The sequence below is a fragment of the Ictidomys tridecemlineatus genome, chromosome 2 (genome assembly GCF_052094955.1).
Source record: "Ictidomys tridecemlineatus isolate mIctTri1 chromosome 2, mIctTri1.hap1, whole genome shotgun sequence".
Lineage (NCBI taxonomy): Eukaryota > Metazoa > Chordata > Mammalia > Rodentia > Sciuridae > Ictidomys > Ictidomys tridecemlineatus.
The window spans coordinates 113,535,539-113,593,542 of NC_135478.1; the positions used below are offsets into that span (position 1 = coordinate 113,535,539).

Genomic DNA, 58,004 nt, shown 5'->3' on the forward strand with positions numbered 1-58,004 from the left:
AGAAAGTGAAACCTGGTCTCCAACTGTCACCACGGCAGCTCCACTACCCCTCCCCGGCTTCCCCTCTGAGCTCACAGCTTCCCCATCTCCTCCACTCCCCCATCCTGCCCGCCCCCCCAATAGCTAGTACTTGGAATTAGAGTTTCGTCTTTTCTTTTTCCTTCAAAAGATTTTGCCTTTTATGTCCATGATGGCAGCAGCCCTGTGAGGTGGGCTGGGAAATTTGCTTTTGACTTCCTCAGGTTGGGTTTCTGGGACCCAGACAGGTTAAGTGACTTATGTCAGGCCACATAGCAGCTCAGAAAGCTTGAAACCTGATATCCTTTTTATCTTGCTCCAAGTGTCCAGTTTCCCCTAAAGGACCCTGTCTGCAGAGAAGGGTCTGCCTGTGGGTGGGAGACCTAGGATGTGAGGCTGGTAGCAGGTGCCTGCTGAGGGATTGAACACAGGGAGTGCTGGGCTGGGGGATGCTAGTCCTGGGGCTGGAACCACAATCTCGGGGCTGCCAGCCTGGGTCTGGCTCTGTGCCCAGAGCCCAGTGGTTTCCGCTCACAGATGTCCCAACAGCCCCAGCGAGAGGGCGGGAAGGGCACTCAACAGGGAAGATGTCTTGCTCCCCTCAGCCCCAGACCTCAGTGTCCTGCAGGGCTGGTGCCTCCTGGGAAGAGGGACCCGGGCCTCTGCAGGTGTGGCTTGCAGCCTCTCCCTCTTACCCTGAGCCCAGGCTCCTGAAGATGGCAGGGACCCTCTTGCTTCCCACTCTCCCAAAGAAGGCTGAGGCTATAGTTTGCATCATCCTTGGGTGTGGGGCTGACCTCGAAGAACGAATTCGAAGAAAACAGGAGGAGGAGCGGGCATGCCACAGCACCCATCGCCCATTGGCCGCTGTGGAAACTTTGGTTTTTGGGGTCATGTTCCCAGAAGGCCTGCCCTCCCCCCACCCCCTCCCCACCCACCTCACGAGGTGTTGGCCAATCGCCCCGGCGGGCATAAAGTGGCTGGCAGCCCGCAGGGCTCCCAGCAGGGAGGTGTTACCCCCGGTAGGCGCGGGCCACAGCACGGGCACCCAGCATGCGGGCACAACTCACAAGGAGGACGCTGCTCAGTAAGTACTTCCTTTCTCTGTAACAGCACCTGCTTGCTGTGCCCAGGGCGCTGGCGGGTAGTGGGGCACTCTCTGCCCTCTGAGAGCTTGGGTGGGCAGTCACCAGGCAGAAGGATGCTGAGGAGAGGAAAGAGCCAAGAGGTCAGGTAAAGAAAGGGGTCCACTGAGAACCCAGGATACCCACAGGTGGAGGGGGTACCCCTGGAGGGTTTCTAGGGGAAGGTGAAATAGACAACTCTGGGAACAAGGCCTGAGGGAAGAGGATGGATTGGGAAGAGACCAGGGAACCAAAAGGAAAGAGGAAGATGTTCCGGGAAGGGAAGGAAGTTTCTAGCCAGGCAGAGAAGTGGGGCAATATGTGTTCCGATGGGGCCTCCTTCTTGCCCTGCTTTGATTCTCCAGGTCTGGGATGAATTCTCAGGTCAGCCAGTCCCGGGGGCCTTGGAGCCCAGACAATCACACAGCACACAAGCCGCACCCACAGGACAGCAGGCACAGGGAGTCCTGTGACATCACCAGAGCCTTATCCAGGAAGCCTCACCTGCAAGCAGGGCTCCAGTGAAGAGGGCAGGTGCTCCTTGAGCCTCACATGGCCCCTGCCACACACCCTGCAAACACCTAGTCTCATGTGCGTACCATCATCCGCACACCACGGACCTTCCCACCCCCAGCCAGAGTCTGGCTGTGGATACCTGGGGAGCTGGCGAGGGCACTCTGTGGATGGCACACTCAGGGCCCAGCCTCTCAGGCCTCCCCAGCAGCCAGTCCTCCCCAAGGGACTGAACGGTTTGTAGGAAGGGAAGGATGGTGTCACTGTCTTCCGGGCCATTGCGCCATAGGCCCCTTCCGACCACGTGGCTGCTGGTGCTGTGGGGGTGGGGGCAGCGAGCCATAACTGCACCAGCCCCTTGCAGCCTTCTGACAGGCTTGCAGCATCCCCGGTGGGCCAGGCTGAAGTGGCCATTTATAGAGAGAGGAGGAATATATGGGAGGTTGGGGAAAGCTCTGGCCTTGTGTGTCCTGGACAAGCCCATCTCTTGTGACTTGGTTTACCTGTCAGTAAAATGGGCACATGCACTAAATGAGCTCCCATCTCCTTTCCTGGTTGACCATTCAGATGGAGAGGTCACTTCTTCTAGTTCTGTTTACAGGGCACCTGGCTGCTCCGGGGCTGCCACCCCAAAAACCTCTCAATAGAGGACTAAAGCCTGCCTCAGGGAGTCCAGGGTAGCTGACAAGTCTGGGTCCTGGAGAGGGGCCAGCCCTTAGCCCCAAGATCTTGCAGAGAGCTAGTTCCAACTTGGTCATTTGCTTTTAGTTCCTGAGGTTAGGATATATTTTTTTTAATTTTTAAATTTTAGTTATTCTAATTTGTTATATATGACAGCAGAATGCAATTCAATTCATATTACACAAATGAAGTTAGGATCTTGACGTAGGCAGGACTGAGCTCCAGCAAGGATGGGTGCTGCAACTTCTGCTCAAACACCTACTTGGTAAATGGCAGCCGCTATCCTGGCCCTTCCCACCCTGTTTAGGATCTAGTGACTCACTGGGAAGGTGGTGGTGGCCCCACAGTGCCACCTGTCTGCACAAAGCCTGGGATGGGAGAATACACCTTCTGGGGCTCTCTTGAGTCCCTCTCTGAGTCTCCCACCTGTGGCTTCCTCTCAAGTCAGGTGACCCGCATCCTTCTTCATCTCAGGTCTGGTCCTCGGACTTCTGCTCCTGAGCACTGCAGCAGCCATGCGTGGCTGCTCGGGTCCTTACCAGCAGCTCCTCAGCCAGCTCCAGAGGCAAGCGAACCTCACAGAGGACACCAGCTCACTTCTGGAACCCTATGTGAGCACCTCACCCCTTGTGGCTTCTGAGCCTCAGAGAATTGTGGGGTTTAGCCAGGGAGTGAGCATAACCCCGACTCAATACGGGGGTGGGTGGGGAAACTGAGTCCTAGTGTTATTCCAGCCCTAACCCTGAGAAGCTGAATTGCCCTAGCTCCCAACTCCTGGTTCCACTGCCTGTTCAGCGTGTTCACTGCACACCTGGCAGGTGCCTGGTTCCAGGCACCTAGATGTAGCAGTGAGCAAAACAGATCCTGCCCTTCTGAAGCCCCCCTTTCCCACTGACACGCCCTCATCCAGTCACCCCCACCAACCCCAAACAGCCCTCTGACCCTGTCCTGGGTGATCTCAGAATCTATTGTCCCCCACAGTTTTTGCATCTGTCCAATGGGAAAATCAGATAGAGGAGAATCAGTTTTAGCATTTAAAAGCCAGTCAGGGTGGGCTCTTCTATGTGTGTGGTTGGGCTGGGGAGGGGGACTCCATCATGCACTCTCTGACTCTTCTGTTCCCCCCAGATCCAACACCAAGACCTGAACACACCTATCCTGAGAGGATCCTGCACAGAGCATCCTGGGGCCTTTCCCAGCAAGGATGCACTTCGGGGACTGAGCAAGCAAAGCTTCCTGTGGACTGTCAATACCACCCTGGGCCGAGTCCTGAAAGGACTAGTTACTTTACAAAAGCAACTCTTAAAACCCCAGGACTTAGAAGAACTGGAGACGGCCAAGAGGAACATACAAGGCATCAGGAACAACATCCACTGTATGTCCTGGTTGCTTAATGGCTCCTCTGAGACTGTTGAGCCCATGCCGACAGGCCCAGGGCCTTGGCTGCCTCTCACTTCTGCCCTGGGTGTCTTTCAAGCCAAGCTGGAGGGCTGCAGGTTCCTGCGTGGCTACCATCGCTTCATGGGCTCAGTGGGGTGGGTATTCAGGGAGTGGGGAGAGAGCCCGAGCAGGAGCCGGAGACACAGCCCACGCCGGGCTCTGCACAAGGGGGTCCTCAAGACTAGGATCTTCAGGAGGGGCAAGAGGCCTGTGCCCCGGGGGCATCTGCCCTGGTAGCGTAAGGGGCGCACCTTGCAGATGGAGGACACAGGGATTCCCTTTGGAAGTGAGGTGTCATGGCAAGACACCAAACTTGCTCTGCTCCATCCCCCACGACACAGAAGTGCACTTTAAGGAGAGGAGCTGGCTGGGCTGCTCCTGCCTCCTCTGGGTTGAGGAGATAGAGTCAGGCTATTGCACCCCCAGCCCCAAGTTTCCCAGTCCTGGTGGGGTGGCCAGGTCAGGCCACGCGGGACCGACTTTCCATTGATTCAGGGGTCTGATGACACAAGCTGACTCATGGCTGGGCTGACTACCCCCCTCCCCCCAGATCCCCAGAGGCCAGCCAACCCTTCCCTCTCATGACTTGCAGGGCTGTTGACCCCAGACTTCCTCCTTTTCATGGTGGAAGGATTCTGAGAGGGAGGTCAGGGCTTGAACTGACCTCTGATGCCTCATCAATGCTCAGGCCAGACACCTGGACATCTGGGTGACCTCACTTTAGGCAGCTGTTACTGGGGTGGGGTGTCCTGGAGGTCTAGGGAAAGGGTGCTCAGGTCCCAGCCCAGCCACTAACTCACTGTGTGACCTTGGGTGGGTCATTTTACCTCTTAGGACCTTAGTTTTTTCTTTGGGGAGCCAGGGGACTATATAAAACCCCCTCTGCCTGTCAGTTGCTGGGATTTCGTGACACAGGGTGGACATCAAATTCTTTGTAAATTGGGACATGTGGTGCAAATGGCCATGGCGTGAGTGCATGCTGAGTTCTCTCCCAGTGCCTGGAAGCACCCAGTCTTGGGTCCTGGCTGCTGGCTGCTCCCCCTGGTGGTGGGTCACGGAATTTTCTCATATTGAAACCATTACCCTCCTGGAGGGGGTCCCAGAAACTGCTGGGCAGATTCCTTGGAGCAACATGTCTAATTTATTGACTTTTATCAGTTTTTAATCAGTTTCATATTTATAAAGTGTATTTATGATGTGTATTTAATGTTAATATTGTTCTAACATATATTTAAAACTTGCAGGTTTCTAAAGCTCTTGTCTCTGTGTCTCTCCATGCCCCGAGAAGGTCTATGTTTATCCAAGAAGGGAAGTCACATGCCCCAGCCACCCAGGGGCTCTGACCAGGGAAAAACTTCATATTTTTTCTTCTTGTTATTTTTAATAGCTAAATGAGTCTCCTTTGAGATTCCGAGGATGAGGGGTGCCAGGGAGGGGAGCAAGAGAGGCGGGAGGGAGTTTGGAGTGTGTGAACTGCTGTAAGCCACTGTGGGTGTGGGACTGGGGTATGGGTGCTAATGTGTGTTGTGTGCATATTTTTCTTGCCTCAATTTTTTTTTTTTTGTACTGGGGTTTGCATCCAGGGGTGCTTAACCACCGAGCCACATCCCCAGCCTCTTTTTTATATTTTATCATGAGACAGGATCTCATTAAGTTGCTTAGAACCTCACTAAGTTGCTGAGGCTGGCTTTGAACTCTTGATTCTCCTGCCTTAGCCTCCCAAGCCACAATTATAAATATTTCCAACGTGCCTCATCTTAAAGCCTGGATGTTGATGTCTAGGATACTTGTGTGTATGTATGGATCCGTGGGTGTATCTCTGTATGTGTCCAAGCATGTGCAAGCATGGATGTGTACCCATGTGTCCTTACATATGCAAATACTCATGGATCCCACTGAAGGGAACATAGATACATCTGATCCCTGGAACACAGTAGGTGCCCTAAGCATTTGTGAAGTTAATCAATGTATAAGTTCACTGCCCTGCTACCACCACCCTGCCCAGCAAATGCTGCAGATACTCACAAAGGAATGGCAGCGTGGACAGAGCAATAGACTGGGAGGGGGTGAGGGGGTGGAACCATAGCATGAGTCAGACAGACCTGGCTGAGTTCAAAGTCTCTTCTTAGCCTCCTCCTGTCTATCTGGGTGACCCTGGACAAATTAATGGGTCTCAGAATCCTTATTTCCTCATATGTGAAATGGGAGAGATCATAACAGATCTTGTTTCAGACAATTTGTGACTTGGTGTGTGTTTAAAATTGCTTCCCGAAGGGCCCCAAGGAACTAGATTTCTGTCTGATCCCTGGAAAATGACTCCCTCCTGATGCTCAGGGTCCCTCTTCTGGAGAGGTACCTATAGGCCAAGAACATGCTGAGGCAGTAGCTACAAGAAAAGGGTCAACAGAAGAAGATGAACTTGCATGCCTTAGGCATGTAATAATGTTTTTTGTGTTCTTGTGTGTGTGTGTTTTATAAAACAAGAGGGAGGACTGGGGTTGTAGCTTTAGGCTCTGGGTTCAAACCCCAGCACTGCTAAAAAAAAAAAAAAAAAAAAAAAAAGATGAACTTGACCTGCATCAGTCCCAACCACCCACACTTCCTAGAATAGGGGGCCAAGAGGGGAACAGAACTTGCCATCAGTGGTGGGAGAGAACCTGGCCGGGACTTTGCAATCTATATGATCTACTTTGCAATCGAGAAGACTGACCCCCAGAGAGTCAGAGAGTATGAGTGGTCTGCCCCTGTTCTCAGTGCAAATTAACTGGGAGTAGACACAGTTTGAATTCAGGCCCTCTGGATTCCAGGGCGGGAGTATATTCCTGGTATCCCTTCACCCGCCGCCTCTGCAACTTGGCTTTCAATTGCATGAATCCCTGAAGACACTGAGTTCCGGGGCAAGGGGCAGACAGAGAAGAGACAAACAAAAGAACCAACAGGAGCATCCGATATTTGCATATAAGCTCAGCAAAAATAGAGTGAGGTGATGTAATATAGAGAACGAGAATCGGGCGATGTGGGTGGTCAGAGCAGTGTCTGGAGAGATGACGTCCATGCTGTGGTCTGAATGATGTGCAGAAGGGGTGATGGGAACAGCTGGGGCAAAGGCTTTCAGCATTCAAGGATCAAAGTAGAATAAGTGAGGGCATATGATTTATCAAAAGACCCAGAGTAGGGCAGCATCTTGCCCAATGTCACAAAGTATTAGCGCAGGACTAGGGCTAGAATTCCTGTCTTCTGATTCCCTCTGAGTCACCCAACCCAATATATTCCAGGAGATTTACCAAGTGCCTATAAGAGCCCACTGCTGCCTCACACTGGGCTCGCTGTCCCCCACAGGACTTTTGCTACATCGGCTACCTTTCGGCTCTTGAATTGCCTGGGCCTTCCCTTCTACCATAAGGGCTCCATCTATGCTGTTCCATTTCTTTTTTGTCATGTTAACTCCCTTCTTTGTCAGCTGTCAGCGCACAGTTGCATTCTCAGCAATTCCTCCTCACCTGTCTGTGATCTGGGTTTAGCAACTTGCTTACCTGTTCTCTCAAAACTGTCCCATCTGGGGGTGCTCCCTCTTTGGTGTTTGCATTCCTGACCCTCTCCCCTGGTGCTGCTCAGGGCAGAGCCACCATCTGTTTTGCTCCTTGGGGCCCTTCGGGAAGCAATTTTAAACACACACCAAGTCACAAGGCACCCAGTATGGTGCCTGCACACAGTAGGAGCTCAATGAGGAACAGCCCACAGGTGGGCCCCAGCCTCCCAGGCCAAAGAAGAAGAGACAACTGGGTCAATGGAGGGAGTTGGGAGTGAACACACCAGGAAGCCATCCTGATGCTCTGCTGCCAACAGCAGGCAGCTGGCTGTCACTCACATCTACCCTGCCTCAGCATCAGGGAAGGGGGCTTTCCTTGCTTGGGCTGCTGGGAAGCTGTGGGTGGGAGGTGACAGACACTGAAAGCCAGGCACACTCAGCTTCCTGAAGCGGAAGGGGAGCTGGTGCTGTGGCTGGCACTGAGGTTGCCCACGGAGAATGCAGAGGTTGATCTGCGGAAGAGGAGCTAGGAAGTCTGGTGTGCCTGTGCCTGCCTCTCACCTCCACCCTCTAAGGAGGGGCATTTGAACCAGCTTTGAATTGAAGTAGCATTCACCCCTCAGGAAGCAGACGAAGGTAGTCCAGACTCTGGGGAAGGGTCTCAGGTACTCCATCTAAGGGAATTGTCACCTCCATATTGCATCCTGTGAGTTACAATTGAAGGTAACCCTAAACCACCATCTCCAGGTTGATCATCTCCCAAGGCATGATCTATCTCCTCCCAGTTCTGGGGAGACCTGCAGGTCTCAAACCAAACTTGCCATCCTCCATCAAGCCACGCTCCTGCTTTCTGACCCCCACAACAGGGTCCCAAATCCCCACCCATTCCTTTGCTGTCCTGAGGTCTCTCCTCTCCCCATCAATCACTCAATTCTCTCTCCTCACCAGCAAGGGTCTGGCTCCCTGGATTCAGCTTAAAACTCACTCTCATAAAGGGCGCCCCTGCTCACAGACCTTCCAGGACAGACTCCTTTCCTCTTGCCCTGCTGCTGGGAGCTTCAGTTCCAAATTTCTCATCATGGCATAGAAGGCCCCTGGCTCTCAGGCCTGATCTACTTTGCCAGCTTATTCCTGCATTGGCTCCATGCTCAGCCGGCCCTCAGCATGTCCCGGCAGCCTGGCCTTCCTAGTGTTTCCTGCTCCCCACCTCTCACATCCCCCACCCTGCAGCTCAAATGCCCCCAACCTCCTCAGGTTTGTGGGGTTTCCTCGGTGCTGTGGGAGTTAACAGGAGGCCACTTGTGGATTGTGCATCAGCTTCAGGAAGAATAAACCCTTATCAGGTCACCTTCTCCCCCAACCTCTCCCTCCCCCACATCCCTCACATCCCCCAAACTGATTGTTTGAGGGGTCCCCATCATCATCACCTGTGAATGGCTGGGGAACAGGGATTTGAAAACAGTACCTTTTTGGCCACAATGTGAACTGACGTTTCCACAGGGCGATTTTTCCCCTAGAGGGTTGACACAAATAAATGTACTGTCTCTCCACTGATCTGTGTGAAGGGACCAAGTCATGACCATGGTAATCAGGCAACAAATTCAGTTCGATGAAGGGCCCCCAATGTGGTCCTACACCCGAACCCAATTAAAACTGAATTTTCATTTTTAAGCATATTTGGCGACAGTCACAGACTCCTGGTCAATGCTATAAACTACATACTAGGATTAAAAATCCCACAGGACAGAAGGCATAGAAAACGGGGAAACTTCAGGAAAAAGCAGAGAAGGGGGTCCTGGCACATGTTGTTTAGCTACAAAATAAACTCACAGCTTGGAAATGGCAGAGCCAGAATGCAAACTTGGGTCTTTCTTGGGTCTTCATGGTCTTCTGCCCTTTGCTGTCCCAGTTCTTTTTTTTTTTTTTTCTTTTTCTTTTTTTCTCAGTGCTGGTGATCAGATCCAGGCTCGGAGCATGCTAGGAAAGTGCTCCATCACTGAGCTATACCCCCAGCTCTGCCCCAGTTTTAATGTGATATATTTACTCCTTAGCAAGAGATGATAAAGTACTTTGGACTTAGGCAAAATGAGCCCTCCCACCTCCTGCTTCAGCCCTTACAAGTAGCCTGCTCGGAATGCGCCCCAGTTTCCCCTCTTTGCACAATGGGACTACCTTGGCTCACCTCCCAGCTAGACAAAGATTTTCTGGGAGATAACGCAGACCAGATACTGAGGTTAGCATGGCCCCTGAATAGGTATGCAATATTCTCTTTCTCTCCTTTTCCTTCCTGATTGATATCTTTCTTTCTTTCTTTCTTTTTTCTTTTTTTGGTGGGAGCAGGTACTGAGGATTGAACTCAAGGGTACTTGGCCACTGAGCCCCCCCCCCCCCCCCGCCCTATTTTGTAATTTTTATTTAGAGATAGGATCTCATTGAGTTGCTTGGCAACTCTCTTTTCTGAGGCTGGTTTTGAACTCCCAATCCTCCTGCCTCACTGGGATTACAGGTGTGTGCCACATGCCCAGCTTGGTTTCTTTACACTCTGTTTTTTTGTCCCCATCCCACATCCCATCCTCCACAGCAGGCCTGGGACCCAGGGAATCTACAGAACCCTTTTTCTAGCATCAAGGCAAGGGTCACAGTCCATAGTTAGAGTGGGAGGCCCCAGCAAGGCCAGCTCCCTGCTTCCTGGGGTTGTCCCTGAGGGCTGGGCTTGTTCGGGGAGGGGCGAAGGTCTCTAAAGGAGAGGGGTTGGGCAGGTGAGGCTTTCTCCGGAGCCTGGGACAGAGGGCGGATCACACGGGACAGGTGGCTCCTGGGGTTCTGAGGTGGGTGCCAGGACAGGGAGTGGTGGCTTGGGGGCACCATGCCTAGGGATATGGCTGCAGTCCTGTGACTCTTCTGGGGACAGGGACGAGAGAGGAGGACGGCCCTGGTGCACACGGCCTGTGGCATGTCTGAGTCAAAACACCTAAGGCCGACCCCAGCCGGTCATGCGGAGGCTTGCCCAGTCATCGCCTTATGCTGGCCTGGGTCACCCAGGCAGGCTGGGCGCGGCCCAGTCAGCTGTGACTCAGGCCACAGTAGCCTAGCCACGCAGCCCAGGAAGGGGCAACGGATAGAGGGACGCCCCCTCCCCATATCCCAGTCTTGTTGCTCCCTTGGGCCATCCAGAAGACCCTACCCCTGCCTGTCAGGCTTGGCCTGGGCAGGGGCCTGGGGCTCTCTGCACCTGTTATTCCAGTCCTCAGCTTGGGGGTGGGGTGGAAGTGGGGGGAGCTTTGGGGCCACCCAGCTCTGGACGGGAAGTCAGGTGGGGGGCGGGGTGAGAAGAGGACGCCAGAGAAGGTTCAGCAGGAGAGGGAAGCAGAGGGGGCCTGGCCCTGAAGATGATGGTGTCCCACTGAAGACCTGGGGAACATCTTTCCAGACTCCGGAGGGTCGCATACGGGCGCAGAGACCACGGTAGGCTCCCCCAACTGGGCAGGACTGTGGGGTAGATGTCAGCTCCCAAATTTATCCTTAGCATGGAAAAATATCAGTTGCTCCCTAGTACCTCAGAGGGTATATGGTGGCCTGTGCAACTCTCGTTGCCTCAGTTTACCCACCCCATAAAGGCTTGGTAAGACATGCCCTGAACCTCTCTTGGAGGATGTTGAGGCAAAGCAGGAGAAAATAATTGTGAAGGTTTCATGGGAACATGTGAGGGGTTAAAGATCACCCACGGATTCAAGGGCGGGGACAGTGCTGGCCAGGGAGACTGAAGGGACGTCTAGATTTGAAGTTTGGCTTTGCAAGATCTTGGAGGGGGTCACTTCTCTGGGAGTCTTGGTTCCTGCATTCACAAAGGACCTTCAAGTGCACTCTTTCCCAGAGTAGCAGAGGCCTCACTTTCCCTCAGATGGCATCCGAGGGTCTCAGTCCCATTGGAGGTGCTGCAGTGGATCACAGCGCCAGGCTGTGCCATCAGTTAAAGTCATGCTTTTGACCTTGGGGCAGTGCAGGACTTGACAGCTCTGTACCTTGTCTGCTCAGTAGGATGGAAGCACCAGCTCCTGGGGTCAGGGCAGGGAGAAAGGACAGCCCTAAGCAAAATCTTTGCACAGAGCTCTACAGAAGCAGCTTGGCATCCATAACTAGAGAAGGAACTAGGCCCAATTCTTGCTGTTAGCAGTTCCCAAGGCCTGGGGAGGGGCTTCCAGGATGGTGGAAAACCATCCAGTGGGCTTATCCTGGGGCTGGATGATGGGGGTCTCCTGGCATGCTCGAGTAAGGCAGGGCCACAAGGAGCCTCCCAATCTCTGCTTTGCAGCTGGGTGTTCCTGGACTTGCTTCCTGCTTCTTGCTTGGTGACCGTGGGCTGTTTATTTTCACCTTGGTTTGGGCCTTGGTTTGCATCTCTGTAATATGGAGTACATAATCCCCACCTGGAAGAATTGGTGTGAGGACCCAGTGGGAAGGGCCAACAGAGGAGAGCTGTCTCCTCCTCTTCTCCACAGAGCCTCAGCTGGACAGTCGCTGTCTCCCTGCCTGCGACACGTGGTCCTAGTGCCCCCTTGCGGTTGGACTTCAGGGATTTCCCTCCAGGGAGTGCTGGACAGGGCACTTGCCCCTCCAGGACCCGCCACCTTGCATGTCCCCTTCCCCTGTATTGCTTGATGGCCTCTGCCCATCCCCCATTTCAAGCCTCAGGCATCCTGGCTCACTTCCTCAAATCCCCCCAATTGTGCTCCACCCAGGACAGACATTGCCTGAGCAAGGCCTGTGGCTATTGGGGTTGTGGCTGTGGTGCCTGCTGTCCACTGGGCAGTGGGGGGCGCTGCTGCCCACAGCTTAGAGGCGCTTGGAGCTGCAGGGAAGGGAATCCTGGCCCTGGCCCTCCCCCCAGACCTGGACCCATCTTTCCAAGTGATCTGGGAGGACTTCTCTATCCCCACCACTCTCTCCCACAATCCATGCCTTTAAGAATCTAGAGAGATCCTTCAAGGCTGATGGCTTGACCCAGGCAGGACAGCTGACTTCCAAAATACTTTTTTTTTGTACCAAGAATTGAATCCAGAGGGGCTTTAACCACTGAGCCACATCCCCAGCCCTTTTTATGTTTTGTTTTGAGACAGGGTCTTGCTAAGTTACTTAAGGCCCCACTAAGTTGCTGAGGCTGGTTCATTTGGTGATCCTCTTGCCTCAGCCTCCTGAGTTGCGGGGATTACAGGCATGTGCCACCATGCCTGGCTTCCAAGGGACCTCTTGCTGGAATTCGCACGAGCAAATCAGGATTGAGACCCAGGGTTCCTGTCTCCCTGACTGGGAGTCCAAGAGAGGCAAGCAGCCCACATATTTATGGAGATTCCCCACTAATTTGCTGTGTGGCCTTGGAAAAGTTACATCCCCTCTCTAGGCTCCACCTTTGAAGTTGTACCAGCTAAGATAATGCCAATAATAAAGGTGCATCTTCAAGTCCTGCTGGCTTCCCAGAGGGGCTATTGCCAATCTCACAGGTTGACAGCACTGATTCCCATTTTGTAGATGTTAAAACAGAGGTCTGAGCAGTGAGGTCATCTGTGTGAGGTAGCACAGCCTGTAAGTTGCAGAGCCAGAAATGGATCTGAGGTCCAGCTGATTCCAAAGCCCACCTGGCCCTATTCCCCTCCCCATGGAGCCTCTTCCCCTCCAACTATTTCCCTTTACAAGCAGGGATGCCGAGGCCGGCAGAGGCCATTATGAACTCTGAGTTCCCTCCCAGCCGAGCAGCTTGGGAAAGCAAGTGGGCTGTGTGGAGACATGAAAGGTTGAGAGCCACGGGCCATCATCCTCCCTCTATGAGGTTCCCTTGCCATCAGTTCACTGGCTAGAGTGGACACAGAGTTCAACAGCTAAGGGGTTTACAGAGGACAGCCCACGGTGACGCCAGGGCCAGGCGTGGGTCCCACCCAAAATGGGAGGAAACGGAAATGGGGTCCAGGGGTGGGGTGGGGTGGAGGCCTGGCTGGGCAGAAGATCAGAGTAGGATTGTGTCATGGAGCCCCAAAGCTGATAAGCAGCTGAGCCGCCTAGTCCAGGCTACGGGAACTTCCCAGGGGCAAGTTGTCTGAGGGACACCCACTGGCCCCCTCTTGCCTGGAGCATCGCCTGGCTGCCCACACCACACTCTATTTCAGGCATGGGGTGTTATATACTGTGTGACCCTGGAGAAACCATTCAACTCTCCAAGCCTCAGTTTCCAAATCTGTCATATGAGGATTCAAATTCTTCCTGCAGAGAATGGGGCTTAGGACTTGAGATATCTAGGGGTATAGTAGCTTGGGGGAGAGTAGCTTATCAGGCCTTGGGGGTCTATGGTGTGCAGCCTCATCCTCCAGGAAGTCAGTCAAGTTAAACTGAGAGGCTCCTCAGGTTTGTTCCACCAAAGGTACAGGGCTGGTGGGAGACAGGCATCATGCAGATTGCCCAAAGAGGTGGAGCGAAGACCTGGCTCATGTCCTCCTGGCCCTCACCAGTGACTCCCCTTACTTGCTCCTTTCCCTGATTCAGGGAGCTCATTCTTTTGCCTCTTCATAGGAACAAGGATAGTTCAGTTCCGGCTGGGTCTCATCCCATTCACTCTCCTTACCTTTTGGGATGGGACCACTTTCCTGAGGCTCGCATCACCTCCCACCTAACATATTCTCAGAATATTTCTTTGGGACATCATGGGTGCTGAGGGACAGTTTGGGAAGTGGCCCAGCCACTTCTCTGACTTTATCTCTTGGTCCAGTTGGAGTGGCCCGTGAGCTTTGTTGGGGGAGGGGAAGGAGAGGAGCCTGGGCCCCACTTCTGTGGCCAGCTACAGCCCCAGTGTGGCCTGGGCCACTTCCTGTTCTGTTTATTGCTTCGAGTTCAGGAAATCATTGAGTGACACATCCCCTACCCCCTACCCTCGATTATTTAATAGAAGCCGTGCTGTGGTCTCTCTCTTTTGGAAAATCCAGTGGGAGAAGGAAGCTGTCAGCTCGGCTCTGACATCAGTGTTGTTCCTATGCCAAGAGTCAGGGTGGCCGGGATGGGGGGGGCAGGGACGGGTGGGGCAGGGAGGAAACCAGCTGCTGGTGGCCCCTGTGACGTGAAGTAAGGCTGCCACATGGTTTCTAGGGGCGGGAACTGGATAGTAAGGAACAGGAATTGCTGGAGACATAGACTGGGGCACAGGCACAGGGTCATACCTGCCACCCCACCCCCCAGCCCTGTTACTCAGAGACCCACTGTCCCACACTGACTCACCCAGGTGCAGGGTCACACACACATACCCCAACAACCATACAGAGGACTCACAAAGCCAGCCAGAGACCTGCATAGTCCTGCTCTCTCCTAGCCACACAGGCAAATAAATATGCGCCCACGCAGGCAAACAAATGTGCGCGCGTGCGCACACACACACACTCACACACACACACACACTACATGTGAGCACACATAGGGCGCACATAGCCAAACAGAGGCAGGAACAAGCACCAAGGTGCTTACTACACATGCAAATATACAGGTGGATGTCCATTCGGACCCAATTAGACAGATAGACTCAGACCTGCCCCAGACCCATGGGAAGTCCTGAGGCCCATCTCCCAGCCTTAGGGTGCCCCAGAAAGGTGGGCTTTCCCTCCTCCTGTGTCCTGCAGTGGGGATAAAGGACTCCTTGCAGAGGAAGGGAAGGCCAGTGACTCTCCTGTCCCCCATCTCTCCCAGCCTGGGAGTTTGAGGCTGAGAAAGGGAGTGGATGGTAAGAGGCTTGGCTCTGGGAGGTCCTTTATTATGGTACAAGGTGATGCCAGGTCCTACCCCCATCCAGAGCATCTGCCCCTCCCTGCCCAGTGGCACCTTTGGCCCATTTCTGAGCTGGAACAGGTGGTGCCTGAAGTGAAAGTCAGCAGCCCCATGCTGCCATCTGCTGAATGGTTTGGGGCAAGTCATTCAGCCCCCCTGGGCCTGGCTTTCATCACTGATACCAGCAAATATTTTTGACTCTGACCCCCCAGTAAGAAACACATTGCACATCGCAACCAGAGGACGAAGCACACGGGAAAAAAGTGGTTCATGGAGCAACGCTTGCCTATGCTCTGGGTGATGCCAAGTGATTTTGCTATTCCATTTCCTTTTTGAAAGTGCTGGCAGCAACCCTTTAAATTGAATCCATGATTCACTAAGAGGTAAAGACCCACAGCGTGAAAACATTGCTCTCTACATCAGCCCACAAGATTCTAGGGCTGGAGGGTGTAGAACTGCTTGAAGAGACTACACAGCCTGCCCATGGAGGGCTGCAACCAGGGCAGACAAAGGAGAGGCTGAGGGCAGAGCCTGGGATGGGACCAGTCCCCAAGCAACTGCAACACCATGGCTAGGTCTCTGGCCCTGCTGGTGATCAGAATTCTGTGGGTTGCTGCTTCCCTTGCAATTTCTATCAGAAATGAAGAAAAAAAAAATGCAGTCACTCTGATTCACCTCCAGGGGGTTGATTCCTGACGCAGAACCAGTCGGGAAGTGGCAGGGTGATGCTGGGGGCAGCTGGCAGGAGACCACAGTGGCTTCTGGCTCCTTCTTGGCCCTGAGGGGATGTCTCTTCTCCTTGCCAGAGGTTTGATGGGGTTAGGGGAGGAGGGAGCAGATTACAGCCTCTGCACCTGAGCTCTGCAGGGCCTTGAGATGGGGGAAGAATTGTATCCGTTTCACACCAAGATCAATGGACTGACAGACCTGGGAGCCAACTCCTGTCCCAACTCTCAGCTCCCACCTTGCCAACCTCTTTACCTAGGTGTGACCAAAGTCCCTGACTCAGGCTGGGTGTGAGCCTCTTCTGTGGCCACATGGGTTTTAGCGGGAATGGCTGTCTCGTGTTATGTGCTTTATCTGTGTTTCTCGCCCAGTGTCCCCAGGACAGCCTCAGGAGGCTCGTGTGGTGGCATCCTTATTTGCAGAAAGAAAATCAAGGCTCAGAGAGGCCAGTTGCCCAGAACACAGCCAGTATGTGGTGTGGGCAAGACTGGAACTCAGGTCTGCCAGGCTATAAGGCCCATGCCCTATGCACCTGCCAACACAGCGCAGGTCAGCTGACTGAGGAACTTAAGGTGTACGGACAGCTCCAGCATGCTTGTGGGGTGGAGTTACACTCTCATTCTCAAAGACTGAATAATGAGGCACTTTTGCCTTTTTGGACAATATACCCAACTGCTAGGGCTGTGCAAGGAATTCCTGAACTTCTCCCTTCTCCTCTGGCCACCTGTCCCCAGTCCTGGTCTTGGGAAACATGGTTGGCCCCTGACTCTCCCAGAACCATCTGATAACCCTGTGCTCATTCCCCAGGTGGGAATATCAAAGCAGTGGGCTAAAGCTGGTCTGGTTTTTAGAGAACTGAGATCCTAGCCAGGAGCGGGGAGGGGGGCTGGCCTGGGCAGCAGGGGTTGTTGGTATCTGGGTCACTGGTCTTGGGGAATTCCCCATGTCCAGCGAGCTGCTTACCTGCTGAGTAACGGCTGTTGGCTGCCCACACAGGATGCCTGACTGAGAGAGTACCTTCCAACCCCCACCCCCTGCCCATGGCCACTGCCATGCGGCCCTTTCTCCTGAGTGCCCTGGGGCCCAGGAAAGAGACAGACTGGCAGGCAGGCAGGGGGCTGGTCCCCACCCCCGCATTCCCCCCACAAGGGCTCCACAGGGGGCGGCTGGTGATTCAAGCCCCTCTGAGCTGAGTGTGTCCCCATCCTTCTCAGATGGGGCCTGGGGGTGAATCAGCTCCTGGAGGCGGTAAGGCCAGGTCAGCAGCTGTCCTCAGCTCAGGCCTTGCGGGAGGGGGGGGGGAGCTTAAGGGAAGGAAGAACACTGCCATGCCAACTCACTCCATACCCCATCCAATCTTTCAGGGCAGCCCTGAAGCAAGAGACTGTAGGATAGAGAAGTATCCCCTCTCCTACCTGTTTTTTCCCTCAGTCCTGGAATGTACCCAAGTTTCCTTGTCTGTAGAATGGGGACAAGGATCTCTCCTTCAAGTGGAGGTCAGCATGATCCATGCTGCCACATAGAAGGCTTGCTGGGTGCTAACAGCCACACTGAGCCCTGGGCCCTTCCAGGAAACCCGCTATGTGAGTTCATTAATCCCATTTTACAGATGAAGAAACCGAGGCCAGGCAATGGCCACTTCTCCAAAGTCACAGAGCTCATAACTAGCAGAGTCAAACCTCCAACCTGATTCTGAATGAGGTCAAAGTCCATGCTTCAAACCACCAGACTTCTACACCTACCTCCATGAGAGATTTGGCATGGATGGCTTTGGGAAAGTGTAAAATGCTTTCAAAAACGACTTGGCAGCTACTATGGGATAACACCAAGATGGGTGCCAACAGGAATACAAATGAGTAGCAGACCCTATCCAAGCCTCTAAGACTGAGGAATAAGATGGGTGTTGACCAAAACAAGAGTGCACAGGATGAGGCCAACAGAGCCCCTCAGGAGTGTGGGAGGCCAGGGAGGCTTCCTGGAGGAAGCCCCTCACCCTCACAGTGTGAGGTGCCTCTAGGGTTGCCCTGGCTTGCAAGCCAGAGGCCTGGGTTCCATACCAGCCTCTACTTTTCACTTTTTGTGTGGCCTTGAGCAAGTGCCTTCACTTCCTGAGCCTCAGTTTCCCCATGTGAAAAATAACCAGCTGGGGCATTCTTGGAGGAACTTGTGGTGTTGGGTGAAAATCAACAGAAAAGGAGAGGCTGATAGGCCATATGTGCCAAAGTGCACACAAGAGAGAGCCCTGAGGGATGCTGGGAAGGCCCACCGGCCATCCCATGTGCTCATTTCCTAGAGAAAGGACACAGCCACCTGGAGACAGCACCCCTGTGTCCTGGCCTGTCAGCCCCCTACCTAGGTTCTGGGGGTCTCCCTATGGCCTCCAGCTGTCCCTCCTGCCCTGAGGCCTGTCAAATCCCCAGCAGGCCCAGTCTGCAGGAGCAGGACAGGCAGCGGATGAAGTCACAGCTGGAAGGGGCTGGGCTGGGGCTGCCACTCTAGGGTGGGGCTCAGGGTCACAACCCTGGGAGCAGGCAGCCAAGAAGGGAGGATGCCTTCCGTGAGGGAGCAGAGGGGAACACACACACACACACACACACACACACACACACACACACAGCATAGAGAGGGAGGGAAGAAAACAAACTCCGGCTGCAGCCACGTTGCAGGCGGACACTCGGCTGGGAGGCCCTGTCCGGCCTTCTCCCCAGAGGTCCAGCGCAGGTGATGCCCAGACATGGACAGAAGGGGGAGGCTGGACCTGGGGCACCAAGGGTCCCAGAGCACTTGGGGAGCACGAAACTAAGTCAGGTACTGTGAGAGGGGAGACTGAGGCACGGGAAAGAGACTGTCAGAGCTGGGATTAACTAGCCCTAGCGTCAGTGACTTCTAGACACACTTCCTGTTTCCTGTGGGGTGGGGCTGAGATTAAATGGAGACTGGAGTGGATTGTAAGGCTGATAGGGGTCCGGGGAGCCACAAGAGCTGTATGAGGCCCAGAAATCCAATGAAAAGGATGTAGGGGAGAACCCAGGGCAGAGGGTGGATGGGGTAGCAGCCTCTAGAAGTCCCTAAGAAGCTTGGGTTGGGATTCAGGGGATTTATAGACAGGGCCCACAATGGGGCCCTGGTCAAATGGGTTTGGGGTCCAGGTTAAGACAGCCAGGCTGTCAGGTAATAGGTATCTGTGGGGTGTAAGGGTGGGACAAGTGGCTAATTCAGAGTCCATGCTCTGAATACTCAGGTCCTAATTAAGGGTCTGGGGTAGGGGGAAGGGGGTGAGCTGGGTTATCCTGGGATGTGGAGTTGCTGAGCCAGGCATGTGGGTGTACACTGACCCCAGAGTACCATGTGAGAACCTCCACCGCACCCCAAGGAAGAAAGAAGGTGTGTTGGGGAGTTGCAGGAAAAAGGAAAGGGAAAAGGAGAGCCATTCTCCACTCTATAGCCTCCTTCCTGTTGGGAAGTACCAGTCGGGATGGGCAGTTTTATCACTCCACATCCAACGCCCTGCCAGGAGACCATGGGGGAGCAAGAGCTGGGATAGGGCAGGGTGTGTGTGAAGGAGGGGGGACAGTAGCAGGCAGGAGGGCTCGTCCTGGCACGATGAGGGAGGAGCTGGGCAGGTCCGGGATGTGGCAAGAGGCAGGAGCTGGGGGCATGGAGGATGGGTAAGGGGGCGGGCAGAGGTGGCAGGGACCAGGCAAGGCTGTGAGAGTGCCCTGACATTGGAAAACCAATTCTTCCATCAAGATCTTGGGTCAGGGTGAAGGGAGGGGGGTTGGAGAGGGGTACCCAGGAGAATGAGATGTCTTTTGGTATAGGAGGACCTGGCCACTTGGGGGACAGATGGCCCTAGATGTATGACCCATATTCCCTCACCTTATTTTTGTTTTTACTGCTTTTTATACAGGAGTCCCTGCGTTCATTTTGCCCTGGTCCCTGCTATTCCTTACTGTCCCTCACTCATATATATCAATCTGCCTAGCTATTGCAGATACCAGAACTCGCAGCCCTGCCTTAGAGACTAGAAGCCATCTTTTGGAAGCCACCATCATTCTCTGAGGCAGAGCTCTAGGGAGCTTTCACGGAGGGTCAGGGAGCCCCTGGGCACTTCTTGGTTTCCCCAGCCATTCCTCAGAATCCTGGGGAGGAAGCCAGAGTCAGATTTTGCCAAGCTGTCCTTGGTCTCTGCTTCAGGTGTCCCTTTCAGAATAGAAATGCTGAGCTACTTTCCCTGAAGCTTCTCTCCAAACTGTCCCCAAATAACCAAGTCACAGCCACCCCCACCCCCACCCTGGTGTCTTCCTAGCTGGTTCCCCAGCCTCACCGGTACCAGTAGTCAGCAGAGAAGGCAATACTGATGACCATCAGGGGGCCTGTCCCTTGGGACCCTGGGCAGTATGTTCCCTTTGAGCTCCTCTTTGCCCAGTGGCAATGGGCAGGTTGGAGAAGGTCACGGTATAGGTGGCTTCCAGCACTCACATTTCCGCCTTATACTGTCTAAAGTCCAAGCCCGGCCCCAGCCCCTCTTCCTGGAACCTCCTTCACCGCCAAGTCCCAGCCTGCCTCTTCCCACTTCCCCCCAGAGCCCCCCGACTTGGGGCCACAGGTGCCAGCCGCAATCTGCTAGTCCAGTTTCTTGACACCTCCCCAAACCCAGGTGAGTTGGGGGTTGTCTGGGGGTGCCCATTGCCTGGGGACCACCACTGACTCCACTTGGGGGCACCTTCCTCACCAGGCCCACCTTCAAACAAGGCCCAGGGCAAACCACTCAGGAAAACCACAGGGCGTTTTGTTGACGACTTCATTATAATTTTATCAATCAAATTCTTAGAAGAGGGAAAAAAAAATCTGTCCTCCCCTCTCCCCCCACTCGTCCCCCCCCTTCACTCTCACTTTTCTTCCATTCATAATTTCCTATGATGCACCTCAAACAACTTCCTGGACTGGGGATACCGGCTAAATATAGCTGTTTCTCTGTCTTACAACACAGGCTCCAGTATATAAATCAGGCAAATTCCCCATTTGAGCATGAACCTTTGAAAACGGCCGGCATCTAAGGTTCCTCCAAGGCCCCTGGAGTCCAGCCCATAATGAAGGTCTTGGCCGCAGGTAAATCCACCCGCCCCACGCGGGCTTCCGCGTCCCCGCTGAGGGCGCGGCGGCAACTTTGGGACTCTTGGCGAGCACCAGCGGGACACCCGCCCGCCACAGACACTCGGACACTTGGGGCGCCCGCGCAGCGGGTCCGGCCCGCCGGAGGCGCTGGGTGGCGGCCGGGAGCAGTGCAGCACATGGTCAGGGCACCGCGCTCCCAGCCCGCCCGGGCCAGCAGGTTGGCAGCAAGCGAGGGGGCCAGCCGCAGCCTTCCTCCTCCGCCTCCTCCTCCTTGCTCCTCCACTCTCCCGCGCTGCTTTTCCTTCTCTGCTTTCTCCCGGATTCACCCTCCCTCTTTCTTTTTCTTTCTTTCTTTCCGCTTTCTCTTTTCCAACCGCGTCCCGGCTGCACCCTGGGAGGGGCTCAGGCGGCCGAGCAGCTTGCAAACTCCGGCCCGGGACAGGAGCAGGTGCCGCCTCCATCTACTAGTGCCTGGAAAGCCTGTGGTCTGCACTAGGTGAGATAGGGGTGTGGAGCCCCCCGAGCCATCCCGGGACCTTAGTACTGCCTGGGGATGCTGGGAGGAACTGGGGACCCATGAGAAGTGAACTTGAGGTTCCACGGTCGGTCCCTCTTGTCCCTGCAAAGGGAATCCGGGCAGGAGGTTGGCTGACCTCAGCCCCTACCACCCTCAGGTGCCTTATGCTGGGTCCTGGAACGGCAGGTCTGAGGGTTCCTGAGGGTGAAGCCGGGGCAGGCGCCTGGGGGGAGGGGTGATCCGGGACAGGCCCGGACAGCTCCCAGATCTCCTGGCACCTTTCGCTTTCCTTCCTCCCCGCCCACCCCGCCGCCTGCGACCTTTTCCCTTTTCTCTTTCCTGGTTGCACCATTTCCTTTCCCTCCCCAAGCCAGGTGAGGGGATGTGGTCTTTGCCCTAAGCCAGGGCCAGGGGCAAGGGACGCTGACTCAAGGGGACAATGTGATGAGTGGAGGAGTTATAGGGGGTGGGGTGCATTATGGCTTGGGGATGGAGAGTGGGAATCTGCAGGGTGGAGCCGAGGGTCTCCCAGAGGGGAGTGGCTACAATAGGGAAATACCGAGATGGAGGAGAAGAGGGGATGGATGATAGCAGAATTAGGCACCAATTGGTTCAGGGAGCCAGAATCAAGCTGCAAGTTTGAGAAGATCAACAAAAGTCTCCAGGGATTCCAGTTTGGAAGTTTTGGGCTGCAGCGGGCTAGTGAGCATGAAGGAATACTAGGAATCTGGATCATTCTGAGAGGTGGGATGATAGAGGCCTCCTTGCACCTGCTGGGCCTGGGAAGTGATGACTCCCAGCCAGAAGGCCTGGTGTCTTTGCTGTCTTGAAGGAGGTAGGCCAGATGTTGAGTGTCCCCTGCACCCAACAAGCTGCACTTCCAGCTGCTGTGAGTAGCTTCTGTCTTCCCTCCCCGCTCCTTCACTCAACCCAGGGAATGTGATGCTTGGTGTGCATCAGTGAGTGGGACACTTCCCTCCACAAACACTTGGAAACCCAGGGTGAGAAAAGAAAGCTGAGAGATGCTGAGGTAGCCATCTGAAAACGGGGAACAGAGAAACAGATGCAATAACACAGTGAAAAGTAGAAATGGTTGAGCCTTTGCCCAAACTCCATCCAATGTGCCATGAACTCCAAACTACCTTTCTCTCCCTTCTGTTCATCACAACTTTTTGTCTGTTACCAGGAGTCATACCCCTGCTACTGGTTCTGCACTGGAAACACGGGGCAGGGAGCCCCCTTCCCATCACCCCCATCAATGCCACCTGTGCCACACGTCACCCATGTCACAGCAACCTCATGAATCAGATCAGGAACCAACTGTTGCAGCTCAATGGCAGTGCCAATGCCCTCTTTATTCTCTATGTAAGTTACCCCCCCACAACCCCCAGGATACAAAGGAAGAAGAAAGGGTGGAGAAAGAGGGGTTTGCAAATATCTGTGGAGGTTGTTCTGACCTGGGCTGGAGGGAACCTTTTTGTAGTTAGAGGGAGTCAAGGGGAAAGGACTTGGTTAAACCATTCCCAGGCCCCCAGACTAGGCTCTGAGACTGGAAGTTGCTTTCCCAATGTGGCCAGTTAGTGAGGGACAGAACTGGGGTGAGAAGATGGGGGCCTGGCATTTTTGATCTCTGCCACATGGAGCAAGAGGCCAATGAAGAGAGATTGAGAGGGATAAGGCAGTGAATGGACAGGGAGGTACCATTGAGAAAGGGAGCTGTGTGTAACTGGAGAGATACCAGGAAGAGGGCGAGGGGAGTGGGTGAAAGTGCAAGTGTGTGTGGTGTACCAGCAGAGGTGACACTGATGAGATGCCGCATTTTCCTTTCTGTCTCCATGCGGTTATGGTGATGGTGATGACAGCTGCCTGTATGATCTAGTCCTTGACCGTTAGGAAGTGCATTCACACTTATGAGTACTTCTAGCTTTCATGACGATTCTAGATGCTGACAAGACAAGGAGTTGGGTCCCCATGCCATAGGTGGGGAAACTGCAGCTTAAAAGTTTGTCCCAAGGGTTGGTGGCAGGGCTGGACCATCAACCCTTGACTCCCACATCACCTTTCCTCTGCTCTTCTACTTCTCAGTACACAGCCCAAGGGGAGCCATTTCCCAACAACCTGGACAAGTTGTGTGCTCCCAACGTGACGGACTTCCCACCCTTCCACGCCAATGGCACAGAGAAGGCCAAGCTGGTGGAGCTGTACCGCATCATTGCATACCTTGGCACTTCCCTGGGCAACATCACCCGGGACCAGAAACTCCTGAACCCCAACGCTTTCAGTCTCCATAGCAAGCTCAATGCTACAGCAGACGTCATGCGGGGTCTCCTTAGCAACGTGCTATGTCGCCTGTGCAACAAGTACCATGTGGCTCACGTGGACGTGACCTATGGCCCTGATACCTCGGGGAAGGATGTCTTCCAGAAGAAGAAGCTTGGTTGTCAGCTCCTGGGGAAGTATAAGCAGGTCATTGGAGTGGTGGCCCAGGCCTTCTAGATAGGAGGTTTCGTGAAGTGTGCCATGAACTGAAGGGGTCTCGGGAGCAGGATCCAGATGTGGGGGGCTCTCAAAGTGTGGCTGAGGCCTGGGGCATCATTAAACCCAAAATGGGGGCTGCTGGCAGCCCAATTGGGTGGGCTGTGATGGGGCAGCACAGAGTCAAAACCTCCATAGGCAGCCTCTATTCAAAGCCCACCAGAGGACATGCCCCTTCCTCTGGGAGATGGCATCCAGGACTGGAGAAGTGTGGGCAGAATTTCTGCCCTCATTTGTCCCTCCATCCCTTGCTCACATTATACAGTGAGGAGTCTGGGGAGTTGTTCGGCTCTCTGGTAGAATGACCACCATCTGTGCCTTTGTGGCCCCTTTGGTAGCCTTTGGAAAGCTTGGTTTCCAAAACTTGGGTGGGCCAGAGGGGCTGGGATCTAAAAGGACTCCTTGTACCCTAGAAGTAGATGGAAGATAGAGAAGGGGCTCTGGGGTGGGAGGCTGTCTTCTCTTGAGTATGGTTGGAGAGCTCAGGCCTAGGAATTGTTGGGTGGAAGGTTCCAGAAGGTCGCTGGTGTTCAGTGTCTTGGGATGACAGTGAGGTCAACGTCAGGCCCAGGAAGGAAGAGGCTGAAAGGAGGAGAGGTCCCAGAAGTCTTAAGGCTTTTCTTCCTCTCCTCTGCATTATTTTCCCACTGGCTGGTGTGGCCAGGATCTGGAGGCTAGACCTGAAGGTGGGGGATGTGGAGGTGGGCAGAGGCAGGGGCAGGTTGTGAAGTTAGGTGAGGAGGTTCAGAGGTGATCCAGAGTCTTCCTTCTGGGGAAGAGTCTGTAAGGGAGGGAACAGGTAGCTCAAGAGTAGCAGCTCACACCTGAGGTCCTTCGGGGCCCTGTGAGGCCACACAAAGGTACTTGAGGGGGACCAGAGGCGGACTCAGGTCCCTAGAGCAAGGGGCAGCAGAACTTGAGGTCAGGGTCTCAGGGATGCCTGAGATCCAAGAATGCTGTGTGTCTGACTCAGCTTGATTACCTATTTATTATGATATCCTATTTATGTTAACTTATTGGTGCTTTAAACGGCAAAGTCAATTCCCTTTCCTTGCTCCTTACCCAGCGGAAATAACATGATGGCTCCTTCCACAGGAGCCAGGGCTTAGGCTTCACTTAGCGGAGCCAGGTCTGGAAGCTGACAATGTTACAGTGGAATAGCCTTATGGGTGAAGCTTAGAGGAGGGTCAGGATCTGAGAGAACTGGCCAGCTCTCTCACCCCACTGTGACCCCCTTTGGGGGTGGGTGTCAGGGTCCAGGTGGCAGAGCCTGGGCCAGTTTGTGGAGTGGCCTGGTGCTTTTTCTTTTCTTGGCTCCAGGGGCTTCTGCATACTGTGCTCTGGCACCCCCTGGAATCGTGCTGCAAGGGGTACCATTCATGGTTGAAATGTGTGACCCTGAGGCATTAGACATGGCAGCCCTATTTCCTGACCCATTGCTGATTCCTTGTCCTCATCAATGAACAGTTGAGGGATCCTAGAGCGATCCTGACCTAGCACCCAGCATGCTTCCACACAGTGGGAAACTCCTCGGGTGGCCTGAACACCCACAGAGGGCGTGTGGAGGAAGCTGGGGCAGTGCAAGGATTGTGCAGCTGCCCTGTGCTCCAGAGACCGGGGAAGCCAGGCCCAAGATGCCTGGGACACAGACCAGGAAGCTGTGGTCCCTGGTACCCCGCCTCCCTCCCACTCCCACCCATGTCTGGGCTCCCAGGCAGGGAACCCGATCTGATCTCTTCCTTTGTGCTGGGGCCAGGCAAGCTGAGAAACGCCCTCGGGTCTGGGAGCAGGGGAGGGAAAGAGGCAGCCAAGCTGGGCAGCTGTTGAGAGCAGCCTTCTGGCTGCTTCTCAAACCCCTAGCCAGCGGTGATCCTAGCAGTTCAGCCACGGGATTACGGTACTGATGATAGTATTTCACATCACTTTGCACCTTTCTCTGTTGTTCTCTAAGCACTTTACCCAGATGGCAGTGGGCAGGCAGCAGGCAGGCCCTGAAGCCTGGGGTGGGAAAGTCTAGGAGTCATCCATCTCAATGGCTAGACTAAGATGTGGCAGTGTGTGGCCAATGACACCACAGCAGCTGCATCTTTTCCTATCTGTTTATATGTGGGTCACACCCTTGTCCAGGATCACAGCCTGCTACCCTCCTATCTGTCTGCTCCATCGGGCTCAGGACTGGCTGCATTTCTCCAAGTTGAGCTGCAAGAAAGACAACTTGTCTGAAAGCCAGAATGGATGATTCTGTAGCTGGGAGCCTGGGGCTGGCCGGATCTTGCTATCATCTCATCTCCCTGTGGACATGGATTCCCTGGGCTGGGCCCACCTGGCAGCCTCTGAGGTCTCAGGAACCAAGAGAATCTCCTCCTTCCTGCCCGCTCAGTCCCTTGGCTCCATGACGCGCTCTGTCCAGCCCGGACTCTGCCCTGCAGGCCTGGTTTTCAGTGCTCTTTCTAGATCTAACTCCAGAAGGTTGGCACCCACTTTGCACAGCATCACTGAATTGTGGAGCATTTGTGTGAAAAAGCTTTGGGGACAGGAAATTGTGCATTTTGGCATTTCTCATCTGCAGGTGTTGACCACCAGCTGGCATGATGGGTTGGGTGCCTGGGCCAGAGGAGGAGAGATGGGTTATCTGTAGAGGACAGGGTAGGAGAGTCATTTTGCATTTTATGAAGAGAGATGTATTACAAACCTTATTTATTATTTAAAAATTTAAACCAAGACAGCACTGCTAGTTTACTTGTCTCTTCTCCTTATCCTCCTCATCCTCCTCCTTGACTGAAGCAGTCCAGCTCTGCTTTGCTGGCTCTCCAGAGCAGACATTGCATTTGAGATCGGAGTCCCAGAATCCAGCAAGGTAGCAGCGAGGTAGCAATTTCCTTCCAACGGTACAGATAGTCCTATGTTAAAATAATCTCTAGCCCCGCCCCCCAATCCTGGTACCTGGGCTTCATCTCTCATGCGCATTGCTAGCTCAGTGGGCCCACCATGGGGCCTCAGATGTTTCCCTCCTTCCTTTCTATTGGAAAGGACTTGGCCTTGGGCGACAAATTCCTCTTTGATGAATGTACCCTGTGGGAATGTTTCATACTGACAGATTATTTTTATTTATTCAATGTCATATTTAAAATATTTATTTTTTATACTGAAGGAATACTTTTTTTTTTTTAAGAAAAAAGAGAAATGAATAAAGAATCTGTTCTTGGCAAACCCTCTGGAGTGTATTGATGTGGGGAGACAGGGCTAGAGGGGCGGGGATGGACTCTGTTCTGGTTGCCCATTAGGGTGGGATTTGGCTACATTAAAGATGGGAGGGTTGGAAAAATTTTATGTGGGGGTACCTTCACTGGGTAAGAGTGCTGGCAAGGGCAGGGGTGGGTAAGTGAAATTTTGACCTGAGCAGAATAAGGTAGATTGTGTCCAGATCACGAGGGGCCACCAAAGATGGGGTTGCATTGATTGGATGTGGGGAAGTGTGTTATTTGGCCATTCACTAAACTCTCACAGAAACCTCCTTGATTGTTTCCCATCCAACAGAGGAGGGAACTGAGACTCAGAGAGGAGAAAACACATGCCCAAGGCCATCTGAAATGTTCAGGGCCACTTAGGGACACCCTTTATTTCCAAACCTCATGTTCCTTCCCCTACATAGAACTGCAGGGACTTTGAAGGTACCTCCACTACCCAGATATCTGTTGTCCAGGAGTGGGCAAATGACCATCCAGTGGACATAATGGGCACAGACCTGAATGACTTCAGAGTGGGAAGGAGAAGGGTCCTATGGGGATCCCTCAGAACATGGGGGCCACAGTCTGGGCTGACCTGTTTGCCTTGATGATTTTTCTGGTCTGGTTTCTCTGGTTTCACCCAGAGTGGTCCTGTTGTCCTTCCTTGTGCCTCACACTTGGGGACCCCCTTCTACAGCAACCTTCTTCCCAGCTTCCTGGGACCCCTACCTTAGCAAAACTTTCAAGGTTCAAACTGGGTAGATATAAACACAGGGGCCCAGTGTAGCACTAGATATCTCTTCAGCTTTTCTCTGGGATTTGGGTCTGGGCTCCTTTAGGTGAGATTCATTCTGGAGACCTGGGTAGGACTTCTGAGTCACCTACTTGTTCACACATGAATGTTTATAAGTGTCAGTCATTGCTTTCTGGAAGTTCACAGGCTAGTGGGGACAATAACCCCCTCTGGGAAGCTGTGGGTGATGGAAGAGCCCTTAAGAGGCAGTGAGGTCAAGGAGAGATTACTCACTCTCGGGGTCAGCAGTGGGGTTGGGCTGAGGTCTTCTCCGCTCTTTGTACAATGAAGGGACTTGTCCACAACGTGGAACAACATTGGCCTTGCCTGGGAGTAGATTAGAACTGCGGATTCTTAACCTCACCCTTAATCCCAGACCTGCTGAATTGGAATCCAGCCTTATGTAGGGTACCAAGCAATTTGTGTGCACAGTGAAGTCAAGAGAGGCCACCTAGCCCTTTCATCTCTTGCTCTTTCTGAGGCCACTGTACCAAGCAAAAATTGCCCAGGGCTGAGCAGCCAACAGTCAGGGAAGGAGAGGCTGAGGACCCTATAGCTGTGTCCAGATCTTTCCCTGGAAGGCAGACCCCGATCTCCTTTCCCTCCAGTTGACTGAGTCTTTCAGGCAGGCCACCACTGCCAGCATCCTCCCAGCCTGCCCAGGGCTAGGAACGCCCTTTTCCATAGCTCAGGGGAGACCTGGTTGAAGCTTTTCAAAAGAAATCTTTACTAGGAAACTAGAGGAAAACAAAACAAATGCCAACACACAGAAAGGGAGGGAATTACAAGGATGTCTTGGGCCTAACTGGCAGCCAGTGGGGCTGTCAGGGCGGCTGAGGCCCTTGATTCCTTCCCTGCTTCAGCCTCTGGAATTCTCCACCAGGGAAAGGGCCCTGCCCTGACCAGATAGAACAAAGAACTGTTAATTGGTTGTTGGGTCACCCTCCAAATGAGAGGGGAAACAAGCACCGGGTGGGAGGAAGGGAGGTGGCCTAGTGTGCTGGGAAGGGCAAACTGGGGTCCTGTTCTGGCTGCCACACACAGATCTATTCCTCTTTGTGAGCTCAGCTCTCTTATCTGTGAACTTGCAAGAACAATCAGTGGTGAATGCTACCCTATCTCCTTTACAACACTGCCCGAAGGAGCCCGGGGAACCAGGAGATAGAGGAGCTTTGTGAATTTTGTGCAGTCTATCTATCCAAGGGTGGAGAAGCAAAGCAGAATGAATCTCAGAGACCTACTGTCCTCTTTGCCTGGTGATGGGGGATCACTCTCCCCCACTGAATGCAGAAGGGAGGATTCAGACAGTTCTGAGTCCAAGGCCATGACCTGGCTGATGGGGATAGGGCAAACAGGGTGGACAAGCACTCCAGCTGATTGCTCCCCCGATGGTAACCTGAGTCCCAGGCCCACATGACATGCGGAAAGAGAGGCCTCATGACTTCAGGAATGCACTGGAGCCTTCAGGGCAGCCCCGATTTTGAGCTGAGTCTGTGCCTGTCCTGATTCTCAGGAATTCAACAAGACACAGAATCCCCACCTCATCCCATCCTAAGAGGATAATTGCCACACCTATCTTGAGGGACATACAAGCTTGTGGGCTCAGTGAGGACCTGCACTTTACAGTTTACAAAGTATTTTCTTACCCATTGTTAGATCCTCCCAAGCACTCTGTGAGGACAGGTGCGGGTTACTCTCTCCATTTTAGAGATGAGGCAACTGAGACCTGGGGGATGGCAAAGGAACAATTGATGGGATAAACAATACGTAGTGTCTAGGAAGGCTTGTTCCTGGTGGGGAGATAACAAGGACTTTAAAGAATGTGACATTGAAGGGAACAGAGAAGGGAAACTCACCACTTCCCTTGTCTTCAATCTTTAGGTGACCTCGTTGTAAAGTAAGAGAATGCCCTCACAAAGCATCCAAAGAAAGCCATCTGAACAGTGGGTACGATGCAGCCCTTGGTTGTATCCCAGCCTTGGAGCACATGAGTAATGAGATGTTCAATCTCTCTCTATTGAGTTCCCCAAGTTCTTTCTTTGGGATTGGTGAACAGTGTGCTGGAGCTTTGCAGCCCTGGGGTTGAACAACTATCCTGATGTGATTCAACTTACAAAATACTGAGGTTTTTTGTTTTTTTTTTTGTTAGATTTTTTTTTCTTGCAGGGCTGGGTATTGAACCCAGGGCCTTGTGCATTTTAAGCAAGCACTCTATCACTGAGCTACTCCCCATGGCTAGGATGCTCTTGATGTTTGAGTTCACCATCCATGCTGTGGGGTCAAGACTTTTTTTTTTTTTTTAAGAATTTTTAATATTTATTTTTTAGTTTTCAGCGGACACAACATCTTTGTTTGTATGTGTTGCTGAGGATCGAACCCGGGCCGCACGTATACCAGGCGAGTGCGCTACCGCTTGAGCCACATCCCCAGCCCCAAGGGTCAAGACTTTAAAGGGCCTTTCTGTGCCAGGCTTTATATCCAAGGGTCTCAAGTGTTCATTGTAGAAGAAAGAGAATCTCTCAGATATTTCTTAAATTTGAAGATGATAAGAAGAGGAATTTACTTATTACACTAAACAACTATGTTTTCAGCAATAAATATGAACATCATATTTATTAGGAACCATGATGTGTTTATTTCCTGACCTGGAGTTCTCTTTGTTCTCAACAACACCTACAGCAGCTTACAACAGAAGGTACATAATAAAAATACTGATAAAATAGATAGAGAATCAGTACCAGAAGAGATATAAACAGAGTGAGAAAACTGAGACGACAGAGAAAATAAATGTTTCAGATCACAAGGGGCCACGTAATTACCATGGCTGAACTTCAAAGTTGGCTCTGAGATTCCTGGCAGCTAAAGGAAAAAGGGAAATGTGATCTTGTTATATGATTCTCATAATTAGAAAGGAGGAGACTCCGAAGTCTGGGACTAGGACTAGGTTCCAAAGGGAATTTCTCCTTGCAAACCCACACAGTGGATAGCAGGCAACATGAAGGGCCCCACCTTCCTTGGTGCAAATTTCTGGGAGGAAGGGCTGTTTTTCTGTAGCAGTCTTTAAAAGCTGAAATCCAATATCAATGCAACCCACTTAAGGAGATTCTACAAAGGACCAGGCTGACCCAGATATAAACTGGGGCTTTGGCCCTCAGTATGGATTTTGAGTCTCAAAGTAAGGGTAGGGGCTAAATGTACCTCAGAAGTTTTCCCCTGTTCCAAAGTTTGCAAGAATCTTTTTATTGATCTGTGCAATACCTACAAAATGGACATCAAATGACTTCCTCCCTCCTAGAACATTCTGTGAAGGCTGGAGGGAGGATGCCAGGTGGTCCTGAGGATGCTGTGAGGAAGTGGGCATAACTGGGGCAGGGATTTGGGGGTTGGTGGCCTTGACACTCTGCCTCCATCTCACTCTGAGGCCACTTGAGTCTTCTAGGACCCAGACGGAAAGTCTTTGACCAGTCTTTGACTTAGGCATCCAAGACACTTCCGGTGCTTCCTCCTGCCCTAGCAGACAGTCCAGCTTGAATCTGTCCCTTTGACTTAGGGGAAGCACCACCCCACTTTGGCCTCACTTCAGGGGCTAAATATTTCAATTATGAGGACGCGGTTAAGCCCTGCCCACTCCAGCCAGCCTCAGTGACGGGGGCGGGGTGTGTGTGAAGAGAGGGTGTTGGGTGGGGTGAGGGGTGGGATGCAGAGGGGAGCCGCAGACAGGCAATGGATGGGGGACCCAGCAGGGGTTGACAGAGCCAATGGCCCTTCTCCTTGGCTGAAAGCAAAACCACCAAGTGAGAGGAAAATATGTGTGAGGCATTTTTGTAATTCCTGGTGGCTTGGTCCAGCTCCTGCCCAGACGGTCAATGAATCAAAGCGGGGAAGGGCTCTACCTGTCAGCAGCCTCACTCCTGGCCCTTTCCTCATTGCCGTATGCTGGAACCGTCCCAGTTCCCCAGAAGGACCGTTGTTTGTCCTTCCCAGATGAGAGCATGTCACAGGCAAGGGCCAGACGTAGGCAGCCCACGGGTCCTAAATTCTCAGTATCTACCTCTGCCTGCTCTTCTCATTCCATCTCCCTGTGCAGTGTCGCTTGCATCCCTGTTGGAGTGGTTTAAATGCCTGTCCCCTAACCACCCCCACAAAAAGGATATGGCTGAGTTCTCATCCCCGGAACCTGTGAATGTGACCTTATTTGGAAAGTGAATCTTTGCAGATGTCATTAGGTTAAGAATCTCATAGTGACATCATCTTGGATTATTTGGGTAAATCTTAAATCCAAGGACAAGTGTCCTTCTAAGAAAGGCTCAGAGGAAAGAAGAGGAGAAGGCCATGTGAGGACAGAGGCAGAGGCCCGGGCAATGTAGCCACAAGCCGAACAACACTGGGGGCCACCAGAAACTGGAGGAGGCAAGGAAGGATTCCCTCCCAGAGTCTTTGGGAAAAGTGTGGTCCTGCCAGCACCTTGAATTTGACTTACAAGTGGTGGGAGAATAGATTTCAGTTGTCATAAGCTGTCCAGTGTGGAAATGTGTTGTGGTAGCCCTAGGACACTGCTCTGGTTTGGATAAGTGTCCCCAAAGACCCATATATTAAGTAAAGGCTTAATCCCCAGCCCTTGGCGTTATTAGGAGGTACTTTTAAAGAGATGGGACCTTAGTGGGAGGTCTTAGGTATTGGGGTGTGCCTTTGAAGGGTATAATGAGACTCCATCCCCGCCCTACCTCTCTTTTCATTTCCAGGCTGCCATGAGGTGAGCAGCTTGCTCTACCTCATGCTCCTGCCATGACGTGCTGCCTTGCCACAGGCCAAGAAGCAAGAGGGCCAGATGAACATGGACTGAAACCTCCAGATCTGTCATCCAAATTCTCTTTCTTTCTTTCTTTCTTTCTTTCTTTCTTTCTTTCTTTCTTTCTTTCTTTCTTTCCTTTCTTTCCTTTCTTCCTTTCTTTCCTTCCTTCCTTCCTTCCTTCCTTCCTTCCTTCCTTCCTTCCTTCCTTCCTTCCCTTCCTTCCTTCCTTCCTTCCTTCCTTCCTTCCTTCCCTTCCTTCCCTTCCTTCCTTCCTTCCTTCCTTCCTTCCTTCCTTCCTTCCTTCCTTCCTTCCTTCCTTCCTTCTTTCCTTTCTTTCTTTCTTTCTTTCTTTCTTTCTTTCTTTCTTTCTTTCTTTCTTTCTTTCTTTCTTTCTTTCTTTCTTTCTTTCCTCCCTCCCTCCCTCCCTCCCCCCCCCCCCTCTCTCTTTCTCAGGGGATTGAATCCAGGGACACTTTTCCAATGAGCTACATCCCCAGGTCTTTTTATTTTTTGAGACAGGGTCGTGCTAAATTGCTGAGGTTGGTCTTGAACTTGCAATCCTCCTGCCTCAGCCTCCTAAATTATTCTGATTACAGGTGTGTATCACTGCACCTGGCAGTTGATGATCTCAGGTATTGTGTTACAGTAATAGAAAGTGAACTAACAAAGACACTGATACAGCCCCTCAGACCTTTCCAGTGCCTTCTGCATCAAGTTTAAATCAGATTCCCTGTGTCCTAAAGTCCTCTGCTCCTGCAGTTCTGTCATTCCTCTCTTGTACTCACTTCAAAAGACTCCAGAATTCCCATACAAGCTGACAACAGGGTAAGGCCAATTCTATCTCATGGACCATGATCCAATTCCCAACTTCAAGGCCCATTTCATATGTGTATAATTTGGGCAACTCACAGTATCTTCATGCAGTAGGTCCTGAGCTTGTTTAATGGTTTACTGTTGCTATCTTGAAATTCTCTTTGTGTGTGTGTGTGTGTGTGTGTGTGTGTGTGTGTGTGTGTGTGTGTGTTGTACTGGGGATTGAGCCCAGGGTGCTTTATTACTGAGAACATTCCCAACTCTTTTTATTTTTTATTTTGAGACAGAGTCTTGATAAGTTGCACATGCTGTGCCCTCAAACTTGCAATCTTCCTGTCTTAACCTCCTCAGGGACTGGGATTGCAGGTGTGTACCTGTGCCTGACTTGAAATTCATAATTGTTTTTGAATAAAGGGACTGGTGTTTCATTTGCAAATCATTTAGCTTGTCCTGGCCAACTTAACTTTCTGTGCTTGCCTCCTAGTGTCTGCTTCCCTCTGGTCATCACAATGGCTTAGAGACCTTTTCGTGTTTTTGGTACCATGGATTGAACCCAGGGGTGCTTAACCACTGAGCCACATCACTAGCTGTTTTTATTTTTTATTTTGAGACAGGGTCTCACTAAGTTTCTTACAGTCTTGCTAAATTGCCGAGGCTGACTTCGAACCTGTGACCCTCCTGTCTCAGCCTCCCAAGCCACTGGGATTACAGGTGTGCACCATCACACCTGGCTAGGAGACCTGTTAAATGACATCCTTTTACCTTTTTGACAAATTTGCTCTTGTTCTTCCCATCATCTACAATTTCAGTTCTCCTCTGCTATGTGAGAAATTTTTTTTGGGTCCTTCAAGGCCTTGCTCAGATGTTATCATATCCCTGAAGTGTTGCTCTTTGACTCTTTCAGGTTGAATTCTCCCAAGTCATTACAGCTCTAGTCATGTTTTTTTTTCAGGGTTCTAATATTCACTAAGTTCTTCTATCATATGATCACATCTCACAAGGGCCTACTGTTTATTGAGCACCTGCATTCACAGAGCATGTTGTAGGTAATTTGCACAGGTAGTAATAATAGTAGCTTCCATTTATTAAAAGTCTGTGCCAGGTACTTAAGTGTGTTATGCTATGTAAAATGAGTAGCTTCCAGACTGCCACATCCACACCCTAGAAGCTTTAGCGATTCAGAATCTTGGTCCTACCTCAAACCAGCCCAATTGGAGTCTGCATTTCAATATGGTTCTCAGGGGACTGTGTTCACTCCAATCTGTCAAGAGCGGATGCACAACACTTAGTGTAGGGCTCTGATACCACTGGATTTGAATCTGGGCTTTGCCATTTCCAGCTGTGAGAGCTTAGGCAAGTTTCATAAATTTTCTGTGCCTCAGTTTCCCTCCTATGGCCGGTAAGAGAAGTAGATGTGATGAGGCCTGCCACCTAGGGTAAATGGGCCAGGTGGTGTCTGAATGTCTCTGTCCCATCTGCCTCCTCCTATCCACACAGGCCATCCATCCTTGATTCATTTCTAGAGCTCTCATGAGCCCCCTGTGTAACTCTGGGGTAACCCCTCGAGGAGAAACCTCAGCTCTCCTATAGGCAGCAGAGGAGGTATTGGGGTATGTGTAGGGCTTTCTGTGCTCTAGTCCAGCCTACCCAATGCGCTGTTGGCCTCCCTTCCCCCACTGCCCTGGGGGAGGTCCCACTTCCCAGCAGCAGGGAAGCCCTGAGGGAGGCTCTGGAGGAGGGAGATGGCATGAGGTCAGCCCCACGTCAGCCCCTCTCCTTTTCTCCCCGCCGTGGCTGGGAAGAGGCTGCTGAGTGGGTGCCAGCCACAGTGGAGGTCTGTCCCCTGCTCTGGGGCCAGACCACAGGCAGCCGTGCTGGGCTGCAGCCAGGCTGGGGGGGAGGTGTTCTCAACCCCCAAGCTCCTTTCTGTCTGGCCCTCAGGACCCCTCCCCGACCCCAGATCAGAGCAGCTCGTCCAAGCAGGTGAGGTCATTGTCTCCACCAGACCAGCCTGACGCAGAGAAGGCAGCCACCCACGTGGCAGCATGCAGGCACCCCCAGGCCCCCTCTCCAAGCCATCTCCCCTGACAGCAGTCCTGGCCTCCAGCTCTCTCCACTTTGTTCCCTCCAAGGGCCCTTCAGGAATCTACCTGGAACACCTGCTGGGGCTACAGAGCTGGGCGGGCTGAGAGAGAAACACACAAGGACAGATTCCAGGACCAGCCTCCAGAGTCTGCGTAGGTTCACAGAGACAGGCCCCAGAGCAAACCTGGGGGTGACTTGGCCTCTGGAGGAGAGGCCGAACGCAGGTTCCCCCATGTGTTCCTCAAGTGGGTTCAAACCTCAGGTAATCAAATTGGTAATTCTCGGCTTGAGACAATTTTGGCAACATTTGGTGATGGCTGGAGTTGCCACACACAACGGATGGGTGTTTCTGGCATCTAGTGGATAGAGGCCATGGATGTTGCTAAATGTGCCACAATTCATGGAACATGCTACAGTGTCTCCACCAACCACGAATCATCCAGTGCAACCTGCCCATGCTGCCCCAGCTGAGCAACTGTGGTGGAAATGAATCCATTCACCAACACGCCATCTCTCAACATCTAATCTGCTCCCAGATGATGATGACATCTGAGACAAGATTCAGCCTCTAGAAATGAACTGCTATGGTCTGGCTTCTCTACTTCAAATCCAGTAAGTGAGTGTGTGTGCATGAGCACACACTCTTGCACATTCACATGCACTCACACAGTAACCTGAGAAGTCAACAACAATGCAAGTTCACACACAGAAGCCTGAGGTGACCCCAGGAAAGTTGAAGGCACAGGGAGCTAGGAGGACTTTCACCCTGGTCCCAGGCAGGTCTCCCTTATTGTTGTGCATTCCAGACCCCTCTCACTTGACTTCTCTGAGCCTTGGTTTTTACATCATAAAATGTGTTTGGTGTAAGAGAGTGCAGGTTTCAGAGCTTGACTGTCCTGAGGTGGGATCCCAGCTCTGTCCCTGTCCAGGTCTGGGAACCAGGACATTTCTTCTGTGACTTCCCATTTCCTTATATGCAAAATAGGATACCATGTTCATCTCATAGGATTGTTGGAAAGACAAATGAAATAAGACATGGGAGGCACTGGAGCTAGTGTCACCTGTGTAGTAGGCATCCTGTGATATTCATTCCTATCCTTTTGAGATCCAATTCAACCCAGAATTTATGCCAAGGGGTCAGTAAACTGCTCCACCAGCCTGGGGTTGTAGGTAAAACACAGGACACAAAAATTCTAACTTAACTGAATGTACTGACTTCAGTTTTCTCAATCTGGCCCACTGCTTGTTTTGGATGAATAAAACTTTATTGGAACACACCCATGACCCTTTATTTCCATATTGTCTCTGGCTGTTTTTGTACTATAACAGAATTGAGTCATTATAACTCAGTGCAGTTCATGAAGCCTAACATAGTTAGTGTCTGATTCGCTACAGAAAAGAAGTTTTGTTGGGCCTGGGTCTGTGTGTCTAGAAATAATTGTTTGAGGGTGGTGGGGTGTGTGACTAGAGCCCATGCAGTCACTGTCCCCTGCTTTGGACAGTGGATAGAGGATATACATGCAGAGGAGAGTGGGTGCTCTTGGTCACCCTGGTGACACAGCCTGGAAGAAATTAGAAAAAGTCCAGATCCAGGATGGGGAGGCACTTGGGTTCTAAAGCAGACCCTTTGCTGACTTTCAAATGACCTTGGCAAAGTCTTTTCCCCTCTCTGAGCCCCAGTTCTTACATCCTTCATTGGTTCAAGAATATTTACAAAATGTTTACCACAGGTGGCATGCTGGAAGAACAGAGGGCTCTGCTCTTATGGGGCTTCAATTCAAGTTGGTTGAAAGATGAGGAACACATCTTAACACACAAGATGGTGTCACTAGTGACAGAATGCCCTGGAAGGAAAACAAGGATGATGTAGCAGAGTCTGGGGAGAAACTGAGTTTGCTGAGTGGTTGGGGAAGGAACATTGATCTGAGCAGAGACCCGATGGAAGAGGAGAAGGAGCCTCGGTTTCCCTATCTGCCACCTCCTTGGCTCTGCCAGGGCAGCGTAGGGGAAGAACTGACTTGGGGTGGCCATGAGGCTGTGTGTCTCCTCCATCCGTTTGGCAAAGACCCACTAAGACTAGAGCCTTTCGTCTAATTCTCTTTCTGGAGAGTGGCAGCTGGCCATCAGGAGGTGAGGGTGGAGAAGCGAGGAGGAAGGGCCCAATTCTGCCCATGGTCAGCGACTACCTCTCTTCCTGTTTTTGCAGAGAGAGTGTCCTGCCCTGAGTCCACAGCTGGCGGGACGGGTGTGACCCCAGCGGGAGAGCTGTGCCTCTTGGGCTTCCTGTTGAGCACAGTACAGACCCTCTGGACCAGAAGCTCACCCTTGACCTTATGGGACAACTTCATGGTGACTCCCTCCATGCCCCCAGATCCAGGTGTCATTGGAGGTAGGTGACAAGACCCAAACCTGTCTGCTTGTGGGTAATGGTGTGACAATGGTCAAGTTATGCTCCCTGAGCCCCCCTTGAATCAGCCCACTGGCATAATTTTAAGCCTCTTGTTGCTCTTCCACACAGGACATCCTGCCTCTGAACACTTGCCTTGGTTTCTATCTGGATTTATCTGGTGAACAAATTGCCAAGGATGATGACATGAGGCTGGGTCAGGGTGCTGGTGGCTCAATAGAGACACACTGGGTCACACATTAACATTTTTGTTGGGGCCTTCAGTGCCCAAAGGCAAGCAAGTGACTAATGGTGGAATTCTGGCACATGGCAAGTTGGTGGGGGGTAAGGCCCGGGTATATAAAAATATTGTCCCTTACAGGAGAACAGGGCTTTAAAATTTATTACATAAAACTCACCTCACAGGCATTCTCATTTAGTTAATTTATTTAATTCCATAATCACTCTATTGGAGAGGTGGTTCTCATTTTGGGCTTTCATTCATGTATTCATTGGGTGCCTGGCCCTATGCCAGGCACTAGAGCCCTAGGGTAGAAGCACAAGGTCCCTCTTACAGTGAGGCCATGTGGTCACTGCAATACAGCTGTTGAGTGGGAGAAAGGAGGAAATAGAGGCCCAGAGAAGTGGTGGGCACGCCATGATTGTACCTACCTGAGCCACCTCACCCCTGGTCTGGTACTCCTTCTTCTTTTACCTGCATTGTCCAAAGTGGGTTCCACAGCTCTTCATTCACAAGGAAATTCGTCACTGTTAAAAACAAAAACAAAAACAAGAACTTTGTATCAGAAAATGTTTGGGAAACACCAGATTCAACAAAAGTTAGAAGATGTCTTTTTTTTTTTTTTTTGAGAACTTTTCAGAGCCTTTAGGACAGACTGTGGCATATGCCTGTGGGCTCTTCTCCAGTGGCTCTTCCAAGACTACATTCTTTGGATACATCTTGGGAAACACAGAACTGACCACTTCCTTTAAGGTCCTGTTAGCATCTTTCCCAATGACCCTGAGCTGACCAGCCCACAGGAAGGCCGGCATCACACTTAAATCTGGCGGCAGAACTTTTCTCTTCCATGTCCCCAGACTTTCAGCTGTGACCTAGGATTTTTGAACAGCAGGGGAGAAGGTAGGGAGCCCATCAGGCTCTATTCCTCCTGCCCCAAGTTGCAGCTTCATCCCCCACCCGCCAAGCTGGAGACTGGAACCCAACTCGCTGCAGAGACACCCCCCACCCCACACCCTTTGGCCTCACCAGGCCAGGCCCAAGTCAAAGTCAGGGCCAGAGTAATCTTTCTAAACCCCAAACTGATGGAGGTAGCTTCTGCTTCAACTTTTGGTGGCTTCTCAGAATCCTCTAAGACAAAGCCTCAGCTTGTGCTCTGCCCACCCCTCAGCTTCATTCCCCACGGCAGGCAGCCCCCAGGACACACCATGCTCATTCCTCCTTCTTTCCCTCCTGCCTCTGGGTATCCAGTTCATTTCCTGAGCGTCCTTCCCAGGTTTGTTTTCTGTGGATGGTTTTATTCCTCCTTAGGACTGGTTCACCTCAGGCCTCTTCCCGCTCAAATTCCCCCTGTACTCCCAGGTTGGTCTCTACTCCCCTATCTATGATGGTGAACGCGTCTTTCTCCCCAGCCAGATCAGCTCCTGCTCTATCCCACCAGGGCCTCAGAGACACACTGAGGAATACCGCCTAGTGCAGCCACTGCTAATATTCCCAAATATGTCCTGTCCACTGTGTCAGGACTATGCTGGACACCAGGAGGCATATGGATTCCCAGGGGAGAGCATGAGCTGCAAATGGGCTCTGTGCTCTTGGGCAAGTTTCTGGACCTCTCTGTTTCTCTCTTCCTGCTCTACAGAGTAGGGATCCTCTGAGTGGACAGATACACACCACAGAACAAGGTCCAACTTGTACTATGCAACGTGTGTGTTGTTGTGCTGTGATGATAGTGGTGGCTTCAGTACCGGGATCCTGTGACACCTGGGGACTCTCAAGTCACTGAGTGGTTGCCCCAGGCAAAAGCCTTTCTCCACCTGTGTCCTAATCCCAGAACCTGAGAATGTGACTGTATTTGGCAAGATGTTCTTCATAGATTCGGTTCAGTTAAGGATCTCTAGGTAAGATTTTCCTGGATTATCCAAGTAGGCCCTAAACCCAACAACAGAAAGGCAGAGGGCCATTTGTGACACACAGAAGAGGAGGCCACGTGGAGACAGAGGTGGAGAAGCGGTGATGCAGCTGTGAGCTAAGGCATGACTGGAGCTACCTTCTAGAAGCCACCTGTGAGGGGCATGGAAGGTTTCCCACTACAGCCTTCAGACAGGTGTGGCCCTGCTGACACCGTGATTCAGACTTCTGGCCTCCAGAATCGTGAGTGAATAAACATCTGTGCATCTGTGTGTATGTGTATGTGTGTGTGTTTTCAAACTAGAGATTGAACCCAGGGGTGCTTAACTACTGAGCCACATCCCCAGCCCTTTTCATTTTTTATTTTGAGAAAGGGTCTCTCTAAGTCACTCAGGGCCTTGCTTAGTTGTTGAGGCTGGCCTCAAACTTGCAATCTTCTTGCCTCAGCCTCCTGAGCTGTTAGGATCACAGGCATGTGCCACCACTTGTGGTTTTAAGCTCTCCAATTTGTGGTAATTTATTAGAAGCCACAGGGAAATAATTCAATTCATAAAGGGCTCTCCCAGCTCCAACAAGAACTAACTCACAGATACTAGCAATGTTCTCCAGGGGCAGGCCCAGGGTCCCTCAAAGCCTTAGTCCCTTTCTGAGATACTGATTCTGGTACATCTACCTTTTCTTTCTCAGCATCTCTTAAGGCCCAACCACTATCCAAAGCAGTTACAAATGGAGGAATCCCTCAAGATGTCTCTTCTTCTTAGCACAGACTGTTCACTCTGTGAAAATGCTGTTCCTTGCTCCATCCCCCATATGTCACTTGACTACTCAGATTGGCTCAAACATCCCTTCTCAGAAAAACCTTCTCCATCTGCTCCCCCACCAGTAACTCTTGACCTTTTGTCCCAGGCAACATGTCTTTATTGATCACTAAGAGAATCTAACTCAATCTGAATTCAGATTGAGTTCAATCATACAACCCATGCATATTCACACAGGACCCTGGCAGATACTCCCAACTTTCAGGACAGGAAAAACCAAGCCCAAATTTGCTCCCGTCACCCAGTGGATGGCGTGGGAGGCCCCTGATAGTGGAGCTGAGAACTCTAAATTTGGCCACTGGTACTCCACCTCCCCAGTCCTCAGTTTCATAGGGGGAAAAAAAAAAAAAAGGAAATGAATGTATGACAAGATTTAAAAGGATGAGAAAATGCTTTTCAGAGCTCCAGTCCCTTGACAGCTGTTCTCTGGGGACTGTGGCTGCTGCTGTCAGGCCAGGACTACATCTGGGGCATCACTAACTCTGGGCTTCGTCATTCCAAAACAGCAGGGCCTGCCCGGGTGTGCTGGATCCCTGGCCTGTAACCCTTTCTGGGGTAATGAGTTCCATAAGTTTATCTTTGCTGGGTACTGTGAATTCCTGTTTATCCTGGGATCCAGAGAAATAAACAGACTACTCAGATGACCAGAATTTTCCATCTCAGCATGTTTAACAATAACCCAAGACAACGATCATCCCAGGCCTTTCAAGAGGGGGCCTTTGAGTCACCCAATGCCATGCCCATCCTGATAGGTAGGGGTACATGTCATCGTTAGGTGGGGACAGTAATTGAATTGCAACTTAAAGGGTTTAAGAGAAACTCTGTGAGTTCTAAGCTGGGCTCTGGGGAGACTCAGGAGACTGGCAGATGACCCAGGGCCACTTTGGGTTTCTTCTAAGAAGTGGGGGATTCTTTTGCTACAGACAAAATAAAAATACCCACAAAAGTCTGGAAACCTCCCGTTAGTTCAACTCTTCTTCACTTTACCCTGAAGACAACCCTGTGAAGGGAGGAGGCCCTCCTGACGTCCTGCACTGTGATTTCCACGTAATCAGAGTGCTCCGTTAACTGGAACACCCTCCCCTGACCATTGCTGGCCGGGACTCGACTGGGCTTCCCCCATTTATCCCGAAGTGCCCTCCTTCCAGCTTTGAAGAAAAGGACTGCTTGGGTGCCTGGGTTTGGGTGAACAAGGCTGCGGTCACCTCGCTATCCAGGTCATTTCCTCCTCCAGGGGAAGGTTCTACCCACACCTCCCACCCCTTGTCCTTCCTGTGCAGTAGTCTGTTTGGACACTGGCTGGCACAGAGAAATGGGGGAGCATGCCAGGCAGCAGTCTGCTTCCTGAGGGGGTGCTTGGGGGATACGTGGGCTGCCAGGGGACTGTGGTTACATTCTGACCACAGAGGCAGGTGGTTGCAGCTGACAGGGACGGGTTCACTGATGTAGTTGAGCTGACGTTTCTGCCTTGGTCCCCTGTACACATGGATTGAGTCCCTAACATGTGAAGACCCAGAGTGGAACAAGGCCCAGGTGGCTCTCCAGGAGCCTGCCATCTAGTGGGAAGAAACACACAGAGGCTAACAGGGGAGCATTGGTGCCAGAATATAATGCAGAATGAACAGGCCAAAAGGTACTGCAGGGAGAGCAATGCTTCATCTGGGATGTAAGTGGGGGCTGGAGGAAGCCCTGTTGAGGAGTCATGGAGAGAAGCATATAGAGGGACCAGCCACTGTGGTTACAACATTAAATAAGATGATGCATACAAGACTCAAAACTGTGCAGGCCAGGTGGGGCTCAAAATATGACAGAGATTCTGATGTTTCCACTTGTGTGCAGTGAGGGCATCACAGGGGCTCGGGGGTCCCAACAGTCATCTAAGCCAGTAGCTCTCAATCAGGGATGATTAGACCTCAGGGTACACTTGGCCATATCTGAGAACATTTTTGATGGTCAGAGCTATAGGTGCTGGTGGCATATAGTAGGTATAGGGCAAGGATGCTGTTGATCATTCCACTGTGCAAAAGAAAGTCCCCACCTCAAAGAGTACTGATGATGGCTGGGTAAGGTGGCACACACCTGTAATCCCAGTGACTCGGGAGGCTGAAGCAGGAGGATGGCAAATTGGCCAGCCTCAGCATCTTAGAAAGACTTTGTCTCAAAACAAAAAATAAAAAGGGCTGGGGATGTAGCTCAGTGGTAGAGTGCCCCTGGGTTCAATCTCCAGTATCTCCAAAACAAACAAATGTGCTTGTGTACATACTCTCATGCGCGCATACACATACATGTGCGCGTACACACACACACACACACACACACACACACACACACACACACACATAGAAATGCCAATCAGCAATCGTGCTGAGGCTGAGAAGCTCAGCTGTAGGCTAACCTCTCTCATAGAATTTTCTTCCCTCTGTATTTCCTCTACCAACTGAACATCAGACATTTGAGTAACTCCAGGGATGGGGAGCTCATTATTTGTGATTTTATCTTTCTCTATCTCTCTATATTTTTGTCTATGGTTCCTGGCTTGTAACTCTGACCTACTTTGTGTGATAGTAGGCCATAAGACACTCCTTATTCCAGAGGGGTCCTGCCCCATTCCCTGCAGGGAAGGATGCTGCATAAAGAAGGCAAGAAGAATCTGCAGAGAGAAGGCTTGCTGAGTTTCTTCACTCAGTCTTTTAGCAATCATGCCTGTGCAGAAACTCTCCATAAACCCAGAAAGAATGGATTCAGGGAGCTTGCAGATAGCTGAGCCCGAATGAGGCAGAAACTGAATGAAGCTAGTTTTAGTTAGTTTCAAGGGCAGGTTGAGGACAAATGCCTTTGGAGGCCATAGGATCACGGAGAAGGGATGTCACCACCTTGTGAGGATCATCCTGAATGCATGGAACTGACTACGGTTGGAACAGGCTGCCTGAGGGACAGTCTGAGGATGGAGAGGAAAAACTGGCTCCAACTCAGTCAGACTGTTTCTCCTACTGTACACTCACAACATGGAGGTTACTAGAAGGTGGTGCTCCCAAAGACAGTGCGGAAGGTCTGCACCCCTTCCCACATCCCTCGCCCTGGGCACATCTTCCTCTGTATCCTTTGTAACATCATTTACAATATAAGTAAATATAAGCAAACGTTTCCCCAAGTTCTGTGAGTGGCTTAAGTCTGTAGGGGTGGTTGGTGGGAGCCCTCATCTAGAGTAAGCGGGTCAAAAGCACTCACTATATTGTTTGGTTCAGAAGCTGAACAATCTGGGGATTGACATTGAAAGGGGGGACAGTCTTTGGAATGGAACCCCAAACTGTGGGATGTGACACTGCCTCCAGATAGATTGTGACAGAACTGAAATGGGTTAGAGGACGCCTACGTGGTGTCTGCTGCTGCAGAGTTGATTGCTTGCTTGCTGGTGGGCAGAAGTCCCTGCACCTTTGGAAGTCACAGAAGTGCTCTGTGCTGCGAGTGGACGGTAGGAGAAACAGTCTTGAGTTGGAGCTAGTTTTCCCTCTCCATCCTCAGACTATCCCTTGGGCAGCCTGTCCCATCTGAAATCAGTTCCGTGCATTCAGAATGATCCTCACAATGTAGTGACTTTCCTTCTCCATGATCCTATGGCCTCCAAAGGCATTCGTCCTCAATCTGCCCTTGAGACTATCTAAAAACTAGCCTCATTTTATTTCTGCCTTCAAATATTTTAAATATTTGAGGATATGTTTGTGAATCTTTCCTGCCAGATTGTATAACCTCCATGTGATCAGGAAGTCTGGTTTGGGGTGTGAGCCTGGTCTCCCACCTGTGCAAAAGTGCAGAGATACCAACACCCCAGCTTAGATCCAGCAGAGCCAGAGGAGAGCAGAACAGCCCCAGGAACCCAACAACTCTGTTGCTCCCCCAAAACTCAGTTTTATCTCCTGCCAAATGGGTATAAGGACACTCTCTTGACTTTCCTTGCAAAACAGTGCTGCAAGACCCAGAGAAGCCAACAAATTCATGAAATTGCCACACAGAACAGAAGAACCTCATCATGCCCACGAACCCCTCCCTTGCATCTCCATAGTCAACCAAGTGTTTGCAAGTCGCTTTGTCTTTCTCTTAATTTGCTGAACAGCCATAAGGATGATCCCATTTTACAGATGAACAAGCTGAGGGTCATTAACACTGTAAATCAGACTCAGCTGAACCCAGATCATCTGGCTCCAGATCCAAGACCCATAAATGCCAGGGTGACAGGGACTCAAGGGGATCATGGCGGGAAAGGAGGAGTCAGGGTCTGAGGTGACAGGAGACCAATGGAAGGACTGGCGGGAAGTGTCCTGTAAGACCATGTGCATGTGGCACGTGGCCTTCGTGTCCTGCATGGCCCACACCCAGGGCACCTGCTTGTCTCTCACACCTACCCTCCTCTTTCGTTTCCTCTCGCGGCTTGGGTTTCCTTCCTCCCTTCAAAGCTGGTGAGCTGTCTCCTGTGGAAGTCACTCTCTGTTCTTTCTTGGAATCTGCCCAGGGACAGACACCTGCATTTCTGTTTCGATTTCTCCTCAGGCACCGTGTTTCCTGGGGAGCCGTAGGGGTGGGGGGATGAGGGCAGCAGGCCATCCTGACTGATAGGGAGGTAAGAGTGTGACTGGGTCTGGAGACAGAGGCTTTTCTGGTTGCCTCTTCCATGCCTGTCCTCCCTCACTTGTGAGTTCTTCAAAGGCTGTCCCTAAAACCTTTTCTTTTTAAAGCAGCTTTATGGATATGGAATGCTCACACCATACAAGTACACAATTCATTGGTTTTTAGTTTATTCACACATATGTGCAACCAACACCATGGCCAATTTTAGAACATTTTAATCACTTTAAAAAAACCCCAAAAAACAAAAAGCAAAAAACCTGTGCCCTTTCTCTATTATCCCATACCCATGTACCACCTTAGGATGCCGATGGATAATCGGCTTCCATCTCTCTAGATTTCCCTATCCTGGACATTTCATACAAATGGAATGATATGTGATGGTTTTTTGGGACTGGATTCCATATCTTAGCCCCTAATGTTTTTAATATTCTCCCATGTCTTAGCATGTATCATTGCTTCATTCCTTTTTATGGCCAAATAATATTCTGTTGTATGGATATGTCACATTTTGTTTATTCATTTGGGCTGTTTCCTCATTTCGGCTATTTTGAAGGGTGCTGGTATGAACATTTGTGTACAAGTCTTAGTGTGGAAGTATGTTTTCATTTCTCTTCAGTATATACATAAGAGTAGTATTGTTGGGTTACCTGGTAGCTTTACAGTCAAAAGTTTGAGGGAATGCCAGATGGTTTCCCGTAGCAGCTGTGCCATGCCACGTTCTCACCACAGTGTTCTCAGATTCTGGCATCTCCACATCCTGCCTATCTCTTGTTATCATCTGAATTTTGGATTCGTGCCATGCTAGTAGGTGTAGAGTGATAAACACTGAACCTCGGTTTGCTCAGCAGTGAGGCTGGGCACAGAAGCCCCAGAGACAGCTCCAAGGGTCCCTCTAATAACAAGCTTTACAGGACTTCTGGTGCCCCGTAGGCTCTGGTGGGTAAGGCTGGAGTGAATGGCTGGCCAGTATGCTCAGGTGGGGGGCTGGGCTGGACACAGGGAGGCCTGGAAGTGGCTCCCAGCCTTCTGTTAGGGTCCCCTTGGCCAAAGCCTTTTCCAGGCCAGCTTTTGTCTGGCTTGGGCAGCAGTTTTCTTGTACAGCGTTTTGAGACTCAGCACATGTTAGCCTTCTCCTGATGGTTTGAATTAGAAAGCAACTGATGCCTCGTAGAAAATCCAGAGAAAAACATTATTTTTGGAGGCCAGTTTCCTCACTGGCAGAGAGGACTGCCCTGGCCTGGCATTCCTGAGCACAAAAGCCTTTGCTGGCAAAATCAGAGCCTTCCATCCGGGCTCCCCTCCCTCCCTCTCTTTCACCCAGCTTCCCATGGGCCTGGGAAACGCTGGCTGCCGGGTGGGAGTTGGGACAAGAATCTCTGGCTGTCTGGGCTCGTTCACCCCAGCAGCATGTTGGTGGACTGATGTCTGACTCAGCTCCTGGCCTGGCAAAGGCCTGGGTGTCTGGTGTGGTACCGAGACGGTGCCAGTTGGAGAAAGGGGCAGGCACTGGGGAAGGCTAGGGGCCAGCAGGGCTGGGCACTGAGCTCAGAAAAGGAGAGACCACATTACAGTTGTTATTTTACAAGCTGAGGAAACTGAAGCTCTTAGAGGTGATGTCACCTGCGTAGAGTCACAGAGTCAGATAGTGTGGCCTGAGGATTGGACTTCAGGCTGGCTCTGAGGCCCCACTGTCTCCTTGCAAGCCAAGAATGGGAGCAGAAGTGCTTTGTGAACCAAAAGTCACAGGACCAATGTGAGGGGTGTTAAGAATCAGTCTTATTAACACTTTCCTCCCCGTGGCCTGCTCTTTCTTTCTGACTCAGAATGGCCAGGGAAGTTGGTCAGAAGGCACTGGGAGGCCTCTCTTCCAGCTGGCCATCATCCTTCCTTGGTTTCTTCCTGGTCACCAACAGTCAGAGCCCCATGACCAGAATTGCCTTATCTCTGGTCTCAAGGGTGACAGGCCTGAGCTCTTAGAAGCTAGCTTCAGATAGGTAGTGATGATTGCAGTTCCCTGATAAAGCCCCTGCAGCACGGGACCAATTAGGCGGAAGGTCTCCTCACACCCACTCCTTCACTTCACTCCACAACCCTGGCTCTTTAAGCTCCTTTCTTTCCTTAGAAGGACGGGTACATTGTGGGCCCAGGCCACTGGAGCTAACAGGGCCCAATCCCCACTAACTAGTCCCCATCCCAGGCATCCCCCGGCATCTACTACCTCCTCAAAGTCATTCTGGACTTCCCTGGTCCTGGTACCCTTCCTTGGCTTCCCCTCTTACAGCACTTCAAATTAGCACTTTTGGGGAATAAATAGAAGACTGGAAGTTTGTATTCTGCTAGGTTAACCAGGCTATCTGGAATGGTGAGCTACCAATGATTTTGGCTCCCGTACTTGTGAGTACTGTGCCTGTGCATATACATACACATCCCACCTTTCCCACATAATTTACTTTTATAACCCAGCCACAGTGTCATGCACCTATATTTCCAGCTACTCAGGAGGCTGAAGCAGGAGGATCAGTTCCATAGAGACCACATAGTGAGACTTCATCGCAAACAACAACAACAAAACTTCTATGATTAGAAAAGAAACTGGGCCACAGTTATTCAGGAGGCTGAGGCAGGAGGGTTGCAAGTTCAAGGTCAGCTTAGGCAACTTAGACACCCAGTCTCAAAATAATATAAAAATGGCTGAGGGTGTAGCTCAGTGGTAGAGCGCTTGCTTAGTATGTGCAAGGCCTTCGGTTCAATCCCCCGAAAAACACAATACACACACACACACACACACACACACACACACACACAGAATTCCAAATAGATGCTAGCATTTAGCTTATCACTGATGTGTTGATTGTGATTGTTCAAGTGGTGATCTCATACCTGCTTACCCATTGACATGGAGCCACAATTCTAGGCCACTGGGGTGCGACCCTTGGCCTCAGCCCCATCTGCTCCTGCTCTGGAGAATACTTACTATGAATTATCTGAGGTGTGTCCCCAGGGTCCACTTACCAATTCTATCCCATCCTTGCCTGCCCACAAGTCTTGGAACCCTGGTCCTTTGGCTCTTGGCTGGCTACTGTGGGTCACTGCTAAGCTGCCTGACTTGCTAGACTGTGAGTTCTTTAAGAGCAGGAAAGGCATCCCATACCCCTCTACCTCCCAGCCCCTGGCATGGTGCCAGCACACAGCAGGGCACGTGCTCAGGGGGAAGCCAAGAGTAGAAACCTGAAGATTCATGATTATGGTAATAATGATATGATAACAGGCACCGCTTACTGAACACTGATGCTGAGCATCCATCTGACCGCCTCTTCACCTGGATTATGTCACGTGACCTGCATCCCCTTGCCCCTGGAAACTCAGAGATGGAGCTGCCATTAAGTGCATCTTATGGAGAAAAGGCCTCTGTGAAAAGATGGCCTGGATCTCAGATGCTGCCACCTCTTCGTGCCTCAGTATCCTCCTCTGTCCAGGAGCTTGACACCTGCACTTCTTCCCTGCTCCCTCCAAGATCAAACAAGACCATGAACATGTTGTTCATTGCAAATAACTGTATCAGGCACGCGGTGAGGTGGAATGCATGCTTATTAAAGGCCCCAGACAAGCCCAGAAACCTGGAGAGGAAGGGGCCTTTTAACATTGTATTTCCTACTTGCTGAGGATAATAGTGAAAGAAAGAGGACAAAAGTAGCTCTAGTTTCCTATGGAAGATGGAAGGACTCAAGGCACGGGCCGGTCTGCACTGGCCCATACCCGCTGCCTCCTCCACTCGACTCCTTGCCTCCTCTTCTGTCAGCTCCAGTTATGCCAGTGTCTTTCCATCCCAGTCAGAGCCAAGCTCCTGCTCTGCCTTGAAAAGATCTTCAGCTCTTTGCTCCCTGAATCCTGGCAAGCTCCCATCTCCTACCTGCTCAGTGCCTTTAGAGGTGACTAAGCACCAACCCTCCTTGGTGACACACATCTTCACTCTAGTGAAACAATTAACCACATAATTGTGTCGTTGAGATCTGCCTCTCCTGACAGTTCAGAGGCTCCCTGGGGGTAGGAAAGGTTCATTCTGCTCCTGCTGTGTCCTAAGGCCACTGAGAGCACACTAGTGGCACCCTGAATGAAGAAGGGAGGAAATGGACATTTCATTCAGCCCCCTTTCCTCACCAACATGCAGCCCACCTATGCTATGGGTCTATTTGGGTCCAGCAGAGGATGCTGCTTGCACCAGAAAATTTTGCAGCATGTGGCCTGTGGGCTCTGGAACAAGATGGAGCCCAAATCCCAGCTCTTCCACTTTTTAGCTGTGTGATGTTGATGAAGTTACTCAACCTTTCTGTCTATGTGTAGATTGATCTATTAGTGATTATAATAGCACCTACTTCATTGGAGGAAGTAGGATTACATAAATTAAATTTTACAATGAGAATGACTGTAATTATTATTATTGCTGGTAATGACTCAAAGGGTTCCTCCTCCCAATTAATATCTTTGTCCTTCAACAGCAGGAGCCAAGGTCTGGATGACAGAATTGGAAAGGCCTGGGAGGGGAGCCAACAGCCTGAGACTCCAACTCAGCAGGCCCTGGCCGTGTGACCTGGAGGGAGTCACTCCATCTCGCCTGTTAGCCAGATGACTAACACTAGCAGCAATCATACTTCCTAACTTGTTACCTCACAGGGGTGTGGGAGAAGATCAAACAGAGAAATGAATGAGAATTGTTCTTTCCACAAATATTTGTTGAATACCTACTGTGTTCCGGGGCTTGGAAAGGACCAAACAGAGAACAAGATGGCACAAGCCCTCTTCCTGGGAATGCTGATAGAAATTAAGCCAGAAATTAGGGGATTACTACCAAGCATGCAAATGCCCCGAAGCCTCACTGCGCTCTAGAGGGGAATATGTGGTGGCTGAGGCACGTCTGCACATTCTAGCCACACAACTAACAGTCCATCCTTGCTCTGCCTCTTTCTAGTCATGTGACCTGGGCATCTCCTTTGCTCTCAATGCCTCTGAGTCTTTATTTATGAGATGGACTTGGGCATAAAAAGAAGTGGGCATAAAAATATACCTTCCTCATGGCGCTGGTGTAAGGATTAAGTGAGTTCATGCGTGTAAAGGGCTTAGCACCAGGCCAGACATGTCTAAGACATCACTCCATGGTGGTTATTGTTAATACCTTGCTGTGAACTTCACATGACCTTGCTGCCTGGCACCCACAGATGTAGACGTGACATTGTCCTTCAAAGAGATAGAGATGAGGAATGTGGCTGGCACCTGGGACCATGTTCCTTTCCTACCTTGGGGGTTTATTTTTGCCCACACTTATATGATCATATAGGAACATTTAAATGCTTGAAAAGAAGTCAGGTGTGGTAGCACATACCTGCAATTCCAGTGACTTTGGAGTCTGAGGCACAAGGATCTCAAGCTTGAGGCCAGCCTCAACAACTCAGGGAAACCTTCAGCAACTTAGTGAGACCCTGTTTCAAAATTGAAAAAAAAAAAAGATGGGGGATATAGCTCAGTGGTAGAGCGCCCTGGTTCCATCCCCAGTACAGCAATAAACAAACAAACAAACAAATAAATAAATAAATAATTTTTTTCTTTTTTTTTTTTTTAATGTGCTGGAATCAAACCCTAGCCTCACTCCTGCTAAACTCTACCATTGAGCTATAGCTCCTTAAGATGGGATTTTTGAGGACATCTATTTTTATGTTTTACCTTTTACTTTTATATATTGTTTGAACAGTGATGAATTTTTGTTTGCTTTTCTTTATCATTTCTATATTTTAGTATATTTAACATGAAATTTTCCACTGTAGTCACTTTTCAGTTCTACATCAAAGCTGTCCATCTATCTCCAGAACCTTTTCCTCTTCCACAACTGAAACTCTACACCCATTAAGCACTAACTTACCAACTCCCCCTGCCCAAATGCCTGGTAACCTCTATTCAACTTTTTGTCTTGGTGATTTTGATGACTCTGGCATGGCATAGTATGTGTCCCTTTGTACCTGGCTAATTTCACTCATCATGGTGCCCTCAAGTTTACTCATGTGCAGGGTGTGCCATAATTTTATTCCTTTCAAGGCCAAATAATATTCAATAGATAACTTTTGCAAATAAAGATTGGGCAAAGACAATCAGCGGAATGACTGCTTGAATGATGGGAGAAGGCAGAGTGGAGGGACGCCAGAATCTGCCCCTGTGGCTGCAGCTTTGTGGATTTCTGAAGGGAGCAGCAGGTCAGCAGGGTGAGAACGTGGGGTAGGTGTCAGTGAACCAGTCCTGGGTCTCCTCTATCACAAGAGGGAGGAGTCAGACCTCCCACCAGGGCTCTGGTCCCACTGTCCCAGGGACAGTGGACAATGAAGAAACTCAGCAGAGGGCTGTGACTCACAGGCTGCTGAGACTGAGCAGGGCCCCCACACTTGGCCCTGTGGCCCCAGCCATTCAACCTGGGCAGTTCCCGCTCCTCTCTGATACCAGCCCTGCTCTCCAGGCTCTGGGGCGACCCAATTGGCTCAGTGAGTAAGGAAGGCTGACAATCCCTCCTTTCATAAACCTCCACCGCTGACTAATGCCTCCTGGTCACACTGGTCCTTCCACCTTCCACCCCAAAACCAGTTCTTGCCCCAAGCCAGCCCCTGGGGGTTTTGAGGGAGGCCTCTTTACCCACACTTCCGGTGCTGCCCTCGTGCTCTGCCCCCACCAACTCTGCCCTCTGGCAGCACTAAGGAGCCTTCTCTCCTTCTGGTCCTTTCCTCTTATTCACTCTAGTCCCTTGGCCTCACCCTTCTGGGTCTTGATGTCAGGCCTCCAGTCATTTCCATGATAATGAAACCTCTGCCAAGGGGCTCCCCCATTCCTTCTTCCCAGCCTTTCCCTTAGGAAGGAATAACTACCCACCCAAGCTAGAGTTACCCAAGAGATGAATCCAGAGAGGGGATTTCGGGGACTTGAACAGGCTAGTGAGGAAACTATTTCTGAGCATATGAAGACATCTTGAAATACTTCCAGCTCCTTCAAGGCATGTGGAGAGGCCCTGTGGAAAGACGTGAGTTCCAGAGTCATATCTGTGTTAGAATTTGACTATGCCACTCACTAGCTGGGTAACCACGGCCAGATAACTTAACGCTCTGAGCTTCAATTTCTACATCTATTAGGAAAAAAGATGAAGGGGTTGTGGAGGGACCATAATCCCTTCCAGAATGGATGTGAAGCACCTTCCATACAGAGTGCCCACCTAACCTGGTGGAAGGTGACCTGTCCAACAGAAGGGCTCAGGAAAGGGGGTTGGCATGCCTGGGGGAGGCCTTGCCAAAGACAGCATGACTCTGACTCCTGGTTCTCATGGGGGCTGTGATTCTGCAGCTGAGAACTGGCCTGTTGTTCTCAGGGTTGACAGGAAGGTGAATGACATTCTTTGAAGACACCTTGTGAATGCAGATGGCTGTGTCCCTGGAGGGGAGCCCGGGCATGGATAGAACAAAACAGCAGGTGACAAGAGAAACTATCTCTCTTCCCTTTTTTGTGGGTCAGTGAGAGAAGGGCAAGAGAGAGGGCCTTGGCCAGCTCCTTTCATTAATGAGGCCTAATTGAGGTGAGCCTGGAGATAACTTGGTGTGTTCTGAGAGGCAGCTTAGAAAAGCAGGAAAAGTTCCAGCCTGGGAGGCAAGAGCCATAATCCAGTCTCACTAGCTGTGTGGCCATAGCTGAGTCACCACCTCTGAGCCACCCATTTGTCCCTTATCTACAAAGGAATGAGGTGAGATGTAAGGACTTCAGAGGCCCTTCCCAGCTCTGAGATTCTGTAACTTGGTTGCCATCTCTTTAAACATGAAAAGCAGAGATGCTGAGCTAAAACAGATGTGGTGGATAAAGCCAAGATAATCAACCCAGTGGTTTCTCTCTCCAGTGCCCTGCGTCAGCAAGGCCTTGGGTGATTTCTGGCATTTGCTCATTTTGATAGGTAATCAAGGCAACATCTGGGGCCTGAGCTTCCGGAAGACAGATGGTTCAAACAGTCTCTACCCTCAGCCCTTCCTCCTTTCTGCATGGCATGGTGTGATGTGAACCTCCAGAATCCATTGGGTCCAAGCTGGCTCCTAACACTGAGTGTTTCCTAAGTGTGGTTTTTGCTGAGACAGCACCCCGCCCCCAGCCACGACCTCATGACCTTCTATAGTCAGCCAGAGTCTGGGGTGCTCATTCTCTAAATAAATATTTATTTTGTGTCTCCCCAGTGCTTGGCTCTGGGGCACTGTTGTAAAGAGAAATCCTATGAGGCAAGGATCAGTACACGAGAGGACCAAGCTCCCTCTCCCCAAGGGGCTCACGATCCAGAGGAGGAGATGAGAAGTTGGCCAGTGGGTGGGGAAGGGTTGGATGGCTGGGAGGCACAGATCCTGGGAAGATAGAAGGAAGAGGGAACTGGGTAGGAAAATGACACCTGCTAAGGCAGGAGGCAGGGAAACACTGTATGTTCAGTGGGTGGAAAGGTGACACGTTTGGGAAGTACATAAATCTGAGGGTTTGATTTCATTCTAAAGGAGCCCCCTCCCCTAATTGCCATCAAAGACCTGATGTGTTCCCTCATCAAACTGATCATGTGTAATTACATGCTCACTTGTCTGAGCTCTTCTCTAGAAAGGAAGCTTCATGAGGAGGAACTACCACTATGCTATTGACCATTCTGACCAGTGCCCTGCACATAGAAGATGCTGGAAAAATCCATGTGGGGTGCCTAAATGCATTTGAGGAGTGATACGGTCAAAGTTGTGTTTCAAGATTGCAGAGTTGCCAGGCTAAGTCAGAGCTGGCTATAAGAACCTGGGACATGTTTCCCTCTTGCTTCCTAATCAGTGGTTTCTCGCCCTCCACAGAGCCCAGGGTTGGAAGGATCTGAGCCTGGAATGCGGACATGTGTGGGCGGGATGAGAAACTGTGCCTGCTGCTGCTCTGAGAAAATAATCAGTCTTTGTCCTCGTCTTCACATGCACCTGTCACACCAAACATTGTGGGATTCACCTTCCAAACCTTTCTGGGGATTCGCCTGGTTGGGGGTGGGGGTGTGTGTCCTGGAGGAGAGCTGGCAGGAGTCCATGGAGCCACATTCCCAGCATTCCTACCTCCTGACAGCTCCTGGTACCATAACCACTGAGCCTGGGATCTCTGAAAGTTCCAGCTGATTCATCCATGGGTGAACAAGGGTGTGGGCAGAACCTCCTGGGGCTCTGTCTCTTTTGAGGTCCCCAATTCAAAGGGGAAAGTGGGGCAGGGGGTGATAGCCAGGAAGTGAACCATTTCTGCTTGAATGATGCTCAGACGTCATTTGAGATGCCAGGAACTGGTAACAGGTACATCATAGTGTTGCAAGTAGAAGCCTGAGCTCATACCTCAGGTCCTTAGATCAGGCTCCATCATTATCATTTATTACCTTGCTAAAATTCTCTGGGTCCCAGAGGTCCTCCTGTGTAAGTGGCTCCTACACAGTAGCATCATGGCCAGGATGAAGCAAGAAAATGCAAATACTAAGCACATTCCCTGGCCAGGGAGTTGCTTAGCAATGGTGACCTCTGTTGGGATGTCACCCTTTTGATGCAATGACAAGAGACTCACTTCCGGGTGAGGAAGTGTGTGATATCATTCCTCACTTGGTCCCACAGGACCAAAAGGCTGCCAACTCTCATGGCAGGAATGTCCCTGTTTGGGGATTTGGGGTAGAATTTCTCTCTGAATTTCTCCATCGGCTGGAGTTGGGCAGTGGCTGAGCCTCCTGTGCACAGAGGGCTGTGACCACATTCAGGGAACAGGACCAAAAAGAAAGGGCAGCAGTTTTTCTGGTGTTCACATTGGCCTCCAGATGGCTTATAACCAGATCCTTGCCAAGTTCTTCTCACCTCCCCCCAAACTCGTCTGATGCCAAAGTGTTTCTCAAAAAGGGGAAATAGTCCTTTCGTCACTGCTTCATCACTGGGTCACAAGAGCCCCCAATCTTCCAGCTGTTTTCCCAAGGGAATGTCCCAGAGGTTTTTCCCCAGCTCTATCTTGGGACCTTCGGGGAGCCTGAAGTCCGGGAATGAGGAAAGGACGCAACATGACCCTGGGCCAGTTGCTGGCTCTGACTGTCCCTGGCTGTGAAAGGAGGAGGCTGGCTGAGGTCATGCAGATGGCAGTTTCTGACAGCCCACTGGGTCCTAATAGCATCCTGGCTCCCCCTGTGTGGGGGTGAAGTGGGGTCAGAGAGCAGAGCAGATTTACATTTGTCCTTCCTCAGCAGGAGGGCCCTAGAGTTGAGGCGAATGGTCCTGGATTCAAATGCTCACCCTATCCCCAGGTCCTCACCTATCTTCTTGCTGGATCCATGACTTTAGGCAAGGCTCTCTAAGCTGTTGAAATGGGATAATAATTGCCACCTCCAGAGTTGTTTAAGGATTAAGTGATGCTTATGCAGAATTCAGCAAGGTGTCAGGCACTCACAAAATTGTGTTTTTATCTTATTCTCAACGGTATGGGCTTGTTCATTTTTGCTGAATGGCCTACCTACAGACAGAGAAACCGAGGCCCAGCAGCCTTGATGGGAAGAGAATTCAGGGCACGCTTCTGTGTTTCAGTCGCCACACCAGCTCCAGAAGGAAGTTGCAATAACTCGGGAAAAGTCCCATTGTCTGCTCCCCAGCCCCCTCAGGCGTCTCTCAGGGCTCCTGCCAAGAGCTGGCTTGGCAGCTTCTCTTTCATGCCTATTAGTAGAGTTCCAGATGTTTCAGGCAGCAGCCCCAGGAACTCTTTCAGGTTCTGTCTCTGGATCTCCTTCCCTATCTTCTTCCCTTTCCTCTGCTTTCCCCCAACTGGCCATTGTAGATTTGTACATGAAAACCTACATCTTTCCCATCACTTTTGAAGTCACCCAAACATAACTCCTTTCTCAAAAGATCCCTGGGAATGTCTTGATTGGTGAGATTTCACAAAGGGAGAGTTGGGACAGCCTGAATGACTTAGAAAATATTCTTTGGAGCTGCAACAATGTGAATCGCCCTTAGTATTTTGCACTCAGATTTCATCAGTTCCCATCCCCAGTGTGCCTGGGGCCCTGGAAAAGAGCAATATGGGGAATTCTGATGATCCAAGGCAGCAAAATGGAACAAGTTCTTTGCTGAACACCTATTGTGGTTGGCCATTCATCTATACCATCTTGGTCTTCCCAACCCCATGAAGTGGATGCTCTTAACCTCCTTTTCTAGATAAAAAATTGAGACTCAGAGATGTCATATAATAGGTCCAGGGTCACTGAGCTACTGTGAGGACCATATCGGTCCAAACCAAGCCTGGCTTTCTCCATGACAGATGGCCGGCTGGAGCACTACTCTGTGGCCTGTACATGGCCTGGGGCTCTGGGCCTTTGCTAACCTGGGTGCCAGCCCAGGAGTTCTGAACTGAAACCTGGTCCAATAAGATATTATTATTAGTCTTACCTTGTCATGGAGGAGAGAGTCGAATTAGTTCTGGAAAAAGCATCAGAGAGAAGGGATGTGCAAGGGCTGGCAATATAGCTTAGTGATTAGAATATTTGCCTAGAATGTGCAAGACTTCAGCACTGCAAAAAAGAAAAAGTGTGTGTGCGTGTGTGTATGTGTATGTGTGTGTGTGTAAGACAGAGAGAGAGGAAGGATGAATGTGTATCCATTTGTAAGGGTGAATGTTTGTATATGGATTTGTGTGTGCTGATGCACATGTGTGTGAGAGTGTATGTATGTGTGCATGTGTGAGGGCGTTGTATTATGAGAGAATGTGTGCATATACATCTGTATTTAAACATGTGTGTATGTGAAAGTGCATCTATGCATAAGGATGTGTGCTGGTGTGTGCACACTAGGTGTATAATGTTTGCAGATATAAGGGTGGATGTATTCATCTGGTGTATGCCATACTGGGTAAGGAGTGCATCCATATATGCGGGAAGCAGGGAGAGGTGGAAAACAGGGATCTGGATAAATGGATTCTTTGAATATTTGAGACCTCCTTGGTGGAGAGTACCAGTCATCTTCCTTTACCATAAGCAGATCTTTTAAAACATAAATTTATCTTTTCATAGACTGCAGCGTAGCATTGAAGGACATGGGCTTCATTTCCCTGGAGGCCTAGCTGGCATTTACCTGGAGTTGAGGATGAAGGTTTGTCTCCTGCGCATGTCAGGTCAAGCTTCCTGGGCCAGTCATGCCCTGGGTCCATGGCTCCCTGTGCACCTTGGGAGTGGCTCTGCTGTACTCAGGGCAGATTAACTTTCCTGGCACCAACTCTGGTTTGGCTCATCAAGGAGGAACAGCCGC

At 51.1% G+C, this 58,004-nt stretch overlaps 2 protein-coding genes across 5 annotated transcripts; both read left to right on the plus strand.

Moving 5' to 3' along the window:
• Positions 1-2,791: 2,791 nt before the first annotated feature.
• On the plus strand, positions 2,792-5,029 carry Osm (oncostatin M; the record flags this gene model as incomplete). Its single annotated transcript, XM_021721157.3, has 2 exons — positions 2,792-2,947; positions 3,465-5,029. Coding segments are annotated over 2 exons (705 nt in total), but the record flags the coding sequence as incomplete, so codon positions are not given.
• A 5,586-nt stretch (positions 5,030-10,615) lies between these two features.
• Positions 10,616-27,208, plus strand: Lif (LIF interleukin 6 family cytokine). Of its 4 annotated transcripts, none has more exons than XM_040292018.2 (4): positions 10,616-10,770; positions 20,822-20,940; positions 22,650-22,828; positions 23,549-27,208. In XM_040292018.2, exons 2-4 carry the CDS (start codon positions 20,922-20,924, stop codon positions 23,957-23,959), a joined length of 609 nt encoding a protein of 202 aa, XP_040147952.1. In that variant the 5' UTR covers positions 10,616-10,770; positions 20,822-20,921; the 3' UTR covers positions 23,960-27,208. The 4 variants fall into 4 exon arrangements, with proteins under 4 accessions (XP_040147952.1, XP_005341948.1, XP_040147954.1 ...); XM_005341891.4 differs by lacking the exon at positions 10,616-10,770 and adding an exon at positions 19,658-20,488; XM_040292020.2 differs by lacking the exons at positions 10,616-10,770; positions 20,822-20,940 and adding an exon at positions 20,956-21,442.
• Positions 27,209-58,004: the final 30,796 nt, after the last annotated feature.

Coding starts and splice junctions, on each gene's coding strand:
- Lif (XM_040292018.2), top strand. Junction 22,829..23,548: donor ATGCCCTCTTTATTCTCTAT/GTAAGTTACCCC, acceptor TCTACTTCTCAG/TACACAGCCCAAGGGGAGCC.